This window comes from Triticum aestivum, chromosome 6B (genome assembly GCF_018294505.1).
Source record: "Triticum aestivum cultivar Chinese Spring chromosome 6B, IWGSC CS RefSeq v2.1, whole genome shotgun sequence".
NCBI lineage: Eukaryota > Viridiplantae > Streptophyta > Magnoliopsida > Poales > Poaceae > Triticum > Triticum aestivum.
The window spans coordinates 281,822,528-281,894,616 of record NC_057810.1 but is presented as its reverse complement, the minus strand read 5'-3'; positions in this window follow the sequence as shown (position 1 = coordinate 281,894,616).

Sequence of the window (72,089 nt, the reverse complement as noted above, 5' to 3'; positions counted from 1 at the left end):
CCCTTCGGGTGCTCTACCATCGCCCCTCCACGCGCGCTGCCAATGTTTGGGGCCGGCGCACGATCACGCACGTTCGTGTGCATGCGGTTGCGCCGGGCGCGGCTCCACAATGCAGTTACCTGATGCAAAATCTGCCATGCGGATGCGCCGAGAATCCAGGCCGCCCGGACCCCATTTATTCCTGTGGCCATTTACCTTCATCTCTCGCGTCACACGACACAATAAGCACCTCCATGACGGCACATACAAAGAGGACATCCAACGGTTCCAATGGCGATCCCCGTGGCTCTAATGGCGCTCCCAGCGACCGACGACGACAACGGTGGGCAGTTCACCATGCATCACGTAGTGGACATCCACGTGAGGGGGAAGGCCCTCTCAGTGGTGTACATGAACGATCCAGTGTCGGTGGAGAGCTCCATCCAAACTATGGAGCAGTTCCTTGCCGAGGACAAGTACCAAGTGGTCGGCTTCGACCTCGAGTACACTATCAGTCGTGCCAGGCATGAACAGAAGGTTGTCGTTGCCCAGTTGTGCATGCGACATGACGTCCTCGTCTACCACTACCACCTGGCCACAAGGCATTGCGAGCGTTTCTCCAGGTTTATCAACATCTCCGACTACAAGTTCGCTGCGGTGGACACCACCAACGATCTAAAAGCGCTCAAGGTTTCGGGCTTGAAATGCCCGAATCTTGTCAACATCCAGGACCACTACAAGGCCTGGGGCAGCGCTAAGAACAAACTGAACTCCCTAGTTGACCTCGCCTCGGCCATCATTGACCCCTACTACATGAATATGAAGGATGAGAGCAAGCAGGACAAGGACACCTGGCACAGTGTTTGGCATGAGAGACTAGATGAAGAACACGTCAAGTACGCAGCCAATGACGCGTACACAAGCTACGAGATGTACATGCAGATCGTTGACATGAGGAAGTGTCTTATTCATGACCCAGCCAAGGGATCGAGCCACGGAGCAGTGGCGGGAGCGTCACAAGAAGTAGATGGCTAGATGATCATTTCTCCTACTTTAGAATGCATGTAATTGTTTATTCAGGTGTGTGCGAATGATCTGTATAGTCACTTATGTAATTGGATGTTTATTTCAGTTATACACACACACACACACACATATATATATATATACACATATATACATACATGTTATTCTTCTGTAGACAAAGAAAATCACATGGCTTATTAGTAGCAACCGTCTGTGTTATTATTGGTCTTCGCACACATTTCTGATCACGGACTTGTTTGCCGTGTATCACACACATATTGTTCAGTTGAACCGTTTCCATAGTGTTGCGCAATAAAGGCTGCAAAGAGGGATCTACAACAACAAGGTCTATCAAGGTCTTTGTTTTGTAATTTTTGTCATTTCTTGTTTTTTGAACACATGTTGATTGGCTTGAAGAAGGTCTATCTCGTTACTTTTTGATAATGTTTATACCCAAGCAACTAGCTTGCATTTTTCAATGTTTTTTGTACGAACAGAATCGCACAAGAACTTACTATAGTAACCGTCTGTGTTATAATTTCTCATCGCAAACAGTTCATTCGAGTGGGATGTTTGCTGCTTATCACACACATCTGGTTTACACGAATCATTTGTGTTCTTTTGGCTGATCGCAAATGCCGCATATCACACACATCTTGTTAAGATGAACCATTTCCGTTCTCTTGCCTAATCGAAAACAGTTTGTCCGAGTGAACGGTATGTCGTATATCACACACACCTTGATGTGGCTAACCATTTCTGTTGCATTCCCTAATAGCACACAATTCATCGGAGGGAACTGTATGCCGTATATCGCACACACATTGATATGGCTTCCCGTTTCTGTTGTTCTTCCTCATCGCAAACAGTTCTGCTGGATCAAACTTATGCCCTTCGTCGCACACGCAACTAAAATCTGTACCGTGTTTGATGCATCCGTCATTACAAACATTTTGCACATTTTAGACGGTTCTCTTACACCACCATTTGCGATTATTGCATCACACACAGTTTCTCGAAGGGCCTCTGATCGTAGTGTCGCGTTAGCAGTATCCTGCAGTAGTGATTATAAACTTTATATTTTATGCTATAACTGCTATGATACTCTAATATGCGATCTAGTGGAAAACTCATATGCACGTGTGGAATAATAAACTATAAATAAAAGGTTCCTAGTCTTGCCTCTAGAACTAGCTCAAGTGTTGTTGGTGATCACGTTTTCTGGATCTTAGGATATTGTTAAGTGTAATGATAGTCCTAAAAAAGATTGAGATTATGATGTTAGAAGAATGATAATACTGAATCGACCCAACCTTGTTTGGTATGAATTGAGTTAATATCGTCTGTAATAAATTGTAACAACACGGAGTGTACATGTGACTTTGATCCTTAAACCATGAGAGTATCATAGTAAATTTTTACCGTACGGTGGACTTTGGGGTTGCTTAAACGTCACCTATAACACGATGATCACAACGATAACTTACAGGTTCATCGGAAAGTTTGACAAGGAACTAGATAGCTCAAGAGTGGGATTTGCTCGTCTAATGATGGAGAGATATTCTTAGGGCCCTCTCGGTGTGGCGGCATCAATCATCATCTAGCCAGATAGATGTGACTTCATCATGGGGATGCCGGAACACAATAACAAGAAAGAAGGACAAATCCGGTGAGGAGGATTTCGGTATAATGAGCATAGTGATCACTCGGGAGGATACCGATGCATCTCGGGTTCTGTAAAGTATCGCGGAGCAAGGTAACATCACATGATAAAAAAAGTTTCACTCAAATATCATTCTTGTGCTCATAGGGATCGATATGGACGTCCACGGTCCTGCTGTTGGTCATTGAACGAATGATTTATTCATGTCTATGAGTTACCGAACCAATGGGGTCACAAGCTTATGGCAATCATGATTTTTTTGAGTGTTAGTAGGAAGGGAGTCATGAGAATATATTTTGGTAATTATTTCATGAATATTCAGAATAGTTCTGAGAGGATCCGAATGCGTTTTGGGGTCACTGGAAGGGTCTCGGTGAGTATCGAGTAATACCGTGTATTACCGATAAATATATATAGGTGGAAAATGTTTTTAGAGATGTTAATATATATACAACGGTCTAAAAGTATTTATAATATTTTATATTTAATTTAAATATCAATGGGCCTAAAAAGGCCAAGAGGTGGAAGGCAACTTGGGCCACAAAGGCCCAAGTGGGGGTGGCGCCCGCTTTTCCTTGGGCGGGGGGGGGGATCCTACTAGGGGAGGAGTCCAACCTATATATAGTAGGGGATTTTTGTTGGGGAACGTTGCATGCGAAACACAAATTTTCCTACGCTCACCAAGATCCAATCTAGCAGATGACCATCTACGAGAGGAGAGATTGGATCTACATACCCTTGTAGATTGCTAAGCGGAAGCGTTAAGAAACACGCTTGATGTAGTCGAACGTCTTCGCGATCCAATCACGATCCGTCCCACGAACTACCGACCCAAGTGTCGACCGGACGACACCTCCATGCTCAACGCATGTACGGCTTGATGATGCCTTCACCTCCTCAATCCAGTGAGCAATGGTGAAGTAGTAGCTCGAGTCCTCCAACACCACGACGGTGTGGTGACGGTGGTGGTGGCGGAATCTTAGCAGAGCTTCACTAAGCGCTACAGAGAGGAAGAAGGCTACAAGGGAGAGGAGGGGCAGCGCCGTGGCATATGAGGGTGTGTCTGCCCTCTCTCTACCTCTCTATATATAGGGGAAGGGGAGGGGAGCGCCCCTAGGGGATCCCATCTAGGGCCGGCGGCCACAAGAGGGAAACCCTAGATGGGTTTCCCCCCTTAGGAGACTTGGCCCCCAAGGGAGCGCCCCCACCTCCTCTGGCAACATGGGATGGAGTGAGGGGGGCGCACAACCCCTTAGTGGGCTGATTTGCCCCCTCCCCTTGGCCCATGATCCCCCCAAGACTTGTCGGGGCCCCCCCAAACCCCTTTCGATCATGCTGGTCATCACCCGGTAACCCCGGAACACTTCCGGACTCCAATACCCTTTGTCCAATATATCAGTATTCACCTCTGGACCATTCTGGAGTTCCTCATCATGTTCGGGATCTCATCCGGGACTACTAAGAACCTTCGGTAACCACCATAATGACTGAACTATACTTATATCATCACCAAACATTAAGTGTGTAGACCCGCGGGTTCGAGAACTATGCAGACATGACCGAGACACCTCTACAGTCAATAGCCAATAGCGGGACCTAGATGCCCATATTGGTTCCTACATATTCTACGAAGATCTTATCGGTGGAACCTCGATGTCAAAGATCCAGTTAATCCCGTATGCAGTTCCCTTTGTCTATCGGTATGTTATTTTCCCGAGATCCGATCGTCGGTATCTCCATACCCAGTTCAATCTCGTTACCGACAAGTCTCTTTACTCATTCCGTAATACAAGATCCCGTGTCTAACTCATTAGTCACATTGCTTGCAAGCTCATTGTGATACTGTATTACCGAGTGGGCCCTGAGATACCTCTCCGTCATACAGAGTGACAAATCCCAGTCTTGATCCATGCCAACTCAACATACACCCTCAGAGATACCTGTAGATCACCTTTATCGTCACCCAGTTACATTGCGACGTTTGGTACACACAAGGTACTCCTCCAGTGACAATGAGTTTCATGATCTCATGGTCATAGGAACATATACTTGACTTGCAGAAAACGATAGCAATAAACTTGACACGATCATATGCTACGTTCATAGTTTGGGTCTTGTACATCACATAATTCTCCTAGTTATGTGATCTCGTTGCCAAATGACAACTCATGTCCATGACTAGGAAACCATAGCCATATTTGGTCAACGAGCTAGTCCGGTAAAGGCTCACTAGGGACACGTGGTTGTCTATGTATCCACACATGTATTTGAGTTTCCGGTCAATACAATTCTAGCATGGATAATAAATGATTATCATGAACAAGGAAATATGTTAATAACCAATTTAATATTGCGTCTCGGGCATATTTCCAACAGTCTCCCACTTGCACTAGAGTCAATAATCTAGTTCACATCGCCATGTGATTAACACTCATAGTTCACATCGCCATGTGACTAACACCCAAAGAGTTTACAAGAGTCTATAATCTAGTTCACATCACCATGTGATTAACACTCAATGAGTTGTAGGGTTTGATCATGTTATGCTTGTGAGAGAGGTTTTATTTAACGGGTCTGCAACATTCAGATCCATGTGTACTTCGCAAATCTTTATGATATATTGTAGATGCTGCTACCACGCTCCACTTGGAGCTATTCCAAATGGCTGCTCCACTATACGTATCTAGTTTGCTACTCAGAGTCATCCAGATTGGTGTTAAAGCTTGCATCGACATAACCCGTTATGCCGAACTCTTTATTACCTCCATAACCGAGAAAGTTTCCTTATTCCTCTAAGGATAATTTTGACCGCTGTCCAGTGATCCACTCCTGGATCACTCTTTTACCCCCTTGCCAGACACGTGGCAAGGCACACATCAGGTGTGGTACACAACATGGCATACCGTATAGAGCCTATGGCTAAGGCATAGGGGATGACCTTCGTCCTTTCTCTTTCTTCAGCCGTGGTCGAGCTTTGAGTCTTACTCAACTTCACACCTTACTACTCAGGCAAGAACTCCTTCTTTGACTGATCCATTTTGAACTCCTTCAAAATCATGTCAAGGTATGTGCTCCGTGAAAGTCTTATCAGGCATATTGATCTATCTCTATAGATCTTGTTGCCCAATATGTAAGCAGCTTTACCCAGGTCTTCCTTTGAAAAACTCCTTTCAAACAACCCTTTATGCTTTCCAGAAATTCTACATCATTTCTGATCAACAATATGTCATCCACATATACTTATCAGAAATGTTGTGGTGCTCCCACTCACTTTCTTGTAAATACAAGTTTCTTGCAAACTTTGTATAAACCCAAAAGCTTTGATCACCTCATCAAAGCGTATATTCCAAGTCCGAGATGCTTGCTCCATTTCATAGAAGGATCGCTGGAGCTTGCATGCCTTTTAGCATTCGTAGGATTGGAAAAACCTTCTAGTTGTATCACATACAACCTTACCTCACGGAAACCGTTATGGAAACTCTGTTTTGACATCCATCCGCCAGATTTTGTAATCGAAAAATGCAGCAACTACTAACATAATCACAATAGACTTTAGCATCGCTACGAGTGAGAAAGTCTCGTCATAGTCAACTCCTTGAACTTGTCAGAAAATTCTTTGCGACAAGTCGAGCTTCATTAATGGTTAAATTACCATCAAAGTCTGTCTTATTAAAGATCCATTTATTCTGAATGACCTTTTGCTCTTCAGGTAATACTTCCAAAGTCCATACTTTGGTTTCGTACATGGATCCATCTTGGATTTCATGGCCTCTAACCATTTGTCAGAATCCGGGCCCACCATCGCTTCTTCATTGCTCGTAGGTTCACCGTTGTCCAACAACATGACCTCTAAGATAGGGTTACCGTACCACTCAAGAGCTGTACGTACCCTTGTCGACCTACGAGGTTCGATAGTAACTTGATCTGAAGCTTCATGATCATCATCATTAGCTTCCTCTTCAACTGACATAGGTGCCATAGAAACATCTTTCTATGTTGCACTACTCTCTGGTTTAAGTAAAGGTTCAACAACCTCATCAAGTTCTATCTTCCTCCCACTCAATTCTTTCGAGAGAAAACTCTTTCTTGAGAAAGGACCCATTCTTAGCGACAAACACTTTGCCCTCGGATCTAAGATAGAAGGTATACCCAATTGTCTCTTTTGGGTATCCTATGAAGACGCATTTCTCCGCTTTGGGTTTGAGCTTTTCCGACTGAAGGCTTTTGACATAAGCATCGCAGCCCCAACCCTTAAAAAACAACAACTTAGGTTTCTTGCCAGACCATAGTTCATACGGTGTTGTCTCCATGGACTTAGATGGTTCCCTATTTAAAGTGAATGTAGTTGTCTCTAATGCATAACCCCAAAATGATAGTGGTAGATCGGCAAGAGACATCATAGAACGCACCATATCCAATAAGGTACGATTACGACGTTCAGACATGCACACCATTATGTTGTGGTGTTCCAGGTGGCGTCAACTGTGAAATAATTCCACATTGTCTTAAGTGATTTCCAAACTCATAACTCAAATATTCTCCCCCTTGATCGAATCATAGGAATTTGATCTTCTTGTTACAATGATTCTCAACTCCACTCTGAAATTGCTTGAACTTTTCAAAATTTTCAGACTTATGCTTTATGAAGTAAATATACCCATATCTACTCAAATCATCGGTAAAGGTGAGGAAATAACGATATCCACTGCATGCGTCAACACTCATCGGACCGCACACTTCAGTATGTATGATTTCCAACAAGTCACTTGCCTGTTCCATTGTACCGGAAAACAAGGTTTTAGTCATCTTGCCCATAAGGCATGGTTCACATGTGTCAAGTGATTCAAAATCAAGTGACTCCAAAAGTCCATCAGCATGGAGTTTCTTCATGCGATTTACTCCAATATGATCTAAGCGGCAGTGCCACAAGAAAGTGGTACTATCATTATTAACTCTACTTCTTTTGGCCTCAATGTTATGAACATGTATATCACTATGATCGAGATTCAATAAACCATTCACATTGGGTGTATGACCATAGAAGGTATATTCATGTAAATAGAATAACCGTTATTCTCAAATTTAAATGAACAATCGTATTGCAATAAACACGATCTAATCATGTTCATGCTCAACGCAGACACCAAATAACATTTATCTAGGCTCAACACTAATCCCGAAGGTAGAGGGAGCGTGTGATGGTGATCACATAAACCTTGGAAACACTTCCAACACACATCGTAACCTTGCCCTTAGCTAGTCTCCATTTATTCCGTAGATTTTGTTTCGAGTTACTAATATTAGCAACTGAACCGGTATCTAATACCCATGTGCTACTAGGAGTACTACTAAGTTACACATCAATAACACGTATATCAAATATACTTTTGTTGAAGTTGCGAGCCTTCTCATCTACCAAGTATTTGGGGTAATTCCGCTACCAGTGACCGTTCCCTTACAATAGAAGCACTTAGTCTCGGGTTTAGGTTCAACCTTGGGTTTTTTCACTGGAGCGGCAACTGGTTTGCCATTCATGAAGTTTCCCTTCTTGCCCGTACCCTTCTTGAAACTAGTGGTCTTGTTAACCATCAACACTTGATGCTCCTTCTGATTTCTACCTTCGCGGTCTTAAGCACCGCGGACAGCTCCGGGATCATCTCCTTCCCTTGCATGTTATAGTTCATCACGGAGCTCTAGTAGCTCGGTGATAGTGACTAGAGAACTCTGCCAATCACTATCTTATCTGGAAGATTAACTCCCACTTTATTCAAGTGATCGTAGCACTCAGACATTCCGAGCACATGCTCACCGGCTGAGCTATTCTCCTCCATCTTGTAGGCAAAGAACTTGTCAGAGGTCTCATACTTCTCAACACGGGCATGAGCCTGAAATACCAATTTCAGCTCTTGGAAAATCTCATATGTTCCATGGCATTCAAAACGCCTTTGGAGCCCCGATTCTAAGCTGTAAAGCATGACACACTAAACTATGAAGTATTCATCAGAACGTTTCTGCCAGATGTTCACAACATCCACAGACGATGCTAGAGGGGTTGGTACACCGAGCAGTGCATCAAGGACATAAGCCTTCTGTGTAGCAGTGAGGACAATCCTCAGACTATGGACCTAGTCCACATAATTGCTTACAATATCTTTCAACTTAGTCTTTCTCTAGGAACGTAATGAAATAGGGAGCTACAACACGAGCTATTGAACATAATTTGCAAAGACAATTTAGACTATGTTCATGATAAATGAGTTCAATTAATCATATTACTTAAGAATTCCCACTGAAATTGATATCCCTCCGGTCATCCGAGTGTAACATGATCCAAATTCACCAACCCAAGTCCAATCATCACGTGAGATGAGGTGGTTTCAGTGGTGAACATCTCCATGTTGATCATATCTACTATATGACTCCTATTCGACCTTTTGGTCTCTTGTGTTGTGAGGCCATGTCTATACATGCTAGGCTCATCAAGTCTAACCCAAGTGTTCCACATGTGCAAAACTGGCTTGCACCCGTTGTATGTGAACGTAGAGTCTATCACACCCGATCATCACATGGTGCTTCAAAACGACAAAAATTCGCAACGGTGCACACTTGGGGAGAACACTATTTTGTCTTGAAATTTTAGTGAGGGATCATCCTATAATGCTACCATCGTCCTAAGGAAAATAAGATGCATAAAAGGATTAACATCACGTGCAAATCATAAGTGATATGATATGGCCATCAACTTGTGCTTTTGATCTCCATCTCCAAAGCATCGGCATGATCTCCATTGTCACCGGCATGACACCATGATCTCCATCATCGTGTCGCCATCGGGGTTGTCACGCCAACCATGCTTCTACTACTATTGCTACCGCTTAGTGATAAAGTAAAGCATTACATAGCGCTTAATGATTGACATGCAGGTCATACAATAATTAAATACAACCCTATGGCTCCTGCCGGTTACCATAAGCATCGACATACAAGTCGATATAAACTATTACAAACATGATCATCTCATACATCAAATATATTTCATCATGTCTTTGGCCATATCATATCACAACATACCCTGCAAAAACAAGTTAGACGTCCTCTACTTTGTTGTTGCATGTTTTACGTGGCTGCTATGGGTATTTAGCAAGAACGATTCTTACCTACGCAAATCCACAAGGCGATATGCAAGTTGCTATTTCATCTTCTACAACGACCACCTTTGTCGAATCCGATTCAACTAAGGTGGGAGAGACAGACACACGCAGCCATCTTTATGCAACAAAATCACATGTCTGTCCATGGAACCGGTCTCATGTACATGGACATGTAAGGCTGGTCTGGGCTGCTTCATTCCACAATACAGCCAAATCATGAAAAGACCAAGGATGGAAGAAATCTGAATAACAACGCCCGCAAACTCCTTTGTGTTCTACTCGTGTGTCATCTACGCATAGGCCTAGCTCATGATGCCACCGTTGGGGAACGTTGCATGTGAAACAAAAATTTTCCTACGCTCACAAAGATCCAATCTAGGAGATGAACATCTACGAGAGGAGAGATTGGATCTACATACCCTTGTAGATCACTAAGCGGAAGTGTTAAGAAACACGGTTGATGTAGTCGAACATCTTCGTGATCCAATCACGATCCGTCCTGCAAACTCCCGATCCAAGTGCCGAACGGACGACACCTTCGTGTTCAACACACGTACGGCTGTATGACGCCTTCACATCCTCGATCCAGCGAGCGATGGTGAAGTAGTAGCTCGATTCCTCTGGCAGTACAACGGCATGGTGATGGTGGTGGTGGCGGAATCTCAGCAGAGCTTCGCTAAGCGCTACGGAGAGGAAGAAGGCTACGAGGGAGAGGAGGGGCAGCGCCATGCCATATGAGGGTGTGGCTGCCCTCTCTCTACCTCTCTATATATAGGGGGAAGGGGGAGAGGGGGCGCCCCTAGGGGATCCCATATAGGGCCGGCGACCACAAGAGGGAACCCTAGATGGGTTTCCCCCCTTAGGAGACTTGGCCCCCAAGCCAAAGGGGTGGGAACCCTAGGGAAGCGCCCCCACCTCCTTTGGCAACATGGGATGGGGTGAGCGGGGCGCACAACCCCTTAGTGGGCTGATTTGCCCCCTCCCCTTGGTCCATGATCCCCCCAAGACTTGTCGGGGCCCCCCGAAACCCCTTTCGGTCATTCTGGTCATCACCCGATACCCCCGGAACATCTCCGGACTCTAATACCCTTCGTCCAATATATCAATCTTCACCTATGGACCATTATGGAGTTCCTCGTCACATCCAAGATTTCATCCGAGACTCTGAACAACCTTCGGTAACCACCATAATGACTGAACTATACTTATATCGTCACCAAATATTAAGTGTGTAGACCCTGCGGGTTCAAGAACTATGCAGACATGACCGAGACACCTCTACGGTCAATAACCAATAGCGGGACTTGGATGCCCATATTGGTTCCTACATATTCTACGAAGATCTTATTGTTCGAACCGTGATGTCAAGGATTCAGTTAATCCCTTATGTAGTTCCCTTTGTCTATCGGTATGTTACCTGCCCGAGATTCGATCATCGGTATCTCCATACCTAGTTCAATCTCGTTACCGGCAAGTCTCTTTACTTGTTGTGTAATACAAGATCCTGCGGCTAACTCATTGGTCACATTGCTTGCAAGCTCATTGTGATACTGTATTACCGAGTGGGCCTTGAGATACCTCTCCATCATACGGAGTGACAAATCCCAGTCTTGATCCATGCCAACTCAATCGACATCCTCAGAGATACCTGTAGAGCACCTTTATAGTCACCCAGTTACATTGCGACATTTGGTACACACAAGGTACTCCTTCGGTGTCAGTGAGTTGCATGCACTACAAAAAAAGACACATCCGTGACATTTTGGGCCGAACGATATTTTTCTCTGTCATGCATATGACACTTCTATGATGATAATTGTGACAAAACCCGGTATCATCATAGATGTGGTGGGTTCCTACTTCTATGACAAAAAAATCATGGCAGAAAATGTGCTTTTCGTCTTGGGCGGGCCAGAGACGCAGCTGGATGACATTCTTTGGGCCATCCATGATGGAAAAAACCATGGTAGAAGCGAGGGGGAGGAAAATTTTGGGGAGTTGCCGGTTATGGTGGGAGGTCGGGGGCCGAGCGATGCACGTTTCTCTCGAACACGTGCAAGGCATTGGCTCTAACTAAACCCGAGCGAGGCGTTGGGCTCTTACTGAACCCGAGCGATTGCACTGCAGGCTACGCGTTACTGAACCCAAGTGATCGATCGATGGCTGTTAACTGAACCCGATCGAGCGATTCCTTCGCTACTGCTGCTAACTGAGGCCGATCGATTGGATGGACAGTGAGCGTTGCGGGGGGGGGGGGGGTGGATGAACAGTGAGCAGTGGCATTGCCTCTGGATGAACAGGACCCCGTGGTGAGGAGGGCTGGATGAACAGTAGACGGTGGAGGGGTGGCTGTGGAGGGGTGGTTGAACAGGACCCCGTGGTGTGGAGGGCTAGATGAACAGTAGACGGTGGAGGGGTGCCCGTGGAGGGGTGGTTGAACAGTAGCCGGTGGATTAGCACGCGGTGGAGGCTGGATGAACAGGAGCCCGTGGAGGCTGGAGGAGGTCGATGGTAGCCCATGGAGGATGGAGGAGGTCGACGGTGGAGATGAACAATATCCCGTGGAGTCCTGTTTTGCGGTACGCCACACCCCTCCCAATGAACAGGACCCCCGTTTCAACCGTAGCGCTTAAACACAAGTCTATTTCGTCCGTTTTGCGGTACGCCACACCCCTCCCAATCAACAGGACCCCCGTTTCGACCGTAGGAGGTCCGTTTCCTCCGTTTTGCGATACGCCACACCCCTCCCGATCAACAGGACCCCCGTTTTGACCGTAGGAGGTCCGTTTCATCCGTTTTGCGGTATGCCACACCCCTCTCGATTAACAGGACCCCCGTTTCGACCGTAGGAGGTCCGTTTCCTCCGTTTTGCGGTACGCTAGACCCCTCCCGGTGAACATGATCCCGTTTCGAACATGGCCGGTCGAACACAAGGCCGTTTCCTTTGTTGTGCGGTACGCCAGGCCTCGTTTCCATCGCTTGTTCCGTCCAAGCCCTCCCGATGAACACGAGCACGCATTCCATTCCAACCCAGCCGGTTGGCTCCCCATGAACACGACGACGACGTTGTTTCTCCGTTCTGACCCAGCCATGTACGTATGCGCGAGTAGGCATTCGAGACCCCGCCCGTATGTACACATACATGGCCGTATTTTCTTTCTTGCACCCTAGCCGCTGTACGTACGTGTATATGCTACGTGCGCGCCTCTACTACAACATGTGCGCGCCTCTACTACGACACGTGCGTGCCTCTACATCGACTAGTATGTACATACACATTCGCGACCAGGATGACAACGGTACGTACGCTTCGACCAGGTGGGTCCCGACTGTCAGGCACTTCCTTGCCTGCAAAGATGTAGCTGGTGGGTCCCAGCAGTCAGGGGGGCGAATCATTTTTTTTTGGATGCACTTCCTTGCATGCGAAGGTGTAGCTGGTGGGTCCCAGCTGCCAGGGGGGCGAATCGTTTTTTTTGCCCGGACGCACTTCCTTGCGTGCGAGGATGAAGCTGGTGGGTCCCAGCAGTCAGGGGGAAACGATTTTTCCGCGAAATACAGTGGCCCGTCTGGTGGGTCCTAGCTGTCAGGTGGAGGAATCATTATTTTCCATGTAATAAGAAGGCACTTCCTTGCTGCGGCTGTGGACCCAGCTGTCAGCCTCTCCACGTACAGTCCAGGTACAATGGAAGTCATTCCTTTACCACATTGACCAGGCCGCATCGAGAGCACCATGGCGGTGGGCAACGGCGAGGCCTAGGAAGGGGATGATGCGGAGCCGGGAAAGACGCGGCAATGGAAGCCCGCACGGAGAGGAGTACGGGGTTCACTGGTTTGGCTGCGGTGTGAGGCTACCGTCGCCGCAGGGCCTGGCCAGCGGTGGGAATAGTAGGGGGCGGTGAGGCCTCCGTGACAGAACAGCCGACCACGGGAGGTAGGAGCATGCGGCACGACCGGCGCTGCTTTGGGCGGCTGGAGCAAGAAGACCAGAGGTTGAAGAAGCACTACGGTCGTTGGATGGACATCGTACGGTCACTGGAGCTAGAATCATTCATATTGACTAAGTTAACAAAGCCCTCCGTCCCCATCAACTTAGTTGGACCACAAGTCATCCTCCCACTATGGTGGGTCCCAGCTAGCAGGGGGTATTCTGTTTTTTGTGCGTAATAAGGAGGCACTTCCTTGCGTGCGATGATATAGCTGGTGGGTCCGACATGTCAGCAGGGGAACGTTTTTTTCGCAAAATATAGAGGCCCTACGGGGTGGGTCCCAGCTGTCAGGTGGAGGAATCATTATTTTGCGCATACAGTCCATGGCCGATGGATGTTGTTCGTTGACCATGTTGACCAGGCCGCGCCGAGAGCACCATGGTGGTGGACGACGGCGAGGCCTAGGAAGGGAATGACACGGAGCCGGGGAAGACTCGACAATGGTTGCCCATGAGGTGGGGAGTACGAGGGTTTACTGGTCCGGCTGCCGTCGCAGGAAAATAACAGGAGGTGTGGGTGAGTAGAGGAATGGCCTGGCCAGCAATGAAGTAGGGTGGGGCGGTGCGGCCTGTGCGGTAGCAGAGCCGACCACGGGAAGCGGGAGCAGGCAGTCCCACCGGAGCTGGTTTGGGCGGCTGGAGCAAGAAGATCAGATATTGAAGAAGCAGCACGGCCGTTGGATTAACATCCAACGGTCACTGCTGCTAGAATCGTTTGTGGACTAAGTTGACAAAGCCAAAGTACACGTCAACCTAGTAGACCCACAAGTCAGCCTCCAAATCTGTCCCAAACAGCATACAACCCGAAATTTCTAGCCATATTCAAATTAATTTTAAATCTAAATATACCTTAATTTAAATTCAATGAAATTTTACCCACACAAAAACAATGAAATTTAAAATATCAAAATCCAAAAGAAAACAGTATTTTGGAACTAATTGCCTGTTTGCTGTATTTTTTTCATTTTACAGCCAATTTATTATTACTTATAGCCCATTTCTTATTACTTATAGCCCATTTTCTGGGCAAAATGCATCCCTCCTCGTCTTGAAAGATTTTTGGCCCAGCAGGGCGCAGAAAAGCAAGTAGGCCTATGTTGGTTATTCTGCAAAAAACAATATAGCTGGCTAGCCATTTTTTAGAAAGGAAAAAAACAAACTGCATTGGTCATGTGCTAAACATATGAAATAAAAGCCTGGGCTAGACGGGCCACGAGTCCCGCACAACCCAGTTGATACCCTTCTCCGTCCCGAAAAAACAAAATTACTGTGCACGCTGCTGGGTCCCTACTGTCATCCTCACCATGTACAATCATCTCCTTATTCCTCTTGGTTGTTGACCATGTTGACAACACCGGAGGGCAGCACCGTGGCGAGCGAACCAAGGCGGAAGACGATGGTGAGGCCTCGGACGGGAACGAACAGGAACCGGGGAAGATCACAACCAGCCGTGGGAGGCGGGAGCAGGCGGTCCCGCCGGCGCTGGTTTGGCTTTGGCAGCTCGAGGAAGAAGAGACTGAAGAAACGCGATAGTCGTTGAATGTCAATCCAACAGTCAAGGTTGGCACAATCGTTTTTTGACTAAGCGGACACCAAGTAGCATACTTTTTTATATATAGGAAGAAAACTGCGAGGAAAATGCGTTCGTCTGCCGTCCTCCTCACAGGGAATGTTTGCCACATAAGTGACTAGCACCCTTGGTTTTCAACCGAGAGGTCTTGGGTTCGAGTCTGAGGAACTCTCAATTTTGTCCTCCTTCCTTCCTCGCAAAAAAAGGAAAGAAAATCAAAGACTTGGGAAGGCATACAAAACAAGCTAGTGTACCAGTAAAGAGACGTTGTCGAGTTTTAGAAAAAAGAAAGACGTGCTCCTGTAGCTGGTTCGAATCCAAACCTAGACTATGACTATATATGGTGTTATGCTACTCTGCAAGTAATGAAACTGACATATCCAACGTTCGCTTCTCCTCTTCTCTACTTACTCTGCCTAGCATCAGAAGCTCTGGCTGCAACAACCATGTCTACTAGCTGCTCGTCCACCTGCTCTTTAGCAGGCAACAACTAGATATGCGCCAAGTTTCCACCCGTACCATCGCCTGTGGGTCTCATCACACCCCCGCCGGCACGTGCACCGCAGCCGATTGCTCATCGCCACCCGCTGCCGTTGGTGTGGTGCCACTCCTGCAAATCACGTAGAGTCATCCATCGCGTCTCAACCACAATCCGCAACCCTGGCCAAATCTTCTACAAATGCCCGAATCATGGGGTAATAATATGTTTAAGTGTTGTTCTGCTACTTTCAGTTGCTGATTTTTTAATAGTTTGGTTGATGATCTTCCAATTTGATTCGTGCAGAAAAGGGAAGATTCGTGTGATTTGTATTTCTGGGAAGTTGCTGATGTGGGGGAATGCAACTACGCTGATTATTTGGTTAGCCGAGAAATCCCAATACCAGAAGGTTGGGGTGTTGGACAAGTAACTGAAGGAACGGCAGAAGAGGAAGATGCAGAGCAGAAGGTTAAAGATGCAGTTCCTCTGATCATGGCCATGCAACAGCTGCTGAATGGCCTTGACAGCAATGAGGAGATGAAAGAGCTTGTGAAGATCATGGGCAAAATCAATGTGCTCTGTAGGATGATTGTCTCTTTATTTGCAGTGTATGTAGCACTCGTGATGTATTCAGTGGCTACGACATGAGCACTTTGCTGAAGCTAGTAATGAATGAAACCTGTGTAGCAGGCTGGGCGTAGTTTTGTGAACATCTAATGATTTCTATTAACGGAAATCAGGGGAAAATTGCAGTCCAACAGCAAACTATGTCATCAAATTCAAGTTTCACAGCCAAATATGAGTACAACTGAACAACAATGTCATCATGTTTTAGTTGTCATACAATCACCAAACACAAATCAGCATACATAACAAGTGATGTTCTCACAGGAAAATACTAAACAACATGTTCATCAGGTTTCAGTTGTTATAGCAAACACAATTTCACATAGTAGATAAAAAAACGTCTTCTGACAGGCAAATACGACAAAAGCAATGTAATCATCATCAGCAGCAACATCAACATCTTCGCCATGTGTATCAGTCTGAATCGTAATTCCCCACGGTGTCATCTTCTTCATTGTCCTCAGTGTCCTCAAACGTTGGCTTCTTCTTGATCAACTCTTGTATGTCCACAGCACGACAGGAAATCTTTTCGCCGGCGTCATTGACGTGATGGTTCTCAAAGATATTAGGAACATCAGTGTTATCTTGTACATCAGGAGCAGTGTAAGCATCCTCTTGTTGTGCAACTTCATTAAACGAATTCCTCTCCTCAAACCTTTGCAATACTCTCCAGTCATCGCTACGTGCAAATGTGTCTTCCAAGAAAAAATATCTATGTTGCTTGATTTGCCAAAATAAAAGGCTCGTTGGTCTGGTACGCCGCCTTGACATTGATGGATTTGAAATAATCATCAGGTCTGGATTTTGCGATCCTGGAAAACAGGTTATACCAGCGACAGCACAACAGAACCACACACCGATGATCCTCGAAACTAGAGATATACTGCAACTGAACAATGTCTATTATGTTAGCATACATTTTAGTTGTCTCTTTGTCATACGTATCCGTGCTCATGATGGCACTGTTTTGTGTCTTCCTGCCTTCGTCTCGTGCAAGGGTGTTGTAGCGCACATCTCCAACAACGCAAGATTCATAATGTCTTACCCGAGTATCAGGACCCATTGCTAGTGACTAAAGGGCATCATCAACTGCCTGCCCATCCTCCTGCATCTTCTTAACCTATGGTTAGAAAATAGACAAGCTGATCATCTTATGTACTCAATATATTAAAAAAACTGACAGTGCACTTCAAAAGCTTACATGGTTCTTGAACCATTTCGCAAATCCTGCCATAACCAGTTTGTCAATGTTTCTTCGATTTTGCGGCATTAACTCCTCTTTGTAGATGCTGCACAACATAGTGATCGCATCAAACATCTAAATATATAAGCATGTGCTGCAAGTTTAGTAGATTACGATGTATAAGCTGCAGTACTGCACTTACTTGATATAAGGTAGTATCTCAGGACAGTTATTCAACATATACCAAACCATTTTGTCCAAATCTTTAGGTTTGTCCTCTTGTCGACTCTTCCCTGTAACTCGAACAGAATAATTGAAAACATTGAGCCAGGGATTTTCTTCACCCACCTCTTTGCTAAGCTGATCAACTATTTCAATGTATTTTGAGCAGAATGTCAACGCTTCTGTAGCAATGTAGGCCTCTGCAATGAAACCCTCGGGTCTAGCTCTGTTCCTAACATAGCCCTTGAAAGTGCCTAGCCACCTTTCAATAGGGTACATCCAGCCATACTGTGTTGGAACTCTAAGTAGTGCCTCATTAGGTAGATGAACAGCCAAATGCACAATCACATCAAAGAAGGCCAGAGGACATATCTTCTCAAGGTCGCATAGGATAGTTGGTATCTTGTCTCTAAGATGCTCCAAAGCATTTGTAATGCCCCGGATCCGATGCGCCAGGTGTCTGCGAGTTATTTGCCATCATTGCCATGTCATTTGCTTGTGTGTTGCATTTTATCATGTCATCATGTGCATCTCATTTTGCATACGTCTTTGTCTCATGCATCCGAGCATTTTCCCCGTTGTCTGTTTTGCAATCCGGCACTCCTATGCCATCTGGCGTTCCCCTTTTGTCTTCTGTTGTGAGCGGGTATTAAACTTTCTCGGAATGGCCCGAGGTTTGCCAAGCGGCCTTGGTATAGCACCGGTAGACCGCCTATCAAGTTTCGTGCCATTTGGAGGTCGTTTGATACTCCAACGGTTAACCGCGTAGCCCGAAACCCCCCTTTCTCTTTGCAGCCCAACACCCTTCCAAACTGGCCCAAAACCCATCTAACTCCCCTCCATGCTCTCGGTCGTTCGATCACGATCGTGTGGGCGAGAACAACTCCTCATTTGGACTCTCCTAGCTCCCTCTACCTATAAATATGTGTCCCTCCCCGTCCAAATCGCAGATGAAACCCTAGCAACTCCTCCCCGCGCCGCCAGACATGTCCATCCGCGCCGGACATGTCCACCGGACACGTCGCTCCGACCAATCGGGCGTCGCCACGTCATCATCGCCGCCGCCCGCAGCCAATCTCCTCCCGCCACGTTGCTCCCGCCGCCGTCTCCACCGCGCGGGCCCGCGAGCCCAGATCCGGCCCGCGGGGCCCAAGCCGCCGCCAGCCGCGGCTCGTGCGGATCCCGCCTCCTCGCCCAAGGCCGCCTCCGAGCGCAGCGCTGCCGTCCTCGCAGCCGGTAACCACCTACCCGCGCGACGCCCTCCGCTGCCGGTCGCCGGCCCTCGCCGCTCCGCTTGCCGCCGCCCGGATCCGGCCGGGCTGGGCCAGATCCGGTGCCTGGGGACCGGATCCCACCGCCGCCGCCTTGTTTCAGCCATCCCCGGGCTCTACCCCTCGCCGGAGGTGCTCCCTGCCGCCGCCGCCATGGATCGTGCTCGAGAGCGAGCAGAGGAGCTGCTCCTCCCGTGCGCCGCTCGGGACCCCTGCGTGGGCCCCAGCCCAGCTCCCCGTGAGGCCCAGCCAGACTAGCCCAGCGCCCGGCCTGCCCTGGCCTCTCCACTTCTGGGCTCAGCCCAATGGGTGAGAAACCCTCTTTCCCCCGCCCCGTGCGACATTTAGCCATATAGCGCCCGTCTGTTTTTTTCCAGAAAAATGACAAGTCCCCGAAATTTGCACATTATCATGCCATGTTCGTCATGTCATATCTCTGCATCCGTAGCTCCGTTTCGCGCGTGTAATATGTCAAATTGTTCGCCTCAATGAGTACTTCATTTCATTCCATTGCATCATATTCATTTGAGGTCATCTTGATGCCTAAATCATCGTTGCAAGAGTGCTTTATAATGTTATCTGCTGTCTGTTATCAGAACGAGCTCTTTTGTCATTTTTGCCGTGATTGATGTGTGCATCCTATGAGGTTGATGTCTACATGTGTTTTGATCTATGCCATGTCTTCTTTACAGAGGTGCTTACCATGTATTTTTGTGATTAATGTGGTGACTAGCACAAGCATGCAAACTAGGCATCGTGATGTTACTGATTCTAGTCCCTGTTCTGCTGTTATTTTGATGCCATGTAAACTTGTTGCTACAGAGAGATCCATGCATATTTTGAGATACTTCAGTAAGGATGTTTTGAACATGTGGTTATTGTCTATCCATTCATGCCCTTTGTTGCAATTATGGAGTAGTCTAGCATGTCATTTTTGTGCTCTACTTTTGCTTCAAAATGTTTCCTGGCAGATTGTTTACATGTTATTCAATTTTGCCAAGGTTGTTGTTAGTGATCCATGTACCCTATGAACTTGCTCTTGCCATGCTTAGCTTCACAAACATGTCTTCTTACTGGTGGTTGCCTTGCCCTGCCATGTTTTTCTCTGTAGTGAGTTGCACAAGCTCACCAACATGCCTTCATAATTCTGTTCCTGCCATGTTTGAATCTGTAATATAACTTGCCATGTTTACGTGGGTGCCATCATATTTTCTGATCCTTTTTGGCTCATGGTCACTAAAGGACATTTGATCTATGCATTTAGTAGATTCATGCCATGCCTTTGTTTGCCATGATAAGTTCCTGTAACATGTTGTTTGATAGCTCTAAACATTGCAACCTGATGTTATTTTCTGCAAAGTCTGAACTGTTATTATTTGCAATCTTGCCAGGTGTGTTTGAGCATGTTCTAGTGATTTTTGGAGATAGCTCAGTGTTCATGTTTTGTTATGCTTTACCTGTACTTCATGCCCATGTCTTTTGTTTTCTTGTTGAGGTCCTGTAGCATGTTGTTTTGATGCTTGCAATATGCCTAGTTGCTGTTTTGGACAGTTTGTCCTTTAAACTTCTTTCATGTGTGTGTGTTGAACCGTTGCTCCGTTTTGAGTGTGCTCTATATGAAACTTGCTTGATTTTGCATGTAGTTTCATATTATCATGTTGCATCCTTGTTTTGAGGTGTTTGCTTGATGTTTGTATGCATTTTGCATCAATGCCATGTTTAACTTGTTTTGCTCATATCTTCTAGGCCGTAGCTCCAAACTAAATGAACTTTATATGTAACTTGACTAGAATCTCGTGTAGATCATGTTGTTGCATCTTAACTTATTGTTTAACAACTTGAACATAAGGTTTATTCAGATCTGGACCATTTTCGAAATATGCATATGAGGACTTATCGGAATTGTTATATGTTGTTCCCGGCCTCATTTAAACTTGCCTTGACGTGTTGCTCTTGTATGCATCATCCCTTGCCATGAGTAGCTTCATGTAGCTTTGTCATGCATCATGCTAGGTTGAGCATCATGTCTTGTTCATGTGTGGTGTGTTTACTATGTTGTGTGCTTCTTCTTGTTAGTTCCTGTTTCGTTGCGATCGTGACGATTCGTTTGTCTACGCTTGGTTCTGCTTCATCCGTTTGTCTTCTTCATGGACTCGTTCTTCTTCCTTGCGGGATTTCAGGCAAGATGACCGCTACCCTGGATCTCATTACTATCATTGCTATGCTAGTTGCTTCGTTCTATCGCTATGCTGCGTTACCTATCTTTTGCTCCTCAAGCCTCCCATATTGCCAGGAACCTCTAACCTTTGACACCTTTCCTATGGAAACCGTTGTTTGGCTATGTTACCGCTTTTGCTCAGCCCCTCTTATAGCGTTTCTAGTTGCAAGTGAAGTTGAAGATTTCTCCATGGTGGACAGGATTATGTTGGGATATCACAATATCTCTTATATTATTATTAATGCATCTATATACTTGGTAAAGGGTGGAAGACTCGGCCTTTTGCCTGGTGTTTTGTTCCACTCTTGCCGCCCTAGTTTCCGTCATACCGGTGTTATGTTCCCGGATTTTGCGTTCCTTACGCGGTCGGGTGATTTATGGGACCCCCTCGACAGTTCGCTTTGAATAAAACTCCTCCAGCAAGGCCCAACATTGCTTTTACCATTTGCCTCACCTAGTCCTTTTTCCCTTGGGAGTCGCGCTCTCGAGTGTCATCTTTATTTTACCCCCCGGGCCAGTGCTTGTCTAAGTGTTGGTCCAAACCGAGCGATGTTCGGCGCCCCCTGGGCAACCAGGGTCTATGCCAACCCGTCGTCTTGCTCATCCGGTGTGCCCTGAGAATGAGATATGTGCAGCTCCTATCGGGATTTGTCGGCACATCGGGAGGTCTTGCTGGTCTTGTTTTACCATTGTCGAAATGTCTTGTAAACCGGGATTCCGAGTCTGACCGGGTCTTCCTGGGAGAAGGTATATCCTTCGTTGATCGCGAGAGCTTATCATGGGCTAAGTTGGGATACCCCTGCAGGGTATAATCTTTCGAAAGCCGTGCCTACGGTTATAGGCAGATGGGAATTTGTTAATGTCCGGTTGTAGATAACTTGACACCAGATCCGAATTAAAACGCATCAACCGCGTGTGTAGCCGTGATGGTCTCTTTTCGGCGGAGTCCGGAAAGTGAACACGGTCTTTGGGTTATGCTTGACGTAAGTAGGAGTTCAGGATCACTTCTTGATCATTGCTAGCTTCACGACCATTCCATTTGATCTCTTCTCGCTCTTATTTGCGTATGTTAGCCACCATATATGCTTAGTCGCTGCTGCAGCCTCACCACTTTACCCCTTCCTTTCCCTTTAAGCTTTGCTAGTCTTGATACCCATGGTAATGGGATTGCTGAGTCCTCGTGGCTCACAGATTACTACAACAACAGTTACAGGTACAGGTTATGCGATGACCATGACGCTAGAACGATGCTTGCTTGCGTTGAGTTCTTCTTCTGCTTCTTCTTCGATCAGGGGATAGGTTCCAGGTCGGCAGCCTGGGCTAGCAGGGTGGATGTCGTTTGAGTTTCTGTTTGTGTTTCATCCGTAGTCGGATGATGCTCTGATGTATTGTGATGTTGTATTCGTGTGGCATTGTATGCCTCTTGTATGTATCCCCATCTTTATATAATGTTGATGTAATGATATCCACCTTGCAAAAGCGTTTCAATATGCGAGTCTATCCTTGGTGGGACCTTCGGGTTCCTTTTGAATAGGGTCGCATATTGGGCGTGCCAAGTTGGTATTAGAGCCACGACCGACCTTAGGAGCCCCCTTGATTGATTGTGTAGTTTGGCCGATGTTGAGTCTAGAAGAAAACTATTTTCGGAGTCTACTTATATCGGAGAGTAGGAATTCTTTTTACTCCTCAGCCCCTTCGTCGCTCTGGTAAGGAATCTTGACGTAGGTGTTTTGAATTACTCCTCTTCCCCTTCAAATTTTCTTTAGGATCACGCAGTTGGTTTTTTCCGATCGTTGGTTCTCAGCTCTTTTCATCCGGTGCATTTCTCGTCAAGTTGACTCGAGCCTCTTCATCTTTTAGTTCAATCCTCAGTTTGATCTCAACGAAGTTGTTTCTCTGTCCTCAGTTGTTTTCTTTTCCCACCCGCCCACCCTTTTCTTCTCGAAGCCGGAGTCCATAATCGAGTATCCATCCTACTCGTGCGAAGTTTTTGCTCTCTCTCCTCAATGATTTCAACCGGTGTTTTCTCTTCAAGTTATTCGTCGGTTCCCCCTTCCAAGTTGCCTTTGTTTTCCCGTCCTCCCACCCTTTTTCTTCCCGGAGTTTGAGTCTCTCCTGACCATCTATCTCATTCGTGCGGAACCTCTTCAATCCTTCCTCAATTGTTTCAACCGGTGAATTCTCGTCTCGTTCGTCATTCTTCATCTCTTCTCCGGTGGATTCAATTCAAGTTTTTTTTCGGGTGATCACATTCTTTTCCTCGGCTCAAGTGTTCTCCCTGCTCGTTCGTCTCTCGCCAGTTTATCCCTCCGGAGTGTTCAAGACATCTTAGTAGATTTGTCTGTGTTTGAATTAATTCGAGGTTGCCACCTCATTCAAATACTTCAATTGTTCCGGTGCATCATCTATCTGTTCAATAATCCTTTTCAACGGTGTTATCTCTTTAGTGGGCCCTAACCCACAGGTCTTTTCCCAGGATCTTACCTGACTCTTTTAATTCCCCCGGAGTTATTCTCAAATTCTTTTCGGAGTCTGACGTAAGAATGAATTTCATCAGTCAGATGCCTTTCCAAGATCGATTTCAAATCATTTCATTGTTGGCTCAACCTCTTTGCTTTTCATTCTCCCGGAGTATCTCAGTAATTTTGGTGGTATTTCTTGTCATCATTTGAAGATCGAAGAAGAGTTTTTCCGCAAAATCTTGCCCGTTCTCCCGAAGAGTCATGGTTCTAGCTTCATGTTATCAGTCTCGAATTATTCCATTTGCCAGATATTCTTTCTTACCCATCCGGAGTATTTCAGGAGTTGATTTCTGTTTTGCTTCACCGGAGGCCATCATTCCAGTTATCGTTCTCTATTTATCCCGGTGCTTCGTCAAGAGTTCTTTAATCAGATCATCATCTCTTCGTTCTTGTGCATCTAAATCCCCTCGAGCATATTTGTTCTTCTTATTCTTCCCGGCGATTCATCCTCTTTACTCAATCATTTTCGAATTCTTATGGTGGTTCATTCAAGATTCTTTTTCTTTGATTATCATTTTAACTCTTTCGTTCTTTCAATCCTACCGGTGGTTCATGAAGACCTTCTCAAGTTTGCGACGTGTCACTTCTCAATCCTTTTCAAGAAGAATAAGTAGTATGCAAAAATCCCTTGCTTGTCATCAATTTAATTTGATGAAGGATAAGCATACAATAAATCTTATTCTTATTGAGTGATTAATCCCTTCCTTTGGAGTTTGTTCTTGATGAAGAAATTCTAGTTCCAAGTGTGTTCATCTTTTCTTTTCCAGAGTCAATTTCCTCAGCCATTTCGTCGGAACCTCCATCTAAATCATCGCAAGGCTCATCTTATTCTTTCATCCTTCATTCTATTTCATCATCTTTTTGTTACCGGAGTTCTTCACGGTGGTTCTTCATGATTTAATTCATTCTTCAAGAGTTCATCAAGATTCTTGTTGGCAGAGTTCAAGTATCTTTTCTTTTCGCGTCTTGAAGTGCAATTAATTCTTCATTTTCTTCTGAAGTGGAGTTTTGCATTTCTTCGTTCTTCTCAGATATTCAAATCCGTTCAATCCTTCCTTCTAAGTTCTTTTCATTCAATTCTTTCAATTCTTCCGGAGGCATTGCATTGTTCATCTCGTCAAGTGCCATCTATTTGGGTGAAGCTCGTGTTCTATTCATCCATGTTTCAACCAGAGTGCTGCCTAAATCTTTTCAGTCTTATTCGTTTCTTATCTCGTTTTAACCGGAGTGGTTTCATAGTCTATCTGATTCCGTGAGCTTTCGATTCTCGTCATTCTCGTTGTTCCTCTCTTCCTCTCGAGTGCTCTCGATTCTTTACTTCTTTTCTTGAGTTCTTGCTTCACCTCATCCCTTTTCCCTTCCGTCTCGGTCCTAAGATCTCGGGACGAGATCTCTTGTTAGTGGAGGAGTGTTGTAACGCCCTGGATCCGATGCGCCAGGTGTCTGCGAGTTATTTGCCGTCGTTGCCATGTCATTTGCTTGTGTGTTGCATTTTATCATGTCATCATGTGCATCTCATTTTGCATACGTGTTCGTCTCATGCATCCGAGCAATTTCCCTGTTGTCCATTTTGCAATCCGGCACTCCTATGTCATCCGGCGTTCCCCTTTTGTCTTCTGTTGTGAGTGGGTATTAAACTTTTTCGGAATGGCCCGAGGTATGCCAAGCGGCCTTGGTATAGCACCGGTAGACCGTCTGTCAAGTTTCGTGCCATTTGGAGGTTGTTTGATACTCCAACGGTTAACCGCGTAGCCCAAAACCCCCCTTTCTCTTTGCAGCCCAACACCCTTCCAAACTGGCCCAAAACCCATCTAACTCCCCTCCATGATCTCGGTCGTTCGATCACGATCGTGTGGGCGAAAACCGCTCCTCATTTGGACTCTCCTAGCTCCCTCTACCTATAAATATGTGTCCCTCCCCGTCCAAATCGCAGATGAAACCCTAGCAACTCCTCCCCGCGCCGCCGGACATGTCCATCCGCGCCAGACATGTCCGCCGGACACGTCGCTCCGACCAATCGGGCGTCGCCACATCATCATCGCTGCCGCCCGCAGCCAATCTCCTCCCGCCACGTCGCTCCCACCGCCGACTCCATCGCGCGGGCCCGCGAGCCCAGATACGGCCCGCGGGGCCCGAGCCGCCGCCCGCTGCCCCCCGTGCGGATCCCGCCTCCGCGCCCGAGGCCGCCTCCGAGCGCCGCGCTGCCGTCCTCGCAGCCGGTCACCGCCTCCCCGCGCGACGCCCTCCGCTACCGGTCGCCGGCCCTCGCCGCGCCGCTTGCCGCCGCCCGGATCCGGTCGGGCTGGGCTAGATCCGGTGCCTGGGGACCGGATCCCACCGCCGCTGCCTTGTTTTAGCCATCCCCTGGCTCCGCCCCTCGCCGGAGTTGCTCCTTGCCGCCGCCGCCATGGATCGTGCTCGGGAGCGAGCAGAGGAGCTGCTCCTCCCGTGCGCCGCTTGGGACCCCTGTGGGCCCCAGCCCAGCTCCCCGTGCGGCCCAGCCAGACTAGCCCAGCGCCCGGCCTGCCCCGGCCTCTCCACTTCTGGGCTCAGCCCAATGGGTGAGAAACCCTCTTTCCCCCGCCCCGTGCGACATTTAGCCATATAGCGCCCGTCTGTTTTTTTTCCAAAAAAAGACTAAGTCCCTGAAATTTGCACATTATCATGCCATGTTCGTCATGTCATATCTCTGCATCCGTAGCTCCGTTTCGCGCGTGTAATATGTCAAATTGTTCGCCTCAACGAGTACTTCATTTCATTCCATTGCATCATATTCATTTGAGGTCATCTTGATGCCTGAATCATCGTTGCAAGAGTGCTTTATAATGTTATCTGCTGTCTGTTATCAGAACGAGCTCTTTTGTCATTTTTGCCGTGATTGATGTGTGCATCCTATGAGGTTGATGTCTACATGTATTTTGATCTATGCCATGTCTTCTTTACAGAGGTGCTTACCATGTATTTTTGTGATTAATGTGGTGACTAGCACAAGCATGCAAACTAGGCATCGTGATGTTACTGATTCTAGTCCCTGTTCTGCTGTTATTTTGATGCCATGTAAACTTGTTGCTACAGAGAGATCCATGCATATTTTGAGATACTTCAGTAAGGATGTTTTGAACATGTGGTTATTGTCTATCCATTCATGCCCTTTGTTGCAATTATGGAGTAGTCTAGCATGTCATTTTTGTGCTCTACTTTTGCTTCAAAATGTTTCCTGGCAGATTGTTTACATGTTATTCAATTTTGCCAAGGTTGTTGTTAGTGATCCATGTACCCTATGAACTTGCTCTTGCCATGCTTAGCTTCACAAACATGTCTTCTTACTGGTGGTTGCCTTGCCCTGCCATGTTTTTCTCTGTAGTGAGTTGCACAAGCTCACCAACATGCCTTCATAATTCTGTTCCTGCCATGTTTGAATCTGTAATATAACTTGCCATGTTTACGTGGGTGCCATCATACTTTCTGATCCTTTTTGGCTCATGGTCACTAAAGGACATTTGATCTATGCATTTAGTAGATTCATGCCATGCCTTTGTTTGCCATGATAAGTTCCTGTAACATGTTGTTTGATAGCTCTAAACATTGCAACCTGATGTTATTTTCTGCAAAGTCTGAACTGTTATTATTTGCAATCTTGCCAGGTGTGTTTGAGCATGTTCTAGTGATTTCTGGAGATAGCTCAGTGTTCATGTTTTGTTATGCTTTACCTGTACTTCATGCCCATGTCTTTTGTTTTCTTGTTGAGGTCCTGTAGCATGTTGTTTTGATGCTTGCAATATGCCTAGTTGCTGTTTTGGACAGTTTGTCCTTTAAACTTCTTTCATGTGTGTGTGTTGAACCGTTGCTCCGTTTTGAGTGTGCTCTATATGAAACTTGCTTGATTTTGCATGTAGTTTCATATTATCATGTTGCATCCTTGTTTTGAGGTGTTTGCTTGATGTTTGTATGCATTTTGCATCAATGCCATGTTTAACTTGTTTTGCTCATATCTTCTAGGCCGTAGCTCCAAACTAAATGAACTTTATATATAACTTGACTAGAATCTCGTGTAGATCATGTTGTTGCATCTTAACTTATTGTTTAACAACTTGAACATAAGGTTTATTCAGATCTGGACCATTTTCGAAATATGCATATGAGGACTTATCGGAATTGTTATATGTTGTTCCCGGCCTCATTTAAACTTGCCTTGACATGTTGCTCTTGTATGCATCATCCCTTGCCATGAGTAGCTTCATGTAGCTTTGTCATGCATCATGCTAGGTTGAGCATCATGTCTTGTTCATGTGTGGTGTGTTTACTATGTTGTGTGCTTCTTCTTGTTAGTTCCTGTTTCGTTGCGATCGTGAGGATTCGTTTGTCTACGCTTGGTTCTGCTTCATCCTTTTGTCTTCTTCATGGACTCGTTCTTCTTCCTTGCAGGATTTCAGGCAAGATGACCGCTACCCTGGATCTCATTACTATCATTGCTATGCTAGTTGCTTCGTTCTATCGCTATGCTGCGTTACCTATCTTTTGCTCCTCAAGCCTCCCATATTGCCAGGAACCTCTAACCTTTGACACCTTTCCTATGCCAACCGTTGTTTGGCTATGTTACCGCTTTTGCTCAGCCCCACTTATAGCGTTGCTAGTTGCAGGCGAAGTTGAAGATTTCTCCATGGTGGACAGGATTATGTTGGGATATCACAATATCTCTTATATTATTATTAATGCATCTATATACTTGGTAAAGGGTGGAAGACTCGGCCTTTTGCCTGATGTTTTGTTCCACTCTTGCCGCCCTAGTTTCAGTCATACCGGTGTTATGTTCTCGGATTTTGCGTTCCTTACGTGGTCGGGTGATTTATGGGACCCCCTCGACAGTTCGCTTTGAATAAAACTCCTCCAGCAAGGCCCAACATTGGTTTTACCATTTGCCTCACCTAGTCCTTTTTCCCTTGGGAGTCGCGCTCTTGAGGGTCATCTTTATTTTACCCCCCGGGACAGTGCTTGTCTAAGTGTTGGTCCAAACCGAGCGATGTTCGGCGCCCCATGGGCAACTAGGGTCTATGCCAACCCGTCGTCTTTCTCATCCGGTGTGCCCTGAGAATAAGATATGTGCAGCTCCTATCGGGATTTGTCGGCACAGCGGGAGGTCTTGCTGGTCTTGTTTTACCATTGTCGAAATGTCTTGTAAATCGGGATTCCGAGTCTGATCGGGTCTTCCTGGGAGAAGGTATATCCTTCGTTGATCGCGAGAGCTTATCATGGGCTAAGTTGGGACACCCCTGCAGGGTATAATCTTTCGAAAGCCGTGCTTGCGGTTATAGGCAGATGGGAATTTGTTAATGTCCGGTTGTAGATAACTTGACACCAGATCCGAATTAAAACGCATCAACCACGTGTGTAGCTGTGATGGTCTCTTTTCGGCGGAGTCCGAAAAGTGAACACGGTCTTTGGGTTATGCTTGACGTAAGTAGGAGTTCAGGATCACTTCTTGATCATTGCTAGCTTCACGACCATTCCATTTGCTCTCTTCTCGCTCTTATTTGCGTATGTTAGCCACCATATATGCTTAGTCGCTGCTGCAGCCTCACCACTTTACCCCTTCCTTTCCCTTTAAGCTTTGCTAGTCTTGATAGCCATGGTAATGGGATTGCTGAGTCCTTGTGGCTCACAGATTACTACAACAATAGTTACAGGTACAAGTTATGCGATGACCATGATGCTAGAACGATGCTTGCTTGCGTTGAGTTCTTCTTCTGCTTCTTCTTCGATCAGGGGATAGGTTCTAGGTCGGCAGCCTGGGCTAGCAGGGTGGATGTCGTTTGAGTTTCTGTTTGTGTTTCATCCGTAGTCGGATGATGCTCTGATGTATTGTGATGTTGTATTCGTGTGGCATTGTATGCCTCTTGTATGTATCCCCATCTTTATATAATGTTGATGTAATGATATCCACCTTGCAAAAGCGTTTCAATATGCGGGTCTATCCTTGGTGGGACCTTCGAGTTCCTTTTGAATAGGGTCGCATATTGGGCGTGACAGCATCTATCCTGATATTTCTACCGCATAGTTCCCTGAAGAATTGTCCCAACTCTGCAACTGCTCTGTATAAGTCAGGGCGGCCCAATCCTCTAAGGATAACAGGTAAAACCAATTGAAGTAGGATGTGGCAGTCATGAGTTTTCAACCCTTGTACCTTGTTTCCATCTGCACTAACTCTCCTTTCAGGGTTGGAAGCAAATCCATGTGGGAATCTCACACATGACAGGACCTCGCAGAATTCTTTTCTTTTTACCTTGTCCAAGACGTACACAGTTGGTGCCATATCCCGTGGTTTACCTTCATCTTGCACCTGCAAATCCTTTCTGATACCCAGGTGTGTCAAATCAATCCTAGATTTGAAGGTACCTTTCGTCTTGCCTTCAATGTTAAGAAGTGTGCCGATAATGCTGTCACATATATTTTTCTCGATGTGCATCACATCAAGATTATGCCGCATATCCAAATCTTTCCAATACTCCAAGTCCCACAAAGTGGACCTACGGGTAAACAATAATCTCTCTTCTACCGTGCCACGCTTCCTTTTCCCGCTACCATTAACAGGATGGTTTCCTGGTGTAATATGCCTGACCTTCTCTAATTCCACTTGCAACTCATCGGCGGTGAGCCTCTTTGGTGCATCACGGTTTTCATGCTTTGCAATGAACACATGTCTTCGGTATTTTCTAGGATGCGGCTTGTCCTTGGAAAGGAAACGACGGTGTCCAATGTAACAGATCTTGCTAAGTATTGCGTATGACAGCGGATTCAAGTCACAGTGAACACATGCATTGTAACCATGTGTCGTTCGCCCTGACATAGTGCCCAAAGCCGGATAATCATGGATGCACCAAATTACAGCAGCACACAGAAAAAAAATCAGCTGGCGGGCTGCTATATAGGTCTCGAGTGAGAACACCCTTCCATAGCTGTTGAAGTTCCTCCACAAGAGGCTCCATGAACAAATCAAAATCCTTTCTAGGACTTTTTGGACCTGGGATGAGCAAGGCCATCATGTAGTTTGATTCTTTGGTGCAGACATTTGGAGGCATGTTGTAAGGGATAACAAGCACTGGCCACATGCTATATGTGGCGCTCTGGTGGTCGTATGGGTTAAATCCATCTGAAGCTAAGCCAAGTCTAATGTTTCTCGGGTGAGTAGCAAACTCTTTGTGTTTATCATTGAAGCTTTTCCACTCACTACCATGAGATGGATGGCTCATTACATTTTGATCTCTGTACTCCTGGTTCCTAGAATGCCACATTACATCCTCTCTTGTTTCAGCATCATGAAACAACCTCTGCAATCTTGGTGTAATTGGAAAGTGTCTCAGAACATTATGAGGAATCCTCTTCACAGCATCGCCATCTTTCCATCTTGATGATTTGCATTTTGGGCATTCACTTAAGCTGGCATAATCCTTCCGTAACAGAACACAATTATTCTTACAAACATGGATCATATCATATCCAATTCCAACTGCACGAAGGAAATTCTTCATTTTACTGTAGGTGTGTGGCAGCTCAGACGCATCTGGGAAAGATTTGTGGAAAGCAGCCAACATCGCATCGAATGATTTGTTGGTCATCCGCTCAGATGTCTTCACCTGAAGAAAGGTAACCATAGCTGAGAATACTAACAACTTATTTCCTGGGGTGACAGCAACGTTGCATTGTTCCAACATGCGGGCCCACCGTTTTTCTTCTGCAGGTGAAAGTTCACGGAATGCACGAGCATTTCGTAGCATTGTTTCAATGTTGGTCAAACTCACTGGCTCAGCCACTACCACCACCTCCTCCTCTTCCACCTAAGCACCAGGCAGATCAAGATGGTGATCTGCTGCTTCCACGTAGTCAATAACATTGATGTTCACAGCTGCACCATGATGAACCCACCTAGTATATGTGACCGACATCCCATACAAGTGTAGACGATTTTCACAGTTGACTGGGGTCTTGTAACTGAATTCATACAACTACTACACGGGCAGAGCACATCTGATTTCGGACCACCATACTCACCTCTGATAAAGTTCATGAAGTTTTCAACGCCCTCGACATATGCAGTGGAGAATCTTTGAGCAGAAGTTATCCAAGTCCCGTTCATCTGTTTAGACATAAAAATTAGTTCTTCTACTAGATATTACAGGAAAAACATATATGCTTTATTATGAAGTCCAGAAAAAAAATACCTAGGTCGATGTCTAAAGCTATGGCAAGATATTTGGACGAGTAGATCTAAGTAACGAAATATATGTAAAGCTAATTCAGCAAACAGATTTGAGTGCTAAATTATGGCAGGCTGTTTCAGCAGTCAATGAGGCCGAGCACATAGCCATCGAACTATCGAAGGCCATCGCAGCAACAAAGATCAAGTATAAAATGGTGTAGAGCTATTTCACCTAACAGATTGGCTACTAGACCATGGCAATCTATGTCACAATAAATATATGGCAGGATAGTTTAGCAACTAATCGGCCTTGGCATGCCATCTCAGCTAAGCAGATTGAGTGCAGAACAGGGCAAGGAAGCTTCTTAAACAGAGCATATGGACAGTAAACTACTTAGCGTCTATCAGCTAACATTTAGCGCTACACCGACATGAACGGGGCCTCAGTCTAGAATGCGCGTACCGTGGAAGAAGCTGACCGCCGTGCATCTCTACATGAACGTCGCCAGCAGTGGCGGCGCTGACCGCCGTGCGCCTCCACAAGAACGTAGCGAGAGGTGGCGGCGCGGCTAGAGGACGTCAGTCTACAAGAGCGTACTGTGGGAGCAAGAGGATCACCGTGTGTCCCATCGATGAACCGCGGCGCCGATGTATCGGCGCGGTGGGGAGAGCGAATGGAGTGGAGGGGGATGGGGGGGAGGGGGTTTGGGGAATATTATTGGCTAGTTGGCCGAAGGGCGGTTGACTCGAATTTGGGGGAATTTTTGTTGGGGGGGGGGGAGGATTTTCGCGCGGTGGGCGGGGGGAGTTTGGCGCATGGTCGGTTTCTCCAAGTGCAGTCCCACGTGTCAGTGAAGTGGCAAGCCGAAGCGTGTTCCGTTTGCGTGAGCCGTGTGTAGGATCGAACGTGTGTGGGGTGCAATTCGACCGTGACAGGAGTGATGTGAGTGTACCGCCTTTTTTCCTTTTAAACTAGGTGCTTCGCCCCCTGAAAAAAAATTGTTGCTTCATGCGATCCATCGATACTACTACTAGTAATCCGGTAATCCCGACTAAAATGGTGCGACCGGGTCTCCCGCGCGATATGCTGGGAGGTTGGCTTAGTTGGGTTTTTTAGATTTGTCTCGGTTCAATAAAAATCAGAATTGGTGATGATGGTGTGCCTGTCATCCTGCAATATAGGCCGTCTGATCTATATCTAACGGATAGGAAGGAAACTATGACAATTTACCCGCACTCCTCTCCACATTTGCAGATAAGGCTTTCCCTCGTTCATCCTTTTCTCCCACAAGATCTTGATCTTCCGTGCAACGCACGGGCATCTTGCTAGTACTCCTACAATATGTATATTATTGTGAAAGTTCATATACACCGGCCGAGATTAATGCGAACACGGTAGATTTTCATTACATTTCGAACTTTTATAGGACAGAAAAATAAAAGAAACCCGACCATAAACCTATTCTACGGCGGCGACCGACGTCCTCCATCTGCGATCTCTATGTACAGGGGTGGGGTTCAAGACCCGTGAAGTGAAGGTGCGGTCTCCGGCGAGGAAGAGTAGAACACATGATACGGACTGGCCAGTTTGCACACCATGCCTTGCCGCCTCCCATGCCCTACTCATCCTCGGAGGAGTCCCTGACCTCGGCAGTGCCGGACGTTGGACGTCGGCAAGTAGGACGCGTGGCTGACGGTGCTCCCGTCGTCGGCCGCCAGCGTGGCCACCACTTGTGCGGTCGCGTCCGCATCCGGCTACGCCGCTATTGCGTCACGAGAGGCGACTTGAGCGAGGGCGGCAACCTCGAGCTTCATCCCCGAAGGCAAGCTCTCTCGCAGAGCGTTCGCACTTGCGGTGATGGCGGATGTGGTGCCAGGTAGGAGGACGATGTGCTATGGTGTGGAGGTTAGCTGGGCGTTGCCGCTTTAAGTAGCACATTCCGGTGAGGCCAAGCGTCCAGGTGCGTCATTAAGTCGCCGGAGTTGGTTCCTCGGGCACCGAGCCTCTTAACGACGACATACAAATGGACGACATGAATGCGGGCAGCTGGCGCCAGCTAGGAACGCACCGCACGACGGCGCGAGGGACGAGGGCTTTGGTGTGCCAGGGTAGTCAGCTGCGGTCGTGGCAACGTTGGAGATGCCCTTTACTCAAATGCGATCCCTGCATGTCATTGAAAAAGCAAGATGACCCGGCATGGTCTCAGGTCCAGAGGATGCAGTTGGCCGCGCTACACCACTTTGCGGACGCGTCGCGGCGCCCCGTGCATCCTCGACGATCTGGGTGTTGGGGTGTGTTTGGATTGTGGCCAAAGTGCACCTTACAAAAATTTTGGTCATGACCCAAAGATTGGTCTTTGTTTGGATGGTTGCCATTTTTTGGCATGCCAATGAAATCTAGCCAACTCTAGTTCATTTTTCTTACCAATGTCGGCCAAATCATGGGCAACCAATACCTCAACCAAAATTTTGGTCATGACCCAAAGATTGGTCTTTGTTTGGATGGTTGCCATTTCTTTGGCAAGCCAATGAACTCTAGACAACTCTAATTCATTTTTTTGCCAATGTCGGCCAAATCATGGGCAACCAATACCTCAACTAAAATTTTGTTCATGACCCAAAGATTGGTCTTTGTTTGGATGGTTGCCATTTCTTTGGCATGCCAATGAACTCTAGCCAACTCTAGTTCATTTTTCTTGCCAATGTCGGCCAAATCATGGGCAACCAATACCTCAACCAAAATTTTGGCTACCCAATGCTTTGATGGGGCAACCTTGGGCACAAACCAAACATACCGTTGGTCGTGCCACATCAGTAACGCCTCCCTCGGCACACTGAAACCGACCGTGTCTAGCGACGATATGAGCGTGTCGCTCACCGCGGTCGCCGTGTCCAAAGGCGGTGCTGGAGCTGCGCCCTGTTGTTGGCCCCAACGACCCACATGAACGGTTGTCGGTGGCGAGGAGGTCATGGGCCAGCTCCTCCATTGGACTAGTCTGCGCTACGTCGTCCCGACAGGTGTGCCCCACATGTCGGTTTCCCTGTTTTCCCGGCCATATTCGAGCGTCAGTGCTCCGCGTTGTGCATTAGGCCTTTCACTATGTAGGCCAAGCGAGACAACTTATTGTTTATTTGAGCCGTTCAAGTGTAATCATGTGGCGTTTGCTTATTTCTCATTCCTCTCCAACCCTCTTCTCCATCGATCATGTCGCCCTCCAGTCGAGTCCATCCTCCCGCATGCCTCATTTGAACATTCCGCCGAGTATCATTCGCATGTACCCATCCTAGTCCTCTTTCAATAGATCTCCGGACCACGAGATGAAATCGATAGGGAACGAGTGGGGGCACGTGATACCTAAGGTGGATTCAAAATTTTGAACCGGTGATCATAGCATCTGCAAATCATATATAAAGGGTATTCAATGTTCGTTTCGTTTTTGAATGCACAATATACTCCCTCTTATCCTTTCTAGTTTACATATAAGTTTTATGTGTAGTCAAAGTATCTCTACTATGATAAAAAAAGTATTAACATCCAACAACGCCCAATCAATATTGTTAGATTCGTACGTACTCCTAGATTTGTACTCGAGATGGTTTCCAATTTGACTATTGACAAGATTAATAGTACATGAGATGTATAATGTGAAAATTATATCATTGGAAACTCCTTTCACATACGAAATTGACCGCTTTGTGTAAGTTGCATGTCATATATTATTACTCTAACATTTGGTCAAAGTTAGCCTCGAAAAATGAATTAGACCCTGTATGCTTTGTGTAAGTTGCATGTCATATATTATTACTCTAACATTTGTGTAAGTTGCATGTCATATATTATTACTCTAACATTTGGTCAAAGTAGTATAGTGGAAGTGGATCCTCTGACGTTGGTAACCCTGCCTTACCCTCCCTTTCGGTCACTTACTGGCGGACCCCATGCTTCCTAGGCCCTGCATGTAAGTTACTCAATGGGTTCGGCCACGTCAGGGGATCCTCATCCGTAGTATACTCCCTCTGTTTTTATATACTCTTCATAAAATGGAGGGAGTGGTGGTATAATAAATGACGCGGGCGGGGGAGGGGGAGGGACGTGGGTTTGCTCTCAACTGCGGTCCCACAAGCGAGCGAAAATGCAAGACAAAGCATGTTCCATTCGGTGAGCGACGTGGAGGGTCCAACATGCCGGGATGCAATGCGAACGCGACAAGAGCGATGTACAGTCAAAACCAATTGACCGGTCATCACTGCAACCACTATTCACACCAGAACCTTCGCTGCTCGGCCTACGCCAGCCAGTGCCCTAAAACCACACCAAATCTCTAGCCCATTCCCCCACCTTTCGATCCCATAGCCCGCATCAAGCGTCACCTAGTTCGCCGGAAAGCCATGGTGCGCTGCAAGATCACTTACTACAAGATGCTGACGTTGGAGCGCCGTGCAGAAATCGCGGCGGCGGTCGGCTCCACAGACCTCCGTTCCCAAGCTCGCTTTGCGGCGGGTCAATCCCCGAGTTCTCTGGAGCCAAGCTACTAGGAGGAGGAAGCCGATCCAATGTTCACTGCGGAGGTTGCGACGCAGAAGGCCCCCGATGGGTATGAGACGATGGACGTCGACTTCGTGCCGGTGTCCGTGTCCCCCATGGTACAGGCAGACCAGCGGTTCAACATGGCGATACTAAAGGAGGACCGGGAGGCAGAGGCTCAACTCAACGCGGAGCGCGCGCATGCCGCTGCCATCGATGCTCTCCTGCAGGCAGAACCGGATGTCGTGGATGTGAACCGGGCGGCGGAGGCTCAACTTGAGGCAGAGCGCGCGGATGCCGCTGCCATCGAGGCCCTCCTGCAAGCGGAACCGGACGTCCTGGACATGAACCGGGCGGCAGAGGCTTGACTCGACGCAGAGCGCGCGGATGCCACTCTCATCGACGCCCTCCTGTAGGTGGAACCGGAAGTCCTGGACTTGAACTGGGCGGCGGAGGCTCGCCTCGACGCGGAGCGCGCGGATGCCGCTGCCATCGAGGCCCTCCTGCAGGCGAAACCGGACGTCCTCGACTTGAACCGGCCTGTGCTCTCGTTCGTACAGAGCGCCCGCACACTCCGCTTGAACGAGTAGCTGGAGGCCGAGGACAACCACGGTGCAGAGACGCACGTTGGCAGCGACGGCTGGTTCGCGCCGGCAGCCAAAGACGACGAGGCCGTCTCTTTCCGCGAGCAGTGATAGTTTTTCTTTATGTTGTTGTTTTTATGGATCTTTTGCTATGTAAAAACATACTATATTTGTTGTGCAAGTCGCCTGACTTGGGTCAGTCTACCATTTCAGGCGGTTGGATGAATATCCTACGTCTCCTAACCCTTCTCTCCTTCTTCCTCATCTCTTCTTCCCCAATAGACCACCGCACGGGCCGTACGGATACTCCCCAACATGCGGTTGGATAAACATACTCTATGAACGAAAATTATGTGTCAGCGATAGGATGGCTGAGTTTGGTTTGTTCACATGCGACAACACGTGTCAGTGAGGGTGCGTTCCCTTGGTTGGGTTTGCGGCGTGCAGGAGCGACTGTGTGAGGGTGCGGTGCGACCGCGGCGTGCAGGAGCGACCGTGTGAGGGTGCGGTGCGACCGCGACAGCCGTGCGCAAGTGTACCTCCTTCTCATTTTGAAAACTTTAGGCAAGCTTGGCAAAAATGTGTGGCGAAGTTTGGCAATGCAAGGCCTAGACCCAAACAGGATAAGTACGTACGTACTAGGAGTACTAGTGTTAAAAAAGAAAGGCGGGGTTTTCCTTCGCGGGATTTAATCGATACAAATCCTTGTTTCACGTGTCAATTAATGCGTATTTTTCTCTCGAAAGACCAAAGAGCTAACCATCTCACTCCTCATCGCTTGATTAATGCAACGCCATGCAAACCAACCTTCTCACTTCCGCATGCATGCAGGGGATATTAATGTCCTTGGTTGCTAACCCCATCAATTTTGCCTCGATTAGTGTTAGTGGCCCTTTGCAAATTGTAATTTTGATATACAGTCCTTGTGTACAAAAAAATGGAGGTATTAACTATATTTGACTTCCTTCCCCATTGCGGTGACGTCGACGATATTTTTTTTGTGGTTTGGAGACGTGCGTTCGACGGAGAACACCATTGAGGGAGACCACGGTAAGTTGTTCGCAAGTGCCACCTACAAGCCAAGACAACCGCCTTATTTCCATCTAGGAAGTCCTTTACTAGTACTACTACTAGGAGTACTAGTGCGGTGAGATGGTTTCTCGTAGAAGACGATGGAGAAGCGGAGTCAGCGAAGAGTGAAATGATGGTTGCTTCGTCCGTGCTTTGTGATTTGATGCCTCACTGCTTTGTGATTTGTGATAGAAGGGACAGGGGAGTAGACTCTGTGCTCTATACTGTACTACATGCGTCCAAGCATGGGAGAAAGAGGAGAGACGTTGCATTTTTCTATTCCTTCAATCAATCAATCAGGGAGCTTCGGTTCCATCTTTTTGGCTTTGGCAACACCGTCCACAATGGTTCCCACGATGCCAAAAGCTATTTTCACATTTGGCTACACATTGTGGATGCCCTTAACCGTACCACTTTTTTTTGCTCCTGTGTGCTATCTATACAAATCTCAATTATATTGATCTAAAAAATTATAGAATCAAGATTAGTAAAAAGGAGGTGATTTTGCCGCGCGGATGGCGGGGTAGTTTTCTTATTTTCGGAGGACGTTGTCCTGGCGGTTTGCTAACATGCGGTCCCACGTGTCAGTGCTTTACCAAGCCGATCCGCGTCCCACATGAGGCAGAACAACGGCAGAAGCAACACATGGTTAAGTTGAAGAAGATGAGCGAAATGATAGTTTCTTCGTCCCTCCAACTTCTTTTTTAGCATTATTACTTCATCCCTCCAACTTAACTGCGGGAAAGGTGCAACTTTGTGATTTGACGCCTCATTGCTCATTACTACGCCAGCGCCATGACTGGGGTGCTTCACCCCGGCTGCTCTGCACTATATTCCGGTATGGCATGTGGACCCGGTAGCTTGATGTCCCACATGTCAGCGAAAGGGACTAGAAGATTTATGAAAGCGAGCGCTCCACTCTTACGACGGAGGAGTATACGACACGACGGCCCAGTAAACTGTCACTTATACTGTATAGTACTATAGTTTTGTTGTTTCACACGATCCATCAATACAAACCCGATTAAACAGGAAACGGCGGGATTTTTCCCGCGTGGTAGATGATACTGACCATACATTTCAAAGGCAATTTTAATGTATGCAAACTGAATAATTATAAGTAACAATATGATATCTAGTAAAATTAAAAACACATATGATTTATTGTGTTAGAGTGTCACTACTAGGGAAAAGCTTATACAGAGAATCTTATCAGTAGCGCGCTATAAAATAAGGCGTTGCTGCTAATTAGCAGTAGCGTGCTCAAGAGTAACTCGCTGCTGAAACAAATATAGCAGTAGCGCGCCCGCTCAAAGACGCGCTACTGCTATAATTCCCACGAGGCTGCCGCGAGGCTAGTTATAGTAGCAACGCGTTATAACGATGGGCGCTACTGCTACATAGCATAGTAGCAGCGCATTTCTCCAATAAGCGCTACTGCTAAGTTCACTACAAAAATTTATTCCAACCTCGCTCCCTGAATAGAGTTTCTACCACCTTAAATATGTTACTTATCAAACTTTGACAAGCACTTGGTCTTCATTGAACTCTATGTGTAGAATTTGTGGCTGCAATATGAGTCTTCACCTGTTCCTAAACCGGTGAGGACTCATATTGACAAATCAGATTGTACACAAAAAGATCGTTGATGATCAATATATTTTTGATATATTGAACAAAGTCTATTTTTACATGCTGACACATAGTAGTAGCGCTGTATTGTGAAAGGCGCTGCTGCTAGGTAGCTTAGCAGTAGCGTCTTTCCCTATAGCGCGCCACTGCTAAGCCATTCATCTCCCACCTCCATCTCCTCTATCCGATCCACTCACACAGTCACACACTCACTGGATCCCCTATCAATCCCCCGTGCCGGTCCACCCCCGCCGCCTCTCCTCCGTCTGCGCTGCCGTCACCTCCTCCTCCTTGCTGGACTCGGTACCGGCCTCCTCCTCCGTCCTCCCTCTCCACTCGCCGCTGGCCGGCCCCTCCTCGCTCCGCCTTCCTCCTCCGTCCTCCCTCCACTGGCCGCGCGGGCCGGTCCCTGCTCGCTCCGCCTTCCTCCTCCATCCTACTCTCTTCTCCCTCCTCAAGTCGCCCCTCCTTCTCCCTCCTGCCCGCTACATTTTGATTTAGTAGGCTAGTTCATATGCAACATTTTGATTTAGTTGATATGATTTAGTTGATTTAGTAGGCTAGTTGATTTAGTTGACTTAGAACATTTTGATTTAGTTGATTTAGTAGGCTAGTTGATTTAGTTGATTTAGAACATTTTGATTTAGTTGATTTAGTAGGCTAGTTGATTTAGTTGACTTAGAACATTTTGATTTAGTTGATTTAGTAGGCTAGTTCATTTAGTTGATTTAGAACATTTTGATTTAGTTGATTTTGTAGGCTAGTTCATTTAGTTGATTTAGTATGCACCATTTTATTGTTATTTTTTATGTACATGGATAGGTACGTAGTTGCTTTTGTTTTTTAATAAGTTACTTTTTGGCAAAATGTAGGTGGTACCTTGTCATCTAATATGTTACTAGATCTTAGGATTATAATTGTCTATCAAATTGCTTCTCGCGGAAGAACCAAAAATATCACATGCTACTGTTTTTCTTTCCTGTGAAGTGGATCGTTAATCCTTTGCTCATAATGCTTTAGGAAAAATGGCGCCACCACCACCACCACTATGTGGACTGTGCAAGTCAAGATGCGCCAGCAGCCTTGCAACTGGCAAGCTGTTCGGCATCTAATTCCAGCCGAGTTTTCGTCATGCAGCGGTAAGAAATTAGATGAAATGTAATAACTATTTTATTTTTAGTGTTGGCACTACTTCATTGTGTCATTTTGCTTATTTTACACGGATCATCCCATGCAATGTGAGGTTGAAATTCAACAAGCTGATAGGAGACACTGTGACATTTGAGGCTCCTAGGGGGCCGTACACTATGGAGGTCGAGAAAGGACGCAATATGTCGCAGATTGGAGGAGATGGATGGGCCCGTTTCGTCGCTCGCATGCGTCTTACTGGTGGTGAGTTGATCAGCTTCTCCTTCCGAGCAGAAAGACCCAAGCTGGCTGTCATTTATCTCAACCTGGTGGAAGATGATGAAGATGACGAAGATGATGAAGATGATGAAGATAATGAGGACCCACTCGATGAAGATGATGAGGACCCACTTCATGAAGCCATCGTAGCTCAAAGAACAAGGCTGAGTGAGGAGGAGGTGTCCAACCTGTGGGACATAATTCCGCCACGTGCTGACTTTGTCGGGGTGCCATTCGCGACCCACTTGACAAATACCATGGTTGATCGACATGATATGGTATGTTATACTTACAAATGCAAATTATCCGATGAATTACTTAGTGTACAGTCCAATGATATGGTATGTTGTGTGGAATCTAGTCGATGATATGTTTTAGTGTAGAGTTTGATCACATGCTTATTAGTGTAGAATCTAAGGAAACTATTAATAGTGTAGATAATACATATGTACTTATTTGTGAGGCTATTTATTAATTGATATGTTTTTCTTATTCAGAAATTAGCAAAGAGCATATCTGTGAGTTATGGTATCGAGCCTGATGAAGAAGGCTCAGCTGGACTACGCCTTACTGCAAGGGGCTCCGTCACAACCTGTACTTACTGCGTGGACACGGACGGTCGCACACACTTAAACTCGGTTGGGTGGAAGAAATTCCTCGATGGCAAGAATCTTCGTGTTGGACAAGCCATCCTAATTACTATCAGGAACACCAACCGCCCAGGCTTGAGGATGATGATTGTCTTCGATATCATCTAGAACTACATATGTGTGTGTGTGGCTATATCATCTAGAACTACATATGTGTGTGTGGCTATATCATCTAGAACTACATATGATGATCGTCGTCGATATCATTTAGAACTACATATGATGATCGCCGTTGATATAACCTTGTACTGCTTGAGGATGCATGTTGACTATGCATGAAATTGTTATCTAGTACTCCCTTCGTTCCAAATTACTTGTCATGGTTTGAACTAAAACCACGACGAGTAATTTGGAACAAAGGGAGTACTACCTAGTAATGGTTTATGAATTTGATATCTACTAGCAGTACCTAGTATCTAGTATCTAAAAGGTAAACTGAAAGGGAAAGGGGTACGGGGGAAAATGATGAAAGATATAGCAGTAGCGAGGGACTGCGAAATCGCTACAGCTAGGTAATAGTAGCGCGTTCATAAAAAGCGCTGCTGATATCGTCAACAATAGTAGCGCGGGTAAGGACGGTGCTACTACTATGAGTTAGCTGTAGCGCCTTATTAGTAGAGCGGCCACCCGTGCTGCTGCTAGCCTCAAAACCCGCGCTACTACTAGGGTTTTCCCTAGTAGTGTGTAGTAGTAGTGCTGTATTGCATAGTTGGTAGATGTAACATGCGTGAACGTGTAGAGATGTAGTTTTGGAGGGTCTACAGAGAGAAAAGCGTAATACGGTCACCGAACTTCAGAATAAGCTGATTACGGTCACTATATACGTTTTGCGGTGATTATCCGGTCACTTGCTCACAGTTCAGCATCGGATTGCACTCTGTTGACTGGTCAAATAGTCGGCATGGCACCATGTTGACTAGTTAAATTGACCATGTTCCTTGTGGGTCCCACCTATCAGTTGGCATAGGGAAAAGGTCAGATAAACACAAATTTACGCAGGTGCGACAAGGCTCCAACCCGTGTGCGGGAATAACCTGGTTGTGTATGTGTCTGTCAGGGCCTGATGTGTGCGCATGCACATGTAGGTTGAGCACTTCAGCGTGAGAGTGTGTGTTGGTCGTGTGGTGTACTGGTGTGTGCATGCATGTGTGCATGTGAGTGTTGCGTGCATGCGCGGCTGCTGTGTATGTGTGAGTGTTGCGTGCGTGCGTGGGTGCATGTGTTTGTGTGAGTGTTGCATGGATGTAGTTCGTGTGCATGCGTGCGTGTTTGTATAATCACCACACCAGCGCCTGTGTGTTAAAACATACGTCTCAGCATACCAATACAAGGCCACCTTGTCCGCTGTGCCCGCGGTCATGACTTCGAACCATCTTCAATTTCTTTTGTCGTTTGTTTTCATTCTTACTAGCAAGATGCCTGTGCATTGCACGTAACATCAAGATGCATTTGTATGACTTGTTTATCTTGTGAGAGAAAAGGATGAACGATGGAAGGCCTTATTTGCAATTGTTGAGAGGTGTGTGGGTACCTTTTCGCAAAATTGCCATAGTTTCTTTCCTATCCGTCAGATATAAATCGGACGGCCTATATTGCAGGATGGCAGGCACACCATCATCACCAACTCTGTTTTTTATAAGAGTGTATTTTATGTATTTTATAAGAGTGTAGATGTAGAGTAGATACAAGTCGACAGGTGGGCATGATGGTAGTGAGATAATGTGATGCAACACTAGAGGTGCCACGTGGAGCGTTTAACTAGTCAACTAGTCATGTCATGAGTAAATACAGAGTTGTACGGTGAGCCCGTGACTGTATAATAACCACTAAATGTAAACGGTGACCGTAATGAGTGGATTATGAAGTCCAATGTATTTATGGTGCTTTTGCTTCAAATACAATGATCGTCATTGCATATATCGCGACAGAAAGATGAAACACACGTGAATTTTTTGGGGGCTTACTTTTAGAGGACCTAGAGATAGTTTTGTGTGCATACGTGAAAGGGGCGTACAGGGGGGGTATGCGATGGAGAGAGAGATGCTCTTCGTTTCTCTTTATTATGACTAACTTTGTATATAGTATAAAAGTATACAAATTCACAGTGTGGAATAAATATCATTGTGGGCACCATGCAATATGCAAATTAGCATTCGTACTCCTCCATATAACTTTGTAATGTTGTATATATGTAGAAACTCTAAAATATTTTTTTGGCCACACTTTATTCAAAAGGAATGTTGTATGCGAAATAAGCATGAAGAGAGGGCTTTTTAGATCAATGGGGTACGTGATGTAACATGTGTGAATGTGTAGTTGATGCATTTGGCAGGGCCTAGAGAGGTATGTGTGTGTATTACGTATTCGAGAGAGGCATGGATAGAGGGGACGACGGGGGGGGGGGGGGGCGGGGGAGAGATAGCAGGACAAATGAGAGTGGTCTAGAGAGAGAGACGAATATGACGTCACGACAAGAGATTCCATTCCCTTGAGTGTGTATATGCAAGGGGGGAGGGAATAGAGGCACCAGGAGAAATTTTCTGTGTGTGTGGTGTTTGTGTTGGTATGTGTGGGTGTGAGAAGATAATGAGACGTGGGGGCAGAGGGTGTGTCACCGCGTGAGGTCCCATGGGTCGAGGTGAGGCCCTTCGTTCGGTTCCGTCCTGCACCACATTGGTCAGCCCATGACACATTTAGGAAGACCCATGGATGACTAGTCGTACAAGACAAAGATAGCAGAATTGTGAAGGACTCTGTGTCCACTGACAAAGCTGGCTATGATTTGTAACCTTAGGTTCTCGGACTAAGGTAACCCCTTTATCTCTGATATTACTATTCATCCAACCTAACTTTAAGGGGCATCCTATAGACTGCTCTGCTAGAATCATACTCGTCGATTAGGAAGAGAGGTGTGAGACAATGCGTGAGAGACATGCGTAAAGATAATGTGCGTACATGAGACACGTAGGCAGGTCCATGTATATAGAAAGGGTCGATGAGGATTGTGCATGTGTATGTTTGCGAGAGGAAGAGTGCTTGTGATAAAGGTTAGTGAAAACAGTTGTAAATGGTTACGAGAGGGAGGGAGGGTTATATCTAGAGCATGTGTGCGAGAAAGACACCTCGGCAGAGAGTGTGTGAGCATGTGTGAGAGACCACCGATGGAGAGTGAAACTACACGTAAAAGACTACTGTACACATTGATTAAAGATGTAAATTGTATCCAAATATTAGGATGGGATCATGATATTTGCAATTCGCGTAAGGAGCGGTCATTGATCCATCAGACATCTAGATTCTATCAAATTTGAGCATGTCTATGTTATTATTCGACACAATTGATCCACATAGTTAGTATTTTGAACTCCAGACAATGCATCACTTTAGCAATCGAATATAAACATGAGTACAGTTCCTGTTCTGTGTGTAAAGCACATTATACATACGAAAGTTACACAATGGACATTATAAATAGCTACCTATGAACTAGCATACATTTGAATTCGACTTAAGGTGGTTTAAAAAAATCGAATTCAACATGAAGTCCATTCAATTATTTGAATTTGATATCATGGCATTTGTAAACCATACCTAAATTATGGGGGCACCAATCTTTGCTCTGCTTTTGTACATAATAGCATATGTAGTCGTGTACAAAATAGATTCAAATTTAGCTCCTCCATTCCAAAATAATCGTAGTTATAGGATTTTCAATTGTCAAAATTTCAAAAAGAAGCGGATAATTTAATGAGGTTTTCAAACATACAAGGTCAAATATAACGTTGTCTATTTAGGTCAATCCTCATAGTTCAAGAGTACTCTAAACATGAATGCTTGTGTTCCAAAATTTCGAACGAAGCGCCAAAAGAGCCTCTACTCGCCCGAAACCGCGTGAGACCAATTGTTTGGTAGTACAAGGAAATTACTTTTCTAATTACTCCGACCCGTGAAACCTACCGGCCCGACGTCCAAAGGTCTAAACCGGGGTAGGTTTGTAGATTCATCTAGACGCCACGCAACCGCATCCGAAAAACATTCATACACAATGGCCGCCTAAGCACACATGCGCGCGGCCGAAATTGCTCCCGCCCACTATTTGGGACACCTGGGATTACCATCCTACCCCCGACCCGTAGTAGGTCCGAAATTTAAGAGGGGGGCAAAGTTTGTACTTTCCCCAAATTTCAAACAAGCGTGTCCCATCTTCTGTTCAAAAAAGCCAAAAACAAGCGCGTCCCAGACCGAAACATGGTTCCCCCCCACCCGTCCAATTCCCCATTCGTACTCCATGGGCGCCAAAACTACCTCTCCACCAGCCGCGAAACCCCGGCGTCCTCCGTCCGCCACCCCATCCCACCCATCAACCGCCGCCCTCCTCCATAACGCCGGAGCCGATACCCCGACATCGTCGTCCACCTCAACCTCAACCGCAACGCCCTCCATGGCTAGTAGTTGAAGCCGAGGCTGAGCCATCCGTACCCGAGCCAGTTCAACCACGCTGTCCTGTGCCTCACCACTGCCGCTCCAACTTCGCCACCCTCCACCGCACCAGAGTTGTTCCTGCTATGCTGTCCTTCGCCGCCTCGTATCTGCTTCCCCTCCGCCGACATACGGCCACGGCAACACAGTCAACAATTTGGCCATGGGTTCGTCCAAGCCTGCACCCTCCAGAACATCTGTTTCCCCTGTAAAAAGAAGAAGATCAGCGCGACATGTGGAGGTGACCACACTGGCAACCGAAGAAGGTACTCCTCTTCCCTTATTCGTGCAAATCTTACGTCTCTGCTTGCACAGTATTCATCCCAGAGAAGACACTAGTTGACCGCTTCTTCTTGATACTAGATGTTCCTAGTAACTCGCGATGCACAAGGTTTCTCTGGTTTGCTAGTGGCCGCAACTACCATGGGCCATAAACGGGCCATAGGATCCATGGGTCTCCTATGGGTCGTCGATAAATGGGCCTGTAATCGGTGGGCCTCAGGCCGTTGATGAATGGGCTTGTAATCGGTGGGCCTTGGGCCGTCGGATAAATGGGTCTACATGGGCCATAATCGGGCATAATTGGTATTGTCCCAGCACGGTAACGGGCCGTTAACAGGCCTTAGGACTACAAAGGCTTAATTTTGTCACAGGCATAACGGGTCGTTAATGGGCCAGAATGTAGGACGGTCTGGAAACGGCGCAACGGGTTAATAGGCCATAAATGGGCCGACTCTTGCCATGGGCCGAATTTGGCCCATTAGGGTAACAGGCTAGTAATGGGCCGACTCTTGCCATGGGCCGAATTTCGCCCATTAGGGGAACATGCCAGTAACGGGCAGACTCTTGCCATGGGCCGAATTTGGCCCATTAGGGGAACATGCCAGTAACGGGCCGGAAGTAATCGAGGGCCGAAAAGGAGCCTAAGAACGTATGGGCCGTCAATAGGCCGAAAGCTAACACGGGCTGGAAACGGCCCATGTAAATCATGGGCCGTTAACGGGTACAAAGGAAATTACTGTTCATTATGGGCTAGAGTCACCGTGGGCCTGTAAAGGGCCAAAAGATACGAAGGCCTCATATGGGCTGAAAGACGTCATGGGCCATACATGGGCCGAAAGTGAAATGGGCTGGTGTTATATTCGACGGCCCACATGACGTTGTTGGGCTGATTTCCTTTAGGGCCTAACGGGTCATGAGTTAACGGGCCGTAAAAAGGGCTATTTGCGAAGAGACCGTTAACAGGCTTTTCATGGGCCAGCCCGTTAACTTTTGACCAAGTCAAACGGGCCGACTTTGTAAGATAAATGGGCCAGTGGTGGGCCGTGGCATGTGTCGACATATCATAGGCGCCTATCTAACCCACTGACGAGCTGACACGTGTTTTGTCCGGCCAATAAGAATTTTACACGTGGAAATTTCCCATTGGTCGGGGCTGTTAACAGGTTATCAGATCCAAAACCCGACCCGATAGCTTAACGGTGTTCCGTTACGGTGGATGCCATGTGTCGGTCACCCTTGACGAAAGCATTTCTGTGATGTGCGATTTATCATCATGGAAGTGGACACTTCCGTGATGATAATTTTGGTAATGTCATGGAACACTTCTACGACAGCACAGGTATGACTATCTTGATTCTGTCATAAAATCTTCATGGATGTACATGCATGACAAAAAACACGACCTACTGTGACAAACAAGTATCATCACGGAAGTGTATTTTTTTTGTAGTGATGATCTCATGGTCATAGGAACATATACTTGACATGCAGAAAATGATAGACCTAAACTTGATACGATCATATGTTGTGTTCATAGTTTGGGTCTTGTCCATCACATCATTCTCCTAATGATGTGATCCCATTAACAATTGACAACTTATGTCCATGACTAGGAAACCATAGCCATCTTTGGTCAATGAGCTAGTCCGGTAGAGGCTCACTAGGGACATATTGTTGTCTATGTATCCACACATGTATTTGAGTTACTGGTCAATACAATTCTAGCATGGATAATAAACGATTATCATGAACAAGGAAATATGATAATAACCAATTTATTATTGCCTCTAGGGAATATTTCCAACAATTTTGTCCTTTGAACTACACAAGTTTGGGAGCCTCCTCTAGTTCTTCTAGTTCCAGTTCTAGTTGGTCCTAGTTGACTAGTTAGAGATAGGCTAATCATCTTGTCCTCATAATTATAAACCCCGTGTGGTTCTAATATCCTCCCTCTAATTCTCTGGAGATGATTAGCTCTGGACGGTGAAGCGCTGCCCAATCATGAAGGTTGCACACTTGCAACCAAGTAGAGAGGTCGTGCTTTCGATCTTCGGTTCAAGGGATTGTTCATGGGCGCTTCGTTGGAACGTTAATCAATGGTTTAAGGGACTCCAAGTACGATCTACAGCGACATGTTCTTCTTTCGTTGCAACTCAGTTACGGTAAGGATCGTGATCCCAATCCATTATGCATTTTCATATTGATCTTGGGTGATCGTAGGTGCGAAATTTTTCTTTTCTACTACATTTCCCAACAGTGGCATCATCAGAAGTTATATGAGTAGGTGCAGGTTGCGATCTAGATCACATGTCAGTGTGAAGGTTGATGTTCTTGCTACACTTCCCTCGAGTGTTGCTTTGGTTCAATTCCTCGACAGCATGGTGTCGCTTTTACAAGGTTCTGATGATCGATCAGCTCTGGCTGTCGATGATCCGGAAGCAGTTCCTTGGGCCTCACCATAGTTGAGAATAGTGAACCGTCCCGTACAGAAGAGGGTGTTGAAGATGGATGATCTTCTAGGGGGTCACATGTATTAGATGAAATTTAGTGTGGGGGACGAGACTTTGGATTATGTCTCTTCTTTCGCATACCCCGAAACTTAAGCTAGCATAAAAAATCATCGCCTAATAGTGGACAAAGGTAGCTAGTATTACTTGTTAAAACTGGTTAACCGCATAAGTAAATTTTTTGCTAAAACCGATTAGAGGACGTCTAACTTGGTTATGCAGAATATGCATATGATGTGGTATCACTGGTACCGTAAGGTGCTATACAAACGGTTTTGAACCCCTTTTCACGACGGCATTTGGAACCGTCGCCAAGTGAGTGTGGGCGATAGGGGGGTCCTTCCCACACGACCCAGAAACCGTCGGGGATGGGCGAGCGGCTACTGACGATCGCCATAGAATAAATGTATGAGAAGCCGCCCCAGTCCCACACGTTACATCTGAGGTTGCATTTCTGATCAGAGAGACATCCCAAACAATTACGCCGCCATAGTCGTGTGAAAAAGGTGGACGTCAACATTTAATCTCCCGATATGTTTGTGATAGGTACGTTATCGCACACGGTTCAAAAATGTAAAATGTGTGTGGTACCTCTACTAATGCCATCGTGTCCATTTTCATAACTGTGTGTGAATTGTATTCCTATCACACATGCACACTGGTTTGATGTCGTATTACCATGAATCGCACACGCATATGAGACGAAACCGCGTGTGCGTCCGTCGGGCATTGCAAACGTTTCACGTCAAAGAACCGTCCGTTCTCTTTCTTTCATCGCACACGTTGTTTTCTTTCTAACCATGTGCACATTATTTTATTCGCTCCTGTATATTTTTATTTTTGCCTGTAATTTATTATTTGAATTGGAAATTTTGAAATATGAAATGTGTAATTCAAATTCTCAGCACAATGGTTCAACAAGGAATCCATAAATAAAATTGTCAGTACAATATGTGCAGTAATTACAGGATTACATAGCAATTAACTATGATTAACCACAATATTTGCAGGCGGTAAAGGTAAAGAGACAAGTTTAAATCATTTTGACTGCTGATGGTGTTGCAGAAGCGGGATGACCATAATGTGCCTTCCTGCATGCCATAGGCACGAACAAATTTTGTCCAACCCCTTGTGACGATCGCCCGCCCATCCTTCACCGCCTTCAAGAAGATTTCTAGAGCATTATCATGGTAGCATGAATTATATACTTTAACCTTAGTTGTGTCCACTCCAGTTATGTAGTTTGCAAGGTAATCATCAGTAAATAGCTTCGGAAACCACTGAAAAGGGAAAAATATCAAATACTGAGGTCTACTAGAGTAACTTGTTGTGGGCAGGGGGGAAAAGCAACACATTACTTACCATCCTAAAGTTCACTGTTGTCTTGGACAAAGTGTAAATAAAAAGATTAATTCCCATCACCTGCTTCTTTCGCCTAACAATCTTTCTTTCCTCACTTGACACTTGTTCATGAATATCTCATTACCCCATACACAAAAGGGATCTAAGCGTGGATCAGTACCGCTCATATATGTACCTACAAGAAACCAATAAATGTTAGAAGCTAAACTGAGATTGCACAGATGATTTAAAATACAACTACCTACGTTCCTAAGTACAAGTATTTTTACAGATTTCAATATGAACTACATACGGATGTATATAGAATAATAGATATAGTTTAGATTAGAATCTAGATTCACTCATTTTGCAACTTATGTAGTCTATATTGGAATCTCTAAAAAATACTTATATTTAGGAATAGATTGTGTATAAGACATGGGATGCAGCTAACCTCGACGGCAAACAACAACATCGCCCATTGTAGCCCTGTGTAAGTACATGGAAAGCCAGTGTTAACTACGACATGGTTAACATCCACCAAAAATACCAAACGGTAATAAAACGGCAACATCTATAGTGATATCTTCATTGCGAAAGAGTAGCACGATAGCAAAGGGACGGACTAAAAAATGGATACAACTGTTAATTGCAATAGACTTAACATCATCATAATTCATGTTTTGTAAGTTTGTAGCCATTGAAATACAACTGTTTAAAAATGGATATAACTGTTAATTGCAACATGCTTAATGGCCATTGAAACCCGTACTGATAAAAATGAAATTGCTAGAGTTAAACATCACAAGGCAGGTGCTGCCAGAGCAGATAATGGCCCAGTTGTCTATAAAAAGGTAGGGAAAATAGCTAAAACATGTTAGGCATGTTTACTAGAACATGCTTGATACATCGACCGTACAGAACATAGCCATTAATACAACTGGTATTGGTAAGATTGAACTGGTGAGTACATACTTGGTAAGTCCTGAGAGGTAGTTGCTGGGGCACTTCATCTTGGCCAGAGCCCGCCCAAAGTCAACGGCGTCGGAGACGAACTGTTCCTCTGGGTTGAAGCGTGGATCAGTGCCACTGACATGTGTACCTACAGGCAACCAGTAAATGGTAGAAGTTAAACTGCAATTGCACAAATGATGTGAAATACTGTAAGACATGGGATGCAGCTAAACTCGACGGCAAACAACAACATCGACCGTTATGACCCTGCGTAAGTACATGGACAGGCATGTTAAGTACAACAAGGTTAGCATCCACCAAAAATAGCAAATGGGCAGCATCTTAGTATATGTTCATTGTGGAGAGTAGCATGGTAGCAAAGGAACATATTAAAAACTTGATACATCTGTTAATTGCAGCAGGCTTAACAGCATCCTAAGTCATGTTTTGTGAGTTTGTAGCCGTTGAAATACAACTATTTAAAAATGGATTCAACTGTTAATTGCAACAGACTTAATATCCATTGAAACTGGTACTGATAAAAATGCAATTGGCAGAGTTAAACATCACAAGGCAAGTGCTGCCAGAGCAGAGAATGGCCCAGTTGTCTACAAAAAGGTAGGGAAAGTAGCTAAAACGTGTTAGGCATGTTTACTAGAACATGCTTAATACATCGACCGTACAGAACATATCCATTAATTGCAACTGGTATTGGTAAGATTGAACTAGTGAGTACATACTTGGTAAGTCCTAAGAGGTAGTTGCTGAGGCACTTCATCTTGGCTAGAGCCATCCCAAAGTCACCGGCGGTGGAGGCGAGCTGTTCCTCTGAGTCGAAGCATGGATCAGTGCCACTGACATGTGTACCTACAAGCAACCAGTAAATGGTAGAAGTTAAACTGCAATTGCACAAATGATGTGAAATACTGTAAGACATGGGATGCAGCTAACCTCGACAGCAAACAACAACATCGACCGTTATGACCCTGCGTAAGTACATGGACAGGCATGTGAATTACACCAGGGTTAGCATTCACCAAAAATAGCAAATGAGCAGCATATCTAGTGATATCCTTAGTCATGTATTGTAAGTTTGTTGCTGGTATTTGTGAAATTGAGCTGGACAGTTAATACTTGAACATCACACAGTGTGCAATACGGAAATAAACAAGGCACGAACATGCTTAATACATCAACCGTATAAAACATAGCCATAGAAAGTGGTATTGGTAAGATTTAGCTGGTCAGATCATACATGTTAAGTCCTGGGGGTAGTCGCTGAGGCACTTCATCTAGGCCAGAGCCTGCACCCTGTCGGCGGCGGTGGAGGCGAGGTGTTCCTCTGGGTCAACACGCACAGCGGCCATCGTGCCATGGACCTCCATTAGCACCTCGACCTCCACGTGAGATGCGGTTGGGCTTGCGCGGCGATGCTCTGGAGGTAGGGGCAGTGGGGATTAGGAGGCATGAGGATATTTTGCAGGTGCCATTTAAGCAATCAGGCTGGGGCCATGATAGAGATCGGTGGCTTACCTGACTGGATCTGAGCGAACATAGATGTGGTTGAATCTGTGGTTGCGGTGGCAGCGGTTTGAGCTGCCGATAGGGGGAGGCGCGGGGGAGTCACTGAGGAAATTTGATGGGTGGGGATGTGGTTAGAGGAATAAATTCTGAAATCGCACGCCTAATGAAAATTTTGCTGCGAAACTTGAAACTTGGGCGGGGGAACACACAATGCAGATGAAGCGCATAAAATACTCGTGTGCGAGAAAACAGAAAATTGGCAGATCCCGTCTCCAAAAAATGTACACATGTAGTTGATTTTTTCGGTCAATGGTACGCCTGGTTTATTAGGAAACATCATACATGTAACTGAGTATGGATCATTAACACAAAAAATGCACATGGGTACGACATAGAAACCATGTGTTTTGTGATCTTCTAATGATTAACGCAAAAAAAGCACACCAGCACACATGCTAATCAACACTCAAAGCCCTCAAAGGATGCTCTTACCGACATTGTACGTTAATACTACAAACTTAAAGTACTACTGGTCATTTTCTCTAATACTACAAAATTAAACTACTTCTCAGATGCTGCCATCGGAGCATGCTGGCCAGACGCCGGCGTTCTCTTTCCCGGCCTTGTAGGCGGCAGCCCACCGTGCTTCGATCTCTTCAAGCTCTCCTCACCACGGCGTGCGGCCTCTTGTTACTCGGCGGCAGGACTCTCTTTTCTTGACTGCTTTCTACCTTTTCCGCTCCTTTTGTGCGGCTTTGGCCGCCTCTAGATCCATCGCCCATTCGGCCATGGCAGCCTCAAAGTCCGCCACATAACTGTGTGGCCGCCGGCAGTGACGAACTTGGCTAGACAAGATGCCATCGCTTCCTTACCATGTGTGTAGTTGCGGGCGGTGAGGAACGTGGTGCGGCAGCATGCCATCGCTTCCTTACCAGTTATTGTGCGCCGCGGTGCCATGAACGACGCTTGGAGAGAGATCTGGGGAGGAGGGGCCGGGCAGCCATATAGTGCGATGGTTTTTAAGAGCTCAACAACGAACGACAAAGGAAATTTGGCTTCCCTTACAATTTTGCTCGTTCATTATCGCACACAGTTCATCTCCATTGTTTCTGGAAACAGTGTGCACTGAGCCTATTGTCTGTTGCGTTATGATTTGCTAGAACCCCTGTCGGATATCGGGTTCCGGCAAAACCCTTGAGGTTCGATCACTGGGGTGCGCACGAAGATTTCCCCCTACCGAAACTCGCCCTCAGCATCGCCGCGATCTCTAAGCTAGCTCGATGAACTCACGACACAAGAGACACAAGATTTATACAGGTTCGGGCTACCGTTGTGGTGTAATACCCTACTCCTCTATGTTGTGTGGTGGATTGCCTCTTGGGCTGATGATGAACAGTACAAGGGAAGAACAGCCTCGCGAGGAGAGGTGTTCTTGTGCTTGGTGGTTTGCTTGGGGAGGAATCGATCCCTCCCCTTCTACTGTGGTGGCTAGCCCTATTTATAGAGGCCCTGGTCCTCTCCCCAAATATTGAGCGGGAAGGGATCCAACAACGACCATTTTGAAAGGGGACAGCTAGTACAAGCTATCCTGACTAAAGGTGGTCTTCGCCTGTCAAACGCACTGGCGGTGACGCCGTCCTGGGCTCCACGGTGACCTCCATCTTGCCGTCCTGCTGGTCTTGGTCTTGTTTCACCGATATGGAAACCTTTGCCTGATGCCTCGGTACTTCATGCCTGCGCTTGCCCCCTTAGCACCCAAGGGGAAACGAGGACACTGCACGCGTTGGCGCCCGCCTGGCGCCTTCTTGGCCTTGGTCGTCATGGCTTGGGTCATGGGAACCTCGCGAGGTGTCCTTTTCCTTGATCTCTCCACCTCCTCGCGAGCCCGCCTGGTGAGGCCGCTCCCGAGGAGGCCTCGCATCGTCCGCCCCGTGAGGCTTGGCCCCTCGTGAGAGTCTTGAGTGTTGGTCGATGAAGACGGGCCGTACTGGGCCACTAGTGGAGCCACGCCGTGGGCCGCAGGCAGGCAAGTCTGGGGACCCCCATTCCCAGAACACCGACAGTAGCCCCCGGGCCCAAGGCGCACTCGGGCTTGGCTTAGCAGTGAAGCCAAAGGGCAAGTGCAGAGCGCCGCGGGCCCTATAGCTAGCGGCCTTGGTTGACGCATGGTGACTGATTGGACATGGGCGTCTCCACTTCCCCATGCTACCCCAATATCCACCTGGCTAGGCTGCCACGGCACCCTACACAGTTACTTCCTCCTTGTAGGCAGCGTGCTTCCTATTCTCCCTTCTTCCTCAAACCCCTGCTTCCACTCCCAATCTGACTTGCGCTCTGCCCCCTCCATTGGCATGGCACCGACTATCATGAAGAAGGGGAATAAGCCTCTGTCCTCAGCCAGCTTCCCTTTGACAATCGAGCCCGCAGTCGGTCGGTCGTAGGTGCTCAACCTGGAGGCCATGGGCAAGGTCTGCCCTGCGCTCGCCTCCGGCTTCAACGAGTGGGGAAAGACGGCGGCTTGGCCTGCATCCCGAGCCTCCATTGATAGGACAACCACTGAGGTTCAGTTCTTCGTTGAGGCCTTGTGGGCTGGCCTGGTTCCCCCTTTCTCCGCCTCTTCAACACAGTGCTTTCCCATTACCAGATTCACATGCTGCATCTTGATCCCCAATCCGTTTCCCTTCTCGTCGTCTTCTCCTTTGATTGCGAGCCAATATTGGGCATTGCTACTTCCGTTGCCCTCTGGCACCATTTCTTCTCGCTGCATCTGACCGACCCCTCGCAGTGCTCAGGGTGCCTAAGCTTCCAGGTTCCGGATGCGGTGGGTGTACGTTGATGTCGGAGTGCTCAGCCCCCTGCTCTCGCCTCCGTTGTCACCCGCCATCCCCAACTCCGGCTGGGTCCACATGAGGCTCGCGATCCCTCGCCTTTCCTTCGTCTGGCTCCTGTTGAAGAGGTTGAGGGACCTTGGCGTGACCGCTTCCCAGGTGGTGAAGGAGCTCCTTGGGTGTCGTATTGCCCCTCTCCAGCACCATTCCCAGTCGATGTGGGCCCTGACCGGTGACCAGGATCACATGAGGGTTCAGGAGTCGGGGCTCTCGCCCGAAGAGCAGAGGACGGTGCTTGAAGTCTTGACCGGCAACCCCTCACTAGGCGATATGCCGCAAGAGGGTTGTCTCTTGTACTCTGCTCGAACAGGGCTGAGTTTGCAGGACAGATGCCTTCCTTCGACGAATGGGGGCTGCACCCGGTTGGCCTTGTGGGGCCTCGCGAGAATCCTGTCGTGGTGGCTCCCCTCATTTCCGCCAGCACCGAGCTTGCCCCAAGAGTGGGTGCAGGGAGGCAAGCATCGCTTGAGGCCGGAGGCGCGGGTGTTGAGGTGCCTACGCCGCTTGGGGTTCCCGAGCTGTCATCCTCTGGAACTCGTGAGGCTCACCCTGAGGCGGTTGTTGAGGGCGAGATGCAACCTGCAGCTCCCGAGGCCGAAGCTCCTGAGGCCTCGGCAAGCCAGCATGAGGCAGGGCCTGATTGCTCTTCCCAGCTTGGCGCTCCTGAGGTCGACCGCCTGGGTGCCTCTCCAGCCGCGCGCCGTGCTGGCCCCCATGTCCAGCGCCTAGGCCAGTTCCGCGTGGACTTTTCCATGCTCCGCAAGAGGAAGGAGTCTTTGAGCTGCAGTGGTGGCACCATCCGGCCGTTGAAACATAGAAAGTACATCGCCATAGATGAGTAAGTACCTTATTCCTATAACTCCCCAATCACGGCTTCCCTTCCTAACTGTAGCTCTCCAGGATCCCTCCTATCGAGCCTGCGGAGTCTCCTGAGAAGCAACCTCCTCCGACCTCGCCTTCATCGCTAGCTTTGAGCGTCCCAAGCTTGCACGGCGCCCCTGGCGTGGGGTCAGCCGGAGAAGCAAGCCTGCCTGCAAGGTGCCTTGAGCCTGTGCCCTTGCCGCCTTTCCTTCACAATCATGCCTGGAGCGCGGCCTGCCTACCCAGGGCTCCTCCTCTGGTCGTGGATGGCAGCTGGTTGGCGTAAATCCTAGGCTCTTCTTCAAGTGGCGAGCCTGCGCCAGCGATCGTGGGGGCACCAGCCCCCAGCCCCCGGCCGAGAGGGCGCGAATCTCTTCGGATCCCACCGACGGTGCCAGCGATGGGGGACGACATCAGCAGCATGCTCAAGCTCACGCACGAATGAAGCATCGTCTGCCACGAGTTCTTCCAAAAGGAGATGGACGCGAGGGGCTAGCTTGGTGGAGAGCTTGTGGATGTAGACGCGCGCCTCGAAGCCGAGGGCCTGCGGCTGATCGAGGAGCAACGCAAATTGAAGGTGGCTATCAACCTCGCGCGTCACCAGCGCGAGCTTGACAACGCGAAGGCCGAAGCATCCCTTGCGACCTTGCGAGAGGCCTGCTCCCGAGCTTTGGAGGAGGCCCAGGAAGCAGATCATCGTCGCGAGATCGGAGAGAAGTGCACGTGGGAGCTCCAAGCCTAGAGCGCCTCCTTGGAGCATCAAGTGGAGCTGTGCCAGGCCGCCCTTGCGTTGCTGAGGGGGACGCCAGTCGAGGAGGAGGAGCTCTAGAAGCGTGAGGAGGCGTTGACAATGGAGGCCGCCGAGCACAGTCTTGATCTTGAGCAGTTGGAGACGAGGGAGCGCCAAGTTACCCAAGCAGAGGAAGCCGTTGGTGTACACGAGGCCCGGGTCCAGGAGGAAGTCAACCACCGTGTGGCCGAGGCTCATGCAGATCTCGAGAGCAGGTATGACCTGAAGCTGAAGTTAGCTGAATCCGAGTTCACGGGCAGGACTGCCGCCCTCAGGTCCAGGCTAACCAAGGCGGAATGGCATGCGGAGGCCGCCGCTGCCGCCCTGGTCTCGGCGGAGGCCGAGCTGGCCTCCGCCCGTGCCGAGCTGTTTCCTCTTCAGCAGCGGGTCGCTGATGCCCGAGTCCATCACGTAGCAGAACAGGGATGAAATGCTTCAGTGGCGGACGCTGGAGCACGTGCACGGCCCCATGCTCCAATACCTCAAGAACAGGGCCAACGCGGCCGTACGTAACATCTGTAATGAGAATGCCCTGCATCCCCACACGACCGACTATGCCAGTCATCTCCGCTTCTTCACTGACATGGTGACGCGCCTGGAGAACCGCTTCGTGAGAGCTCACCAGCTTGTTGAGGAGAGGAGCCGTGGCCTGCTCGGACGCGTGTTTTCCCGCGTCTTCAGCCATCTTCAGAACACCAATCCCGACTTCGACTTTGATGCTACCATCGCCCCGGTGCCCGAGGCCATCCGGGGCGACCTGGCGCGGTGGGTGGAGGACAACGTGGATGCGCTTGTCAGGGCCTTTGCGTCCAATAGTGACGGGGTGGTAGTCGCGGCGGACGAAGGTGGCGTGGTCGATGATGGTGGCGGTGGCGCTGGCGATGGTGATGGCAATGCTAGTGACAGCGACAGCGATGCCAGCGATGCATCTGGAGGTGACCCGGGGGCGCGGTGAGCGATATGTCTGACTAATCCCGTGTGTCTCTGCTGTTTATCCTGCATACAGAAGCTCGGGCGCGGCCCCAAAGGTTGTAAGAGCATTTTTGGGAGGGGATGCCCCTCATGAAAAAGATTGCCGTCTTTATGCTTTTAGGACTGATGTTGTCGGCGTTCTGGGAACAGGGGTCCCCAGACTTGCCTGCCTGCGGCCTGCGGCGTGGCTCAAGTCGGGGCCCAGTGCAGCCCAGCTTCATCAGCTCAAGCTCAAGACCCTCGCGAGGGACCAAGCCTCGTGGGGCGGACGACAGGAAGCTTCCTCAGGAGCGGCCTCCCCAGGCAGGCTCGCGAGGAGGCGGAGAGATCAAGGTGGGGTACCTCCCGAGGAGCCCGTGACACAAGCCATGATGATCGAAGACCAGGCGGGTGCAAGGAGGGCGCCAGGCGGGCGCCGGCCTGTGCAGTGTCCTTGTTTCCCCTTCGGTGCAAAGGGGGCAAGCACAGGCCAAGGCACCAGGCAAAGGTTACCGTTTTGGTGCAACAAGACCAAGACCAGCAGAACGGCAGGATGGAGGTCATCATGGAGCCTAGGACAACGTCATCGTTAGAGCCTTTGGCAGCCAAAGACCAACTTTAGTCAGGATAAGTGTACTAGATGTTCCCCTTCAAAATGGCCATTTGTTGCCGCCCTTCCCGCTCATTATTTGGGAAGAGGCCCAGGGCCTCCCTCTATAAATAGGACTAGCCACCACGAGGACAGATCATCTGAAGACACCGAGACAATAGATCGACCAGAGAGAGAGAGGCGACTGAACTCATCCAAGCAGTTCATCGCACCAGCTCAAGAACAGCCCCTCGCGAGGCTGTTCTCCCGTTTGTACTGTTCATCATCAGCCCCTGAGGCAATCCACCAAACCACACACTGGAGTAGGGTAATACACCACAATGGTGGCCCGAACCAGTAAAAATGTCGTGTCCCTTGTGTGTTTCATCTTTCTTGCTTAGATCTTTGCGAGACTTCGACGCGTGAGCTGGTAGGGGAGAGATCTTCATGCGCACCCCAGTGTTCAAACCTCAAGGGTCTGCCGGAACCCAAAATCCGACATTTGGCGCGCCAGGTAGGGGTGCGCCGGAATCCTTCTTCCGCCGCCTCGTGTTTCATCGCTTCGCCGTTCAGATGTCAGGCGACCCGACAGCCAACACCGACCGCTGGGCGGCGTGGCCCGCCCATGCCATGCCGCCAGCCCAGGGCGACCTCAACCTTGCGCCTCAGGCAGCTCGCGCTCCGCAAGGCGCTGCGGGGTACGGGCGACGCAGCCAAACACCGTCTGCCCTCACACCGCGGCAGGTGCGGTCAGCAGCAAGAGCTTCGAACAACACCGCGGCCACGATGCTGCACACCCGACGGGAGCAGGCTGTCGGATTTCGGGTTCCGGCAGACCCTTGAGGTTCGAACACTGGGGTGCGCGCGGAGATTTCGCCCTCTACCTACCTGCTCCTCGCCGACTCGCTAGGATCTAAACTATGGAAGGAACAACACGAGAGACACAGAGTTTATACTGGTTCAGGCCACCATTGTGGTGTAATACCCTACTCCAGTGTGTGGTGTGGTGGATTGCCTTTTGGGCTGTTGATGAACAATACAAGGAAGAACAGCCTCGCGAGGGTCTGTTCTTGGCTGGGACGATGAACTGCTAGGAGGAGTTCAACCGCCCTTCTCACTCTCTCTCTCACTCTCGATTCAGGTGCCTCTACCATGGGGGTGGCTAGTCCTATTTATAGGCAAAGGCTCTGGGCCTCTCCCCAAATATTGAGCGGGAAGGGCGCCAACAATTGGCCATTTTGAAGGGGAACATCGGGTACACTTATCCTGACTAAAGTTGGTCCTCGCCTGTCAAAGGCTCTGGTGGTGACGCCTGCTTGGGCTCCACAATGACTTCCTTCCTGCCGTTGGGCTGGTCTTGGTCTTGTTGCACCGAAATGGATGCCTTTGCTTGATGCTCTCGCCTGCGCTTGCTCCCTTTGCACCAAAGAGGAAAGGAGGACACTGCGCGGGCTAGCGTCCGACTGGCGCCCTTGGTCGTCATTGCTTGTGAGCCAGCCTGATGAGGCTGTGCCTGAGGAAGCTCCTTGTCGTCCGCCCCGTGAGGCTTGGCCCCTCGCGAGGGTCTTGAGCTTGTGTTGATGAAGATGGGCCATGCTGGGCCCCCTTTAAGCCACGCCGTAGGCCGCAGGCAGGCAAGTCTGGGGACCCCCGTTCCCAGAACGCCGAGAGTAGCCCCCGGGCCCAAGGCGCCCCCGGACTTGGCCGAGCAGAGAGTCGAAAGGGCAAGTGCGAAGCGCCGCGGACCCTAACAGCCTGCGGCCTTGGGCGCCGCGTGGCGGTTGATTGGACGTGGGCGCCTCAGCAACCGCGCGAGTTGATAAAGGAGCGGCACCTGTCTAGGCTTTGCCTCCTTTGCTTTCTCCGGTTGCTGCTCAGATCCCTTTTCTTGCGCCTCTCCTCCCTGCCTCCAAAATCTTCAGATCTACTCCGTCCGCGTGCCCTAGCAAGACATGGCGCCTCGCCAGGCCCCGGCCGGAGCTTGGTATTCGTCCGCCTTGGACTCGCCGAATGTGTCGGAGGTGAGCCTTGCCCGGGTGTGCCAGATGGTGGCGGCGCAGGGCATCGACGGGGCGAAGTTGTTCAAGGCTGGCTCTGCCCTCCCTGATGGCCAAGGGAGCACCTTCTATCCACTCTTTGTGAGCGCCATTGTTGCCGGTCTGGCGCCTCCCTTTTCTGAGTTCTTCTACTCTGTCCTCCGCCATTACAAGCTTCAAGCTCTGCATCTCCACCCCAACTCTGTCCTTCTTCTGGAAATCTTCGCCTACTATTGCGAGGCTCACGTAGGGGTGAAGCCCTCAGTGGCCTTGTTGCGCCACTACTTCTCCCTCTGGACCTCTCGTGGTCCCGTCTCTGCGTGCACAAGCTTTGTCGCGTATGGTAGCTCCATCGCCATTTCGAACCCCGGGAAGAGGATTGAGGGCTTCAGGAGCAAGTGGGCCTTGGTAGATGCTGGGTGCATCCACCCTCGGCTGATCTTGCCCACGGGGCACCCCTCGAGCTCCGACGACTGGTCTCAAGTGGAGCTTGTGGACCCCCTCGCGAGGCTGGTGTTGGAGAAGATGGACGCGGATCTGAGGCCGGCCAGCATGGCAGCGGCGAAGCTGACTCGCGCATCGCTGGTGAGGGAATTCCTGGAGCACTAGCTGGCTCCGCTTCGTCAGTACCCACTTCTGATGTGGAGGCCCCACCCGAGCCCCGCGGTCTTGGCCGATGAGGATCTGGCTGCGATTCTCCAGTCTTTGGTCGGGGGCGACGTGGCGAGGTTGGAGGGCACTCCTACGCCCCTATTCCTCCGTGAGGACTGGGAGCAGGTAGTGGAGTCCATGCCCGTCTTCAACGGGGACGGGCCCGTGCCCACGGAGGCTCCCGAGGACCCGGTGGACGTGTCCTCCGGCGACTCCAGCAAAGAGAAGGAAGAAGGGGAGCGGGAAAAAGGGCCTGACTCCGAGGCGACCGACGGAGAGTTGAGGGCTCCCCCCCTTCGGCGCAGGTCCCGTGCTCTCCGCCTCTCTCCGAGTGATGACGACGAGGATGATGACGAGCAGGGCGGCGGGAGCCTGCCCCCGATCCCGAAGAAGGACCGGACCGGGCTGATCCCCCACTTGTCTGCCCCGGCCCCGAGGCGATCCGCGGACGCGCCTCCTGCTCCCGAGCTCCTTGAGGCTGATCCTTGCAGCCGGCTCTCAGGCTTCAAGTACGGCCGGAGGCTGCTCGAGCTCATGAGCGATGACCTGTAAGTGCTTGATTCCTGTCTTATTTCTTGTTCTGTTGCTGAGGCTTGACGTTCGTATCTCCCGGCTAGGCTGGCGCCCGCGGCAAAGAAGTCGAAGGGAGCTCCTGAGGTTCCATCCGGGGCAGCGCCTCTGCCCGCGAAAGAAGGTGACCGTGACGCACGGGCCTCTCCTGCCCGGGCGTCCTCGCGAGGCCTGGCTGAGCCGGCTGGGGCGAGCTCAGCCCCCACGGCCCAAGCGACTCCTGAGGTGCCCTTGCCTGATGCCGCAACCACAGCTATTGGGACGCAACAGGCTCCACCTCGGGACATTGTGGTCACGCCGCCGTCTTCTCCTCCTACTCCACCGACTGCTGTTTCCCCGACTCCTCCTACTGTTCTGGATCGTGCTGCTGCCGAACTGGACCGTCTGCGGCAGGATCTTCTGGGCGCCGACCCTTGTTTAGTGGTCGGGCGCTTGGAGCTGGCTGGATTCGCTCCGACGATTCGATTCGGACGACGCTGGTCCAGGCCTCGACGGCTGCGACGAGGAGAAGCAAGTCATCCTTGGGGCGAAGGCTGCTCACGACGCCGCCTTGGGGGAGGTGGCTAATGTCCGAGGTCGCTACAAGGCGCTGGAGAGCGAGCTGCAGGGCCTGCGGGACTAGCTCGCCGAGGAGACCCCAAGAGCAGGAGGAACGCATGAAGCCTTGCGAGTCGGCCGTCAAGGACCGGGACGCCAAGCTTAGGAAGCGCCGTGACCGCCTTGGCACGCTGGAGCAAGAGTTGGAGGCGAGGAAGGCCGAGCTGGACGGCAAGGCACGGGTTCTTGCCGAGGATCACGTGGCCTTCACGGAGATGGAGGAGAAGACTCACACCTCGCTGAAGACGCTTTATGAGAGCAGCCTGGAGAACCCGCTGGCCGGCGCCGAGGACGGCCCCGCCAAGCTGCTTCCCTTCCTGGTTCGTGCTCTTGAGGATGTCACCCTTGGCCTTGGCCCTACGGCTGAGGCCGAGGCGCGTGCCTTGTCTTCTGCAGCACTGACGCGGGTCCTTACCCACATCTATCTTCGCGACCCCAACGTCGACCTCGACAGCCTATTGGAGCCAGTGAGCGGCGAGCTTGCCGCTGCCGCTGCTGAGGCCGTGAAGGGTCATGTGGAGGCTCTGCTGGGGAAGTTCCGGGCCTTCAGCACCAAGCCGAAGCGGGGCGCTGCTGACCCTGCAGCTGCACGAGGCGAACCCGCTCCGCGCAGCTCCACCGCCGGCAAGTGACTCCGTTGTGGCTCCCGTCCTGCTTTTAATTCCTGCACATGTACCATGCCTTGGGGAGGCGTTAAAACATGCATTTGGTGTTGTGATAACAGTATGGACTGTAATATTTGCTTTTGAATTCCTTGAAATTTGCGCTATTCCTTCCTACTTGCTTATGTTCTACGCCGGCAGAGCCCGGCCCCGTGCATACCTCAGCCGCCGTTAGCCCCGACCAGAAACCAGGACGGGACCAAGGAGTGAGGGGCTACGTGACAAGTTAGGCTCCTGAGTCGCGATGCTCAGGAGTCCCCCTTGGCGCTCGAACAGCAAGTAGGGAGGTGAGATGTGGGGGTGACTCCTTAGGGAGGCGAGATGCGGGTGGATCTACCGTTCTACCTCAGCAGAGCCCGGCCCCGCGCATACCTCAACTGCCGTTAGCCTTTCGGAACTAAGGAGTGAGGGGCTACGTGACCAGTTAGGCTCCTGAGTCGCGATGCTCAGGAGTCCCCCTTGATGCTCAAACTGCCTTCGTACCTTGGCTCCACTCGGGGAGAGACGCGTGACGAACCAGGCCCGGGGGACCTGGCTGGGTGGCGTGTGTCTGGGCGTGACCCAGGCGCAGCCCCCGTGCCCAGCCCCCTCACGCGGCACTCCCGAGGGGAGGCGTTGCGATGAGGCTAGACACTGAGCTCTGGGCTCCCTGAGGTTGACGCGGCCCGGGGCCACCCTCAGTTGTTTATCACTAGCGCGGAGCATAGCTCTTTCGTATGTGTACGGGCATAGCCGCTCCTCGGCAGTGTCGTCAGCCAGCGCGGAGCATGGTGCTTCCACTGGTACGTGGGAGGGGGCTCCCCTCCGGGAGGAACCCCCGGGGCGTGTACAGCCCCGCCCTGACACGTGGCTGGCACGGTAGGGCCTGACGAGGTGTATCTGGGCACTCGTGAGCCAGCGCGGGACTCACGGGGCCCTACCTCAAGGCTGGTTGCGCCTGGCACTGGGCCTTATCTTGGGGTGTGTTCCTGCAAATTTGGTTAGATGTCAAAACTCTACGTCCTGGGGTCCCGGCCCTCGAGCTGGTCTCAGCCGTCACTGGTATGCCAGGTCGCGATGCCGTGGACAAGGCCAGAGGGTGAGGGCTGGAGAGCCGGTAGGAGCCCTGAGTCGCGATGCTCATGTACCCCCCTTTAACGCGCAAGCTTGGTTAGATGTCGAAACTCTACGTCCTCGGGTCCCGGCCCTCGAGCTGGTCTCAACCATCGCTGGTATGCCAGGTCGCGATGCCGTGGACAAGGCCAAAGGGTGAGGGCTGGAGAGCCGGTAGGAGCCCTGAGTCGCGATGCTCAGGTACCCCCCCTTTAACGTGCAAGCTTCCGACATCAAGGAAGAAAAGGTGCCACGGACAGGTACCAAATAACAAGCATGATGGGTCGAATGCATGGCCCGAAGATAAATGTAAAAGGGGTACACGCCGCTGGGTCTAGCCCGAGCGACTTGGGGATGATGCAGCCCGAGGGGCGCCCCCAACAAAGTAAGCTAAAAAACACGAGCTAAAGGGATACAGGCCGCAGGGACGGAGCCACGCAGCCTGGGAAAAATGCAGCCCTGAGGGCGCTCCCAGCTGGAAACGAAACTTGAAAGATGTCACCTGATAGTGTTGACAATGAAGGGGTGTTGGTGCGGCAGACTCGGTGGGTTGCGGGAGCCGATCCTCACGAGCCCCCAGGCCCTGGGGCCTCGGGAGGCTCCGGAGGTGCTGGTGGCTCCTCGCGGATCATCTCCATCTCCGCCTGGGCTGCGGAACGCCTGACCTCTTGAGCCTCCAGGATGCCCCTCGTGAAGCGCTGGTACATGGCAGCCGCGTTCGGCAAGCCATAAGGCATGCGAACGTAGCTGTGGGGTGGACCTTCGCGACGCCCCACTTGTGAGGGCCAGAGGCGCTCCTGAGAGGCGGCTCGGTTGAGCCCTGGTATGCCGATGCAGATGCGCAGCCCACCATCCTCGCCTGGATGAGGGGCCACAGCGGGTAAGCTGTTGCTGCCTCTCATGACTCTTGACTCCTGTAGCTCCTGAATGGCCTTGCTGACGAACTCCTGAGGTTTTGGCCCTCCTTGCCTTGCTCCTTCTTGAGGGAAACGTGCTTCGAAACACGCCTCCAAGTGGTGCCCAAGCGCCTCCCTCGTGACCTTGGCGAGGTCGGCGGCCCTCCAGGGGAGAGCCCCCGAGCCCTGCCTATGGAGGGCACTGGGCGCGCTTCCCTATGCGATGGAAGGTGGTTCCCCCTGAGAAGGCGCGGGCCCTGAGGGGCCTGCCTCCCGAGGGGCCGGGCCGGACGATGTCTTTTTCTTCTTGGGGCGGTCTCGGGAAGCCTCCTGCTTCCGCGATCCGGGTCTTCCAGTGACGCGGCCTGAAAGGCTCGTTCCAGGGAGCACACCGCGTCTTTCTCTTCGCAGGGCACCGTGATGACTCCGCCACTTCCTGGCATCTTGAGGATGTTGTAGCCGTGGTGGGTTACGACCATGAACTTGGCCAGCACTGGGTACCCGAGGATGGCGTTGTATGGCAGGCGAATGTGGGCGACGTCGAAGTCGATGAGCTCGGTGCGGTAGTTGTCACGTGCCCCGAAGGTGACAGGGAGGCGGACCTGCCCGATCGGGACCGTGGAACCGTCGGTGACTCCGGAGAAAGGCTTGGTTGGCTGAAGCTGGTTGTAGGGAACTTGGAGATTGTTGAATGTTTCCACGGATAGGACGTTGAGCCCTGCCCCGCCATCGATGAGGGTCCTGGAGACTAGCACGTTGCTGATGATTGGGGAACAAAGCATTGGGAGGACTCCGGCTGTGGCCGCGCACTTGAGCTGATTCGCTGAGCTGAATGTGATGGTGCACGCCGACCACCTGAGAGGGCGTGTGGCCTCGAGCTTGGGGAGGACTGCATTTACTTCACGGGCGAACTGCTTGAAGATGCGTTGAGAGGCTGGGGCTTGAGCTCCGCCCAGGATGCAGGCGATCGCACGTGGCTCCTGAAAGCCCCCAACCCCCTCGTCCTAATGACGGTCCTCATTTCTCCTTGGCTGCGGCGGCAGCGGAGGGAGGCCTGCGTTGCCTTGCGGGCGGTCCTCGCGAGGCTGATCCCTCCAGGCTCCCTCGCGAGGCGGGTCCTGCAAGCAATCCTCGCGAGGTTGGTCGTGCCACCCTTGGCGAGGGCCGCGGTCTTCCCAGCGTCGTGCGTTCCTTCCTCCTCCTCGACCGTAGCCCCGGTCGCTACGGTCAGGACGTCGGCCGATCCTTCCTTCACGCATGGCTCAGAGCTCTTGGCATTCATTGGTGTTGTGGGTGTGGAGGTCGTGGTACATGCAGTACTGGCTGCCCTTGGAAGATTCGGGCTGATCTCTGCCCCGCTTGGTGTCTGGTTCTGCCGCGAGCACGGCAGCCCCCTTGCGCTTCACATCCTTAGCCTTGGGTTTCTTTTCTTCTGGGTCTGCGGTAGGCAGCTCGAGGAGGGAGAGACGCCCTTCCTCAGCCCTGTTGCACTTGGTCGCCAGGTTGAACAGCTCCAAGGAAGTGCATAGGTCTTCATGCATCGCCAGCTCCTCCTTTATCTTGACGTCGCGCACGCTGTCGGAGAAGGCTGAGATGATGGCCTCCTCGGTTACCTTGGGAATCTTGAGGTGTGCGCTGTTGAAGCGCTGGATGTACTTCTGTAGGGTTTCCCCTGGTTGCTGCTTGATACGGCGCATGTCGCTCACGGTGGGTGGCCGGTCGCGAGTACCCTGGAAGTTGGCGATGAAGCGGGTGCGCATCTCGTCCCAGGAGGAGATCATGCCTGGAGCCAAGTTCAGGAGCCAGGTGCGGGCCCCGTCCTTGAGCACCATGGGAAACTAGTTCACCATGACCTTCTCGTCTCCGTTGGCAGCCTCGATGCCCAGCTCGTAGAGCTGGAGGAACTCTGCGGGGTCAGCCGTACCATCGTAGCAAGGAGGCAGGTCTGGCTTGAACTTGCCGGTCCACGCGATGCTGCGCAGCTCGGTGGTGAAGGCGCGGCAGCCCGCTGTGGCCACAGGAGGCCTTAGGTGACAAAGAGCTTGGTCCTGCGGGTCCCCATGCGCTGCAGCTGGGAGCAGCACGGGGTCTTTACGTGCTGGAGCAGGAGCGTGGTCGCGACGAGCCGGAGCAGGGATCACTCTGGCAGCTTCTCGCGGGCGAGGGACTTCTTGGTAGCTCTGCTCTTGCCGCGCTGGCGCCTGACGGAGCGGGTTCCGCCCAGGGGCCACACGGCTTGGGGCCAGGGCGCCTTCTTGAGGGGGAGGCGGCTGAGGCGCCCCCAGAGCTTCGTCGCCCGCGCAGGGCGGGGTGCGATGCAGCGGGACGGACGGCGCAGGAGAGCCTCATGCGGCACGGACGAGCTCGGCGATGCGGTCGAGCCATTCTTCGTAGACATCGTCGACGTGACGGTAGCGCAGGAGCTCGTTTGCCGCGATGAGCACAGCTCGAGCCTCCATGGGTGCACGGAACGCGCAAGATGAAGAACCAGCTGGGGTGAGCGAGGGTGGAGTAGTGCGGCCGTCTTGCCTCACGGAGGGATGCTGGGACGATGCTTGCTGCTCGTTCCCCGCCGGGCCGGTGGCGGCGTTGAAGGAAGGTGACGGGGAACAACGAGGGAGCCCGCCGACGGGAGCCGTCTGGGCGACACGGGAAGCGAGGGCGGCTCGGCGCTTGGCACGGGTCCGATGAGCGTCAGACATGGATGCGATGGTCGGAGAAGAACGATGCGGCGGAAGACGAATTCCGGCGCACCCCTACCTGGCGCGCCAAATGTCGGTTTCCGGGTTCCGGCAGACCCTTGAGGTTCGAACACTGGGGTGCGCGCGGAGATTTCGCCCTGTACCTACCTGCTCCTCGCCGACTCGCTAGGATCTAAACTACGGAAGGAACAACACGAGAGACACAGAGTTTATACTGGTTCAGGCCACCATTGTGGTGTAATACCGTGCTCCAGTGTGTGGTGTGGTGGATTGCCTCTTGGGCTGTTGATGAACAATACAAGGAAGAACAGCCTCGCGAGGGTCTGTTCTTGGCTGGGACGATGAACTGCTACGAGGAGTTCAGCCGCCCTTCTCACACTCTCTCTCACTCTCAATTCAGGTGCCTCTACCATGGGGGTGGCTAGTCCTATTTATAGGCAAAGGCTCTGGGCCTCTCCCCAAATATTGAGCGGGAAGGGCGCCAACAACTGGCCATTTTGAAGGGGAAAATCGGGTACACTTATCCTGACTAAAGTTGGTCCTCGCCTGTCAAAGGCTCTGGTGGTGACGCCTTCTTGGGCTCGACAATGACTTCCTTCCTGCCATTGGGCTGGTCTTGGTCTTGTTGCACCAAAATGGATGCCTTTGCTTGATGCTCTTGCCTGCGCTTGCTCCGTTTGCACCCAAGAGGAAAGGAGGATACTGCGCGGGCTGGCGCCCGACTGGCGCCCTTGGTCGTCATGGCTTGCGTCATGGGCACCTCGTGAGGTACCCCGCCTTGAACTCTCCGCCTCCTCGTGAGCCAGCCTGATGAGGCCCTGCCTGAGGAAGCTCCTTGTCGTCCGCCTCGTGAGGCTTGGCCCCTCGCGAGGGTCTTGAGCTTGTGTTGATGAAGATGGGCCGTGATGGGCCCCCCTTTGAGCCACGCCGCAGGCCGCAGGCAGGCAAGTCTGGGGACCCCCGTTCCCAGAAAGCCGACACAGGCGAACTCTAGGGCCGCGCTCACGGTGGCCCGAGAGCTGCTGCGGTGCCGTGCTACGTCTCGAGCTTGCGTTGGTTTTCCCCGAAGAGGAAGGGATGATGAAATACAGTAGCATAAGTATTTCCCTCAGTTTTTGAGAACCAAGGTATCAATCCAGTAGGAGGTCACGCGCAAGTCCCTCGTACCTGCACAACACGATAGCAACTCGCAACCAACGCTTAAGGGTTGTCAATCCCTTCACGGTCACTTACGAGAGTGAGATTTGATAGAGATAATATTTTTGGTGTTTTTGATAGATAGATGCAAAGTAAAAAGTAAAGGCAAAGTAAAAACAAAGCAAGTAAATAAAGTTATATAGATTGATATGATGAGAATAGACCCGGGGGCCATAGGTTTCACTAGTGGCTTCTCTCAAGAGCATAAGTATTCTACGGTGGGTGAACAAATTACTATTGAGAAATTGTCAGAATATATCTAGGCAATGATCATGTATATAGGCATCACGTCCGTGACAAGTAGATCGAAACGATTCTACATCTACTACTATTACTCCACTCATCGACCGCTATCCAGCATGCATCTAGAGTACTAAGTTAAAAACAAAGTAACGCTTTAAGCAAGATGACATGATGTAGAGGGATAAATTCATGCAATATGATAAAACCCCCATCTTGTTATCCTCGATGGCAACAATACAATACGTGCCTTGCAACTCTTTCTGTCACTGAGTAAGGACACCGCAAGATTGAACCCAAAGCCATGCACTTCTCCCATTGCAAGAACTACCAATCTAGTTGGCCAAACCAAACGGATAATTCGAAGAGACTTGCAAAGATAACTCAATCATACATAAAAGAATTCAGAGAAGAATCGAATATTTTCCATAGATAATACTGGATCATAAACCCAAAATTCATCGGTCTCAACAAACACACCGCAAAAAGAAGATTACATCGAATAGATCTCCACGAGAGAGGGGGAGAACATTGTATTGAGATCCAAAAAGAGAGAAGAAGCCATCTAGCTACTAGCTATGGACCCGAAGGTCTGAAGCAAACTACTCACACTTCATCGGAGGGGCTATGGTGTTAATGTAGAAGCCCTCGGTGGGGGATGCCCCCTCCGACGGAGCTCGGGAACAGGCCCCAAGATGGGATCTCGTGGATACAGAAGGTTGCGGCGGTGGAATTAGGTTTTTTTGGCTCCCCTCTGATCATACGGGGATACGTAGGTATATATAGGAGGAAGGAGTACGTCGGTGGAGCTCCAAGGGGCCCACGAGGTAGGGGGGCGCGCCCAGGGGGAGGGCGCGCCCTCCACCCTCGTGACCGCCTCGTGGCTTTCTTGACGGAGGGTCCAAGTCTCCTAGGTCTTATCTGATGAGAAAATCACGTTCCCGAAGGTTTCATTCCGTTTGGACTCCGTTTGATATTCTGTTTCTTCGAAATACTGAAAAAGGCAAAAAACAGCAATTCTGGGCTGGGCCTCCGGTTAATAGGTTAGTCCCAAAAATAATATAAAAGTGGAAAATAAAGCCCAATATAGTCCAAAACAGTAGAAAGTAGCATGGAGCAATCAAAAATTATAGATACGTTGGAGACGTATCAAGCATCCCCAAGCTTAATTCCTGCTCGTCCTCGAGTAGGTAAATGATAAAAAAGAATTTTTGATGCGGAGTGATACTTTGGCATAATTTCAATGTAAATCTTCTTAATCATGGTATGAATATTCAGATCCGAAAGATTCAAGACAAAAGTTCATATCGACATAAAAATAATAATACTTCAAGCATACTAACAAAGCAATTATGTCTTCTCAATATAACATGGCCAAAGAAAGTTATCCCTACAAAATCATATAGTCTGGCTATGCTCCATCGTCCCTGCACAAAGTATTTAAATCATGCACAACCCCGATGACAAGCCAAGCAATTGTGTCATACTTTAACATTTTCAAAACCTTTTCAATCTTCACGCAATACATGAGCGTGAGCCATGGATATAGCACTATATGTGGAATATAATGGTGATTGTGGAGAAGACAAAAAGAGGGAAGATAGTCTCAAATCAACTAGGCGTATCAACGGGCTATGGAGATGCCCATCAATAGATATCGATGTGAGTGAGTAGGGATTGCCATGCAACGGATGCACTAGAGCTATAAGTATATGAAAGCTCAACAAAAGAAACTAAGTGGGTGTGCATCCAACTTGCTTGCTCACGAAGACCTAGGGCATTTTGAGGAAGCCCATCATTGGAATATGCAAGCCATGTTCTATAATGAAAAATTCCCACTAGTATATGAAAGTGACGAAATGAGAGACTCTCTATCATGAAGATCATGGTGCTATTTTCAAGCACAAGTGTGGTAAAAGGATAGTAGCATTGTCCCTTCTCTCTTTTTCTCTCATTATTATTATTATTTTTATTTTTTTATTTGGGCCTTTTCTCTTTTTTATGGCCTCTTTTTTTTCGTCCGGAGTCTCATCCCGACTTGTGGGGGAATCATAGACTCCATCATCCTTTCCTCACTTGGGACAATGCTCTAATAATGATGATCATCACACTTTTATTTTTCTTACAACTCAACAATTACAACTCGATACTTAGAACAAAATATGACTCTATATGAATGCCTCCGGCGGTGTACCGGGATATGCAATGAAATATGAGTGACATGTATGGAAGAATTATGAAAGGTGGCTTTTGCCACAAATACGATGTCAACTACATGATCATGCTAGCAATATGACAATGATGGAGCGTGTCATAATAAAC